The sequence below is a fragment of the Pongo abelii genome, chromosome 17 (genome assembly GCF_028885655.2).
Source record: "Pongo abelii isolate AG06213 chromosome 17, NHGRI_mPonAbe1-v2.0_pri, whole genome shotgun sequence".
NCBI lineage: Eukaryota > Metazoa > Chordata > Mammalia > Primates > Hominidae > Pongo > Pongo abelii.
This window is the reverse complement of record NC_072002.2, coordinates 75668587-75740675: the sequence shown is the minus strand read 5'-3', so window position 1 is coordinate 75740675 and position 72089 is coordinate 75668587. Positions and strand designations below refer to the sequence as shown.

Below are 72089 nucleotides of genomic sequence, written 5' to 3'. Positions count from 1 at the left end.
TATAAACATATAGTCTTCTTTACATGGACCTTCAGTATGATGGGTGCAATTAAATGCTATACAATTAGACATTTTTACCCACAAGTGTTCCCATTATATATTTTGGATATCTGCATAAATCTTCTATCAAAAAAGAATAAATTTTCTTATAAGGATTAGACTAGTCAGTGACAAAAATATTTATTTATCCAAAACATCTTCCATAATATTGAGAACAAAATTACCCATCTGCAGACCTGAAACTCTAGGGACAAAACTTATACAAAGCCAGGTGTTAACATAGCTATTCTTTGACTGACTAATTTAACTCAATGATACATAAAATATGAACAGAACATTTTAATTATGTGGAATAAAGATAGAGCAGTAAATTGATTATGCTCTCTTTAAAATGCATGTTGAAATTGTATTCCTTAAAAATAATTGCTTTCACATAATACCCAAAATGAAGATTCACATTTTGGGAGATAGTAATCGCCTACATATTTTTCTTCTATCATTAAAAAATAGTCTTACACATATTGTACCAGATGTATCTTATAAAATACCAAGAAAATACTTTCATGGTGTTTTGAAATTATTTTGTGGGAAGGGGGGCTCAGAGATTGACAGCCTGGGAAGAGGAGAAAATGCAGCATTCTTGATTTGAAAGTAAATAGACCACCTTAGAATCTCTGAAATTGTCAGGAGGCTTTGTGAAGACATTCTTATGCAGGCAACTGCAAGTCCATCTGTTGTTTTAATTTCTCTCTCTAATAATTCCTCGGAGTTGCACTTGGTTTGAGTATTGGAGAAAACAGAAATTAATCAGGTTGTTTTCTTTTAATATTCATCCAAAAATTCAGTGTGGTATATTAACCATCACCTATATCCCTTCAAGGTTGTTTGATTTCATTAACCTTTACAATATCCCAATTAAATACAAGTATATTCATTTTATCATTCATACTTGATTTCTTTAGATAATCAAACTATGCAATTTTCCATGATTCTTTTTATGTGAACACCATTGCAATTTGTAGAATTTTTTTTAAAACAATGTCACATATCTAAATAATATAGCAGTATAAAATGTTTGTTCTTTATTAAAGAAAAGGAAGCATCCATTTTCTTTTACATGTTTTCTAATTTGACAGAAAATCTTCAGTATATCTAATAATTTCAAAAGATCATTTTGTTGTGCTTCATTACTACATCTTGTAATGTGGAAAATGATATGTAGTATACTGAAAGTTCTCTATACCTAGATTATATAATGCTGCTCTTATGGATATTATTGGCAACTTACATATGTTGCTTATTTTTCTACAAACATACTTTTTTATGCTGAAATGTTGGCAGCACTTCATTAACAATGGCTACAAATTTAAAACATCAAACATTATTTATTATCTAAGGTATAATTAAACGCACATAATCAAGTTCTTTGAAGGCTAAGTCAGCCTCTGTTCTGGTGGTATAATTTTGGGAAACACTAACTGTAAGCCATAATAGATTCTTCAGACCACTGTTAAGCAGAATAATTATTGTATATTTGAAAATAACTGAAAAAAATAGAATTTGAATTTTCCTAACACAAAGAAATGATAAATGCTTGAGGTAACAAATACCTCAGTTACTGTGATATTTTGATACAAGCATGTATCAAAACACATGCGATGCAAAATACAATGCAGATTTGTATGCTTGTATCAAAATGTCGCAAGTACTCTCTAAACATGTATTACTATTAGGTGTCCATAATAATCAAAAATTAAAAAAAAACTGAACTAGAATAATTATTCCCCTGCTACTTCCAGGTATGAAGACCTAATCTAAATGTCTGACACCGAGAGGAAAATCAGTGAAAATGGAACGGAATAGATAAACCTCATTTCCTTTTGGACTTTATTCTTTGTTTATTTCTTTCGCCACTCCCTCCAGGCCAACCCACCCTCAGCCAGTGTCAAATTAGTCTGGGGATAAAATATGCAAGCAGAGACTGCTGATCAGATTGTAAAGGGGAGGAGAACAGAATCCAGAGTCATGAGCCTGAGGTTTCAAGTCTGTGTTATCAAAGAAGAAAACCCAACTTTTGAACTCATCTTTTGCATTTTCATTGCACCACCTTCAGTCAAGCACTGAAACCTACAATGTTATGAAGAGGAAAAGAGAGTTAAATGAACTATGTGATATATAAAAACTGCAAGTTGTAAACACCAAAAGGCATAGAAAAGGACTCTGAGACCCAGAAAACTACTTGACTAGAGCAGTCAGATTCTGTTCATGTAGAGTATTGATGAAAGCAGACTGTGTGTGTACATTTGTTTTATTTAGTTAGATTAAAAGGTTTACTTTCAGTATATTATGATAATAACCATGGAGAGTTACGGTGTGTGATTTTAGAATACATTGACACGTGCTAAGGTGCAGGAGGCACTGTTAGTGACACTATACTGTGGGTATAGGAAGGTGAACAGCGAGGTGTTCTGAACAGTCCTGCACCAGAACCATTCAGCAGAAGCAGAGTGATAACTCCTAATGTGCCAATATTGGAACAGAGGAAGTTCAATTTGAAAGGAATTAAGTTAATGATGTAGTGACTGAGAGAAATATTCAGTGTTAATTGGATGGCATTCCGAATGAGCCTGCTATGCAATACAGCTGTTTGTTAAAGGAGGGCTTTGGCCTAGATTTGTCCTTGCTCTGTGTGAAATTGCCATGGTGTTTTCACAGCAGATTCAAATGAAAGCCTAGTTAAGCAAATGGAACCTACATGTTAAATTATGTGCATGCGTGTGTGTGCATGTAAACATATACATGAGTTTGGTCTAATTTTCCTCACAGTTCCTTTCAATATGGCCATGGCAAAGAACATGATAAATGGTGATTTGGGAACTCTATAGAAAATTTCTTTCATACTTTAATCTTGTGGAAATGCAAAGGAAAATATAATATTGGCAGTGAATATGATATTTAGTAATTCAGGTAAACATTTCATGGGGGTGGTGATAAACTGAAATTCAGATGGTTGATGCTGGTTGCTTGATTTTAAAAATAATTTAAACAAATAGCTTTAAGAAGAAAATTATTCTGTGCATGAAAATATAATTTTTAACAGTTTTATTGAGGAATAATTTAGATACATAAAATTCACCTGCATGAAGTGTGTATTTTTAGTACATTTACAGAGTTGTGCAATCATCACCACAGTACATTTTAAAACATTCCCATTACCAAAATAAGAAATAGGTTTATTTATTATAACAAAAATTTACTATGCAATTATTCAATACGTATATTATTTCATTTAATAAGTAGAATTTATTAATCTCTAAATATATATAAAGTGATTTAGAATATATTTTATTGAAAATTTCTGGTAAATATATGTATCTCACTAACACAGATCTGTGAGATAACCAATCTGCCAGGACACAAATTCCAACAATTTGTGTCTATTAGTGCCTGCTAATAGTGCTAACAAAGAGAGTTAGTATACATATTAGCTAGGTTGATAAAAATTGAGTTAAAATTTTTCTCTAATCTGAAAATATAACAGAATCTAGTCTCAGAGACCATAATGTAAGTGTAGAAGCAAGGATATGAGACATATTCAAAAAATAATTTACAATACAAAATAAGAAATGAGGCTGATATTTACTATTTATATTATTATTGTTGATAATTATAGTTAAAGATTCGACATGACACAGAATATCATATAAGAGAATATTCAGTTTCAACCATGTTACAAAGGGAAAATTTATTGGAAAAAGATACTTTATATGAGTTAGAGCTTGGAGGCTGGGAAGAGTTCAATAAGTGACATTGAGGAACTAAAAGAGCATTATAAATAAAGCATAATAATATAAGCCAAACCACAATGATGAGAAGCTTAATGTTCCTGAAAGAAAGACTCGTTTAATTGGTTGGAAAGTGCAGTGTAAGGAGGGATTGGGGGGGCAGTTTCCTTCTTGGCTACAACTAACCTTAATACTCTGGTAACAAGTCTGTGCTCAGCCTGCTGGAAATGGGAAAATTTGCACATTTTTTAGCAGGAGCTTATGATTGAAGAGTTATTTAAACATTAATTTGATGACACACTCTTGGATTGGTCAAAGAGAAAAATTAGTAATAACAAAATTCCGTACGTGAATGTTGTGGAAGTCTGAGGGATATGAGCATAATTACAGTGATTGCTATAAAACAGAAAGGAAAGCATGAAAAAGAGAGATAGGAAATAAAAAGCTACAAGCTTTGGTGACTGAATAGATCTGGAAGGAAAAGTTGAAAAAAATGTAGAATGTCTAAAGCAGAGAACAAAAAATGCCAGATGTGGGTGAAATGTGCCAGGCTTGGTGGCCGTGTTGGGGGAGGGTGTGTGCACTCTCCTTCGATAAGAAGCCCCCTTCTTTCCTTAGTCTTATGTACATATAACGTCTGAAGGCCTTGAAGTTGGCATAGCTAGCTCTAAGGCTTCAGGCTTGGGTGATCAGAAAAAGCACCTAGTAATTTTGCACAGCTGAGGGGAGGGCATATGAAAAGCCATATGTTGTGTTTTCAAATGCTGGAAAAAATCTTTGAAAACCAATTTACTTCTCATTTTATATGCTTGAGTCAATTCTGTTCTTTAATTATCTAAGTCAACAGAAATAGGTGAGTCTGTTTCATTTTGATTTCAAGTCAGTTTCACTTTTTGTATTTTCATGCACAAACACGAAAAAGAGCAATTTATTGATTTTTGGACAAATAATCCATACAACATATTATATTTTGTACCATTGCATATAGCACCTCTTTCTGCAGCTCTCAGGACTCTTTGCGGTTGACTCATTGCTTGGGCCAATGGCTCAGGCTAGGCCTCTGAACTGAACTACCAGACTTTTTAAAATTACTTTTCAAATGAAAAGTACCATGATCTAGAAAATTTTATTTATATTGAATCCTATGCAGTTCCTGGTTGTGAGAGTTCCATAAAATCCAAACTTCAAATTTGCAAGTTAGCACTTCAGTTTTTTCATAGTGGTCTCACACTTTGACTCTGGGCCAGCGCTTTTTCCCTTACCTCTCCATACACGCAGATTAATGTATCATGAAAATTCATTTATTGACTTTTTTGAGATGGAGTCTCACTCTGTCGCCCAGGTTGGAGTGCAGTAGTGCAATCTCCGCTCAGGGGAACCTCTGCCTCCCGGGTTCAAGCTATTCTCGTACCTCAGCCTCCCTAGTAGCTGGGACTACAGAGGCATGCTGCCACGCCCAGGTAATTTTTTTTTTTTTTTGTATTTTAGTAGAGGCGGGGTTTCACCGTGTTGCCTAGGCTGGTCTCGAACTCCAGAGCTCAGGCAATCTGCCCTCCTCGGCCTCCCAACATTTATTGTCTTTTAAAAATCATAGGCTTTTAGAGCTTTGAGAAAAGCTAAATGCATTCATTATCTATTATCTTCACATGAGTAACCTGAGAATCAGAGGAAATCCAATGACTTACCCAAGATAAATGCAGTAATATGAGCCAGACTAAAATCTAGGACTCTCAGCTCTTTCTTTCTACACCAATCAACTAGATATTTAAATTATTATGAATAATCATAATTTCTTACTTGCGTTTTAGGAGTTTATAATGCTGGAAATCCTAGCTCAACAACATTGCCTTTTCAACTCCTCAGGAGGGTAAACCACATCACAAGTTGATGGAGAACCCAGTCAAGTTCATCAGAGGAGTGAGCTCATTGTGAGCTACTCATGCACATTTAGTCCCAGAACTCTGGGGGAACACATTGAGTCCTTTGACACATTTTTGCTCCTTGGTTTATCATTATGTGCTCTTGTCCCAATTACAGTGGATAATTCTTGAGGGCTATTATTAAAATATGAGCAAGGGAAAGAGAGATGCGTAAGTCCTGAATTTAGTACATAATTTAGGCTAGAGGAGCAAAAAGAGTCCAAGTCAGCTCTATAGGGCTTGGGGTCGATGATATTATGATAATTAACATTTATTAAGCTGCTACTATTAACCGTCAAGCACTGGTGCAGATGCTCTTCATGTAGTACTTAATTTAATCCTCACAGCACCCCTAAGTGATTCTCTCAGTCTAGTTTCCCTCAGATGACCATGAGACAAGTATTCGAGTACAAGCAGTTTATGTAAGAGGTGATCTCAGGGAATACTGGGAGGAGTATAAGGAAGTGAGATAGAGAATGGAAAGATGCCAATAAAAGGTACCTGATGCAACAGATTATGACATGGACAACTGGGGCTTAATCTACCACACATGGTCAGAGCAGCTTCTATAAATTTAAAACTATTCTCAAGTTTAAAAAGTGCATTTAAAAAATGAATCTTGTCAAATTTAACTGGATTTCAATTGTGTAAAAATGCTAGAGGTGACAAGGAACGTTCACAAGTTTTGTTCAGACTTGCCCATTGTAGGAATGGCCCTGACTTTCGCATACATGAATCAGCTATGTTGGATCATGTATCTTTGCATTGGTGAGACAGGTGCTCCTTAACCTAGGTCACTATTTAGTAATCATATACTTCTTTCCTCCTGGGCATCATCTGGACTGCTATGAAGGAATGAGTACCAACAAATCTTTCCCAGAAGTAAAACTGAAAGAAAGAGCCAGTTGTTTCTTGGAAGTGAATTTCAGTGTGTGATACCTGTTTGGCTCACTTTCCAAGGTATGGGTGTTATACATGTGAGGAGGTGACTTAGGCTTATGCTAGGTTTTATGATTTAGTTGTGTAGTACAGTGATATTATTAGATCACCCACAGTTCCCACCCCCAAACTCAGTTGACTGCACCCATAAAACTGTTGAAATAACAATACACTGTTGTTTTCCAAGGCTTCCACAGCAAAATATCACAGGCTGTATGGCTTAAACAATAGAGATTTATTTTTGATAATTCTGGAGACTGAAAATCCAAAATCAATGTGTGGGAAGGGTTGATTTCTCCTGTGGCCCTGCTCCTTGGCTTGCAGGCAGTTGCCTTCTTGCCATATCCTCCATGACCTTTCCTGTGTGCACAACCACAGCCCTGGTGTCTCTTCCTCTTCTTATAAGGACACCATTCCTATTGGATGAAGGCCCTACCCTTCTGACCTCATTTAATCTTAATTACTTCTGTAAAGGCCCTGTCTCCAAATACAGTCACATTGTGGGCTAGGGTTTCAACATATTACTTTGCGGAGAACACAGTTCAATCCACAAGTGCACCAAATCCCTCATTATTCAAATGAACTTACATAAAAATATGCATTACCCTTGCGGATGCTATTCTCTCAGATAAGCTCTATGCTTTGTCTCTGAATTTGTCACACCCTGTTACAATGTGCGTATACATTCCTATTCATAATTATCGTGTTATGTTGCCACAGCTGAAATCAGCGTTTTGTAAAGGGGGGTGGGGCTGTTAACCTCTGGGAAAAAATAAGACTCAGTGGAATGCTTAAGTGTACCAGGAAAGCAAATGCTATTAAATATTCTTAGACATACATGACTGTTCACCAATGGAGACCAATTTCAAATATGAAAATTAGTTAAGTTCTTGTACACTAGAGAAGAACAGAAGGAATGGGAGAACTTCTGAATTATATAGTCTATTCCGGCTGATCCTTGAAATTCCCATTGCTGGGCCAGTCACAGTGGCTAATGCCTATAATCCCAGCACTCTGGGAGGCCAAGGTGGGTGGATTGCTTGAGTCCAGGAGTTCAAGACCAGCCTGGGAAACATGGTGAAACTTGAGCTCTACAAAAAAAAACCACATACACAAAAAACTAGCTGGGAGTGGTGGTGCACACCTATAGTCCTAACTACGCAAAAAGCTGAAGTGATAAGATCTCTTGAGCCCAGGAGGTTGAGACTACAAGGAGTCATGATTGTGCCACTGCACTGTAGCCTGGGGAACAGAGTGAGACTCTGTCTCAAAATAAATAAATAATTAAAAAATAAAATAAAATCTCATTGGTTTCACAGAGAACTAGAGAGCTGAGTAATTACACTAAATTGTTGGCAATATTTTTTGTGATAATAATTAATATGATTATTCAGGTAACTACTGTCAAACTTTAGAAGTATGGAGATTAACAAGGAATAATAGGCACAAAATAAGAATTATAAAAATATGTCCAAGCTGACAAGAGTTGACTTCAATTTGCTTCACAAAGCTGCCTGACCATGAAAGATACATTACAGTAGCCTGAGATTTGTTAATAAGTTTTTCTTGTTCAAGCTTGCTGAAGTATTTCAAGTTTTCAATTTTATGCCAAGTGAAAATATGTTCACATTTTATAAATATTTAGGAACTGAGTCATGGTGCTCTGGTGTTTTGGTTTCTAAGACATAGTTTTATTTCGCTTCTGTGGTGGTTAGTTTTAGGTATCGCCTTGACTGGATTAAAGGATATCCTGATAGCTGGTATACCATTGTTTTGGGAGGTCTGTGAGGGTGTTTCCAGGGAACAGTGAATGAGTGGACTGTGTAAGGATGTTCTGTCCTCACCCAAAGGAGGCATGAACCACCCAATCGGCCAAGCACCGGGATAGAACAAAAAGGGAGGGGAAAGGCAAATTTGCTTACTTGATCTCTTTCGTCTGCGGATGAGTCCATCTTCTCCCGCCTTTGGATATCGGAACTCCATGTTCTCCAGCCTTCAGACTCCTGGACTTCCCTCAGTGGCTCCTTACGTTTTCAGGCCTTTGGCCTTGGACTGAGAGTTTCACAGTCAGCTTCCCTGGTTCTGAGGGCTTCAGACTTGGACTGAGCCGCGCTACCAGCTTTTCTGGTTTTCCAGCTTACAGGTGGCTGAGTGTGGGACTTCCCGGTCTCCATAACCATGGAAGCCAATTCTCTTAATGAGTCCCCTCTTGTATGTCAATATTTATATATCTATACTAAATCTATCTATATTACATATATATATTGAAACATACCCTACTTATTCTGTTTCTTTAGAGAACCCTAAAAATCTTCTAAGAAAATTATCTTGGAATTGAGCTTTATTAAAAAAGAAGAATGAGTATCTTATTGAATTATGCCTGTAAATATTTACCAGTCATCGTAAGACTAATATTTAGTTCACCTAAACTAAGTTTGTAATTAGATTTTCTCATAGAACATTATTCTTCTGTCCTGCTATTATCATTTATCACATGAGACACACCAGCCTACATAAACCTAAATAGATTTGTTTTGGCCTATATTTAAAGAATATAAGGCTTAAAATCAAAATAGTATTTTTAAGCTGAGCATAACTTGGAGGTTATAATGTCTATCCTCCTTCAGAGGAGGCACTCTGCCGTTTTGTCTCCATTTCATAATTATGAACACCTTTAATGTGAGAATGAGAAGTAACATTGGACAATCAGGAACACTGAAATCCAGCCCTGGCCTGTCTACTTAATGGCTTAGTGAACTTAAGTCAAAGTAAGCTCTAGCTCTGCCATGAGGTAGGCATGACTTCAAATCCAGGCTTTCCTATTCATCAGTTTGGGACCTCGGGTAAGTTATCAAATGAGGAATTGATTTCCTTGTGTGTGCCTAACTTTGGTTAGCATAAAGAAAGATACCGTATATCCCAACTTATGTTTTGAGGATTGTCCTCTGTAGAATATTCTTATGTTAATCTGCTCTATAAAAGATCACAGTTTCTGGGTTCAAATAATAAAAATCATTATTTATTTTTTTTAAAATCTCAATGAGTAGTTTTGTACTATGGCCATGATGGCCTAGAAGGAAAAGTAATCAGTTTCTAATATTGCCAAATAAAGCCTTCTTGGGTCAGATAGAGTAGTTAAGACCATACTACACTACCCCACCTGTGGTAGGTAGTTTTGTGAGTCAGCTTGGCCGGACTATAGTACCTAGTTATTTAATCAGACACTAACCTGGGTGTTGCTATGAAGATATTTTGTACAAGTGGTCAAAATCTATAATCAGTTGACTTTTTTTTTTAATAAAAAAGAAGATTATCTTTAATAATCTGGTAAGTCTTATCCAAATCTGTTCAGTTTGTTCTTAAGAACAAAACTGAGGTTTCCCTGAGGAAGAACTCGCAGCTGTGTGCCACAGTGCCAACTGCTGCCTGGGAGTTTCCAGCCTCCCAACTTGCCCTACAAATTTCAGACTTGCCAGCCCCCACAATTGTGTAAGCCAATTTCTTGAAATAAATCTCTTTATGTCCTACTTTATCATTCTATTAGTTCGGTTCTCACATAGAACCCTGGCTAATACACCTCTGTGAACTGGGTTTTAGGGATACAAAAATTAATGAGAAGTAAATCCCAAATTCTGATATGATAGTATTGGAGGAGAAGCCCATGTGGAAAACTGAACATGCTCTCAACAGGGACAGTTAGGGAGCAGGGCAGGGGAGGGATGACGGGAGAAGAGTGAGGGGCCGCTGTAGTGAATATTCGTTCAAGTAGTGGATTAAGTAGTATCTCCCCAAATCCATGTCTACTCAGAACCTCAGAATGTGATCTTATTTGAAAGTAGAGTCTTTACGGGCATTATTAGTTAACAATCTTGAGTTGAAACCATCCTTGATTTAGCCTGGCCCCTAAATCCAATGACTAGTATCCTTTTAAGAAAAGAAGAAGACACCGAGAGATATAGAAAGAAGCCAATGTAAAGACGGAGGCAGATATTGGAATTTTGCTGCCACAAGCGAAGGAACACCTGGGGCCACCAAAGCTGGAAGCATTCTTCCCGAGAGTCTTCAGAGGGAGCATGCCCCTCTCAACACCTTGATTTCAGGCTTCCAGTCTCCAGAACACTTCTGTTGTCTTAAGCCACACAATGTGTGATATATTGTTATGGCAGCCCCAGGAAACTAACATAGTGCATATTATGTTTTCAAACTGAACTAGCTCCCTCACAACTTCAATTCAAAGTACAGCTGAAGTATTAAAACATGGGGACAGCAATGTCAAATTGCAATCTGAGAACAAGCATGAAATGCCATTGCCAAGCACATCTCTTCCAAGGAATGACATTCAGATCATGAGCCTGTGTGTCCTTGGGGCCAGGGATGGATGAGCAGAGAGAGATATTTATTTATATCTGTATTTATAAATACACATTTATATGCATTTGTATTTATGGTCACTGCACCTATGAATAGATCTATCCTTAGAGCTTGGTAAGGATTCCTTAATTTCAAGAAACACATAGTTAAATGTCACATGTCCAGTTTCAATGAAAGCAGACCCTGAGGTAGAGATGAGCCTGCAGGATGTTTGCTGGGGAAGGCCTCTGGGATTAATACCTGTGAAGGAAAGTAAACGAAGCAAGATAAGCAAGCGAGAAGTTGGACGGTCATGTAGTCACTGTATGGCCTCTGCCAACCCCACCATCACACTGAGTTCCTGAAGACTGAGATAACCCTTGAAAACTGGCCCGTATATCCATTGAATAGGAGCTGCTCTTGGGAAGGGGACATGGCCTTGGATGTAAAAGCTCCATTTAGTGCTGGGTGCAGTGGCTCACACCTGTAATCCCAACACTTTGGGAGGCTGAGGCGGGCAGATCACGAGGTCAGGAGATCGAGACCATCCTGGCTAACACGGTGAAACCCTGTCTCTACTAAAAATACAAAAAATTAGCCGTGCGTGGTGGCGGGTGCCTGTAGTCCCAGCTACTCGGGAGGCTGAGGCAGGAGAATGGTGTGAGCCCGGGAGGCGGAGCTTGCAGTGAGCCGAGATCAGGCCACTGTACTCCAGCCTGGGCAATGGAGCGAGACTCTGTCTCAAAAAAAAAAAAAAAAAAAAAAAAAAAAAAGCTCCATTTAGCTTAGGCAGCTCTCAGAGGGAAAAGCTAAAAGCAGAAGGGGGATCTCAGTGGATACTGCAGCATCCATTACAGCAGGTTGCTAAGAAGTAGAAAAGCCAGTCTCTGAATTAAGCGAGATCAGAAACCATTCTGTAATATTTGTGTTGTAGCTATGTCACCTGTAAAATGATTAAAAATTATAATAAGTTAGTCATTGTATATAAAAATAAATAACCTATTGCCTGGTGTACAGTGCTTTACATTTATTGAAATTATTTGTATCAGTAAAAGTGAGTTTTCGAAACGTGATAACAAATGAATGCTTATAGCCTTCTCTTGTAGTATTCTAAGCTTCAACACATGCTAAAAGGAAAATGATTAAAAGCATTTAGATGACTTGAGTACAACTTCTAGTTCTCCATGTTACTTTTAGTTCTTTTATATGTTAACTTCTTAACTGTTCTCAGAATCTTCAGCTACAAAATGAGGCCTTCAAACTTATTCCTAGAGTACATTTAAACTCTAATATTCAGTACTTGAGAATTCATAAACTCCATTGAGCTGCTAAATTCTTCACAGATGTCTCATGGTTACCTGGGAGCAAATGGCAACTTGGACAATGGGACCTACATTTTGTTCAATAAGAGAAGCTAAATTATAGCTTGTTCTTATGAAAACAGTCAAACTGCCTCAATTTTAATCCTGCTTTACCAGACAGTAGTCACGTGACCATGAACAAGTTATTTGATCTCCCTCTGCCCCAATTTCCTCATGTGTAGTGATATGGTTTGACTGTGTCCTCACCCAAATCTCATGTTGAATTGTAATCTCCGTAATTCCCACATGTTGTTTGAGGGACCCGCTGGGAGGTAATTGGATCATGGTGATGGCTTCCCCCATGCCGTTCTCATGATAGTGAGGGAGTTCTCATGAGATCTGATGGTTTTATAAGCATCTGGCATTTCCCCTGCTGGCATTCATTCTCTCTTCTGCTGCCCTGTGATGTAGTGCCTTCCGCCATGATTGTAAGTTTCCTAAGGCCTCCCCAGCCTTAGGAATCAATTAAACCTCTCTTCTTTATAAATTACCCAGTCTCAGGTATTTTTTCATAGCAGCATGAGAACGGACCAATACATGTAGCATGGGGACAATACTAGCATTGACCTCAGGGTTGTTATAAGTTATAAGTGGGTTAATTTATGCACAGCAGTTAGAACAGAGCCTGGCACACTGTAAGCACTCCACAAATGTCACACATAATGGTTATAGTTTTTGTTGAAACAGGGTAATCCCCCAAAGTCAATATCACCCCATTTAGAACAGTCTACAGAGTAAAAGGAGTTTGTCTCCTTTTGAGTGTTAGTTCAACAATAAGCACATTGATAAAACTAGCATTTTTTATAACCATTTTTTGGACTATCCTCCTCTTGGGACTATAAATTAGGAAGAAAAAGAACAAGGTCACCTTAAAACTGGGAAAAAAATTATAAGAAATCACTCACAGTTACTAAGGAGTAAGAGACCAATACCTTTTTTGCTATTAATGCAAATTTTCCACACAGTATAATGACCTCCTTCCATCTCAATATGATATTCATTAAGATGTTTTAATAGGTTATGGAAAATTTTGAAGAAGGCTTTATATAGAAGTTAAATTTAGATTGGATTTTTGGAAGATTCTATTTAAGTTATTGTTGGCGTCCCATGTAGTTCTCTTCATTAGCACGGTCCTTTACCTGAAAATGGGATACCGGCACTCTAATGGCTTGTTTGCCCCTATGGCTTGTCTCCAGTTCCAAATCTCCTTCCTCAGTATGCAAATTCACAATGTGTCACAGGGATACTGATTCTATCTGCTGAGTATTCCCACACCAAAAAAAAAAAAGAAAAAAAAGCATAAAACACATGTGAGATAAGCAAGTGAACAAAGTACAGAGTTTATCCTTTCTTTGGTCTGTTTCTTTCAAAAAAAATATATGGGTTTTTCCACTATGCTTTTTTTCTACACAGTTTAGGATTCTAATGGTGGAACAGGACTATAAATCTCACAGAAATGCATACTGCTTTGATTACATTTTTACACACTGAGGATTGGAATTCAGTTTAAATAGTAGTGAGCTTAAGATCAAAAGACTTAAAGCATTGAGAAAATGAGTATTTGGATTTCCTTTATTTTTATAATTTGAAATTTGTGCTCTGTAGCTTGTATATCTTCATTCCCTTCCCTTACATATTTCACCAAACCTAAAATATGCCCGCCCCTGAACACACACACACACACACACACACACACACACACACCCCAAAAGCATGCTGAGCTGGTTTTGCCATTATCTAGCTTGGTGGCTTTAGCAAGCCTATTTGCATTTTGAGACCTCAGCTACAAAATATGTTGGCAGAGGTGGGGAGGTAAGTATTCATTATCTAATCTCTCAAATCTTTTCCTCTAATGTTCTAAGATCATTATTTAGCTGTGTTTTGTTTGTTCATAGAATGAGACACTAGAGCTTCACATTATATTTCTTCCTTTTAAATTAGGTACACACTATGCATATCCCTGGATTAGACACTCTGTAGACAGTCTAATCCGTGAAGTTAATTCCTTGATTATAATAAAAAATGAACATTTTGATATGGAAGCATAAAATGCAGAAGAGCAGTAGTGACCAAGCAGAGCTCAGGATTGCAGGGAGATTGGATCAGATAGAAGAGCCAGTGCCTGAGCTACTTTTAAAAACATAAAGCACTTTCCTATCATCTACCTTGGTGGTAACTAGGATCTGGTCTCCCACAGGTATTTATTATTTCATGTGTGTGTGCACCATGATGTGATAATGGCTGGCCTTTACTAAGGAGGACACAGCATTTCCCAAATGGTTTTATCTTTTAATATATAAGTTCCTTGAAGATCCACTCCCCATTCTGTTTACTTTATATTTTTAATGGCTGATCTTTATGTATATACATAATATATGAAAACAATATGAAAATAATGTATCTTATTATGAAACATTCTCTCTTCATTATGTAATAATTCATAAAATCTTGAATACCTTAAATGAAATAATTTCCTAAACCAAAATAAATTTATAATATTTTACCCTTCTGTTAAAAGAAATAATGTGGCTTAGACTTTTAGAGAGATCTAAGATTTATATTGCCAAATAATAGCTTAGGTTTCAAATTTTAATATAATGTATATGAAAGTAAGTTATGAACTTATTTATACACCTACCAACAATATATAAGTGTTCCCTTTTCTCCACAACCTTGCCAACATCTGTAATTCTTTGACTTTTTAATAGCCATTCTGACTGGTGTGAGATGGTATCTCATTGTGGTTTTGATTTGCATTTCTCTATGATCAGTGATGTTGAGCTTTTTTTTATATAAAATTGTTGGCCGCACGGACGTTTTCTTTTGAAAAGTGTCTGTTCATGTCCTTTACCCACTATTTAATGGGGTTGTTTATTTCTTGTACATTTAAGTTCCTTATAGAGTTTGGATATTAGACCTTTATCAGATACACAGTTTGCAAAACTTTTCTTCTATTCTGTAGGTTGTCTGTTCACACTGTTGATAGTTTCTTCTGCTGTCAGAAGCTCTTTAATTAGGTCCCATTTGTCAATTTTTGTTGCAGTTGCTTTTGGCATCTTCTTCATAAAATCTTTGCCCGTGTCTACCCATTGTGTGAGACAGTGTGGTGATACCTCAAAGACCTAAAGACAGAAATACTATTTGACCCAGCAATCACATTACTGGGTATACACCCAAAGGAATATAAATTATTCTATTTTAAAAACACATGCACATGTATGTTCATTGCAGCACTGTTCACAATAGCAAAGATATGGAATCAACCTAAATGTTCATAAATGATAGACTGGATAAAGAAAATGGGGTATATATACACTATGGAATAAATACTACATAACCATAAATAAGAACAAGAGTATGTCTTTTGCAGGGACATGGATGGAGCTGGATGCCATTATCCTTAGCAATCTAACACAGAAAAAAAAGCACATACTGCATGCTCTCACTTATAAGTGGGAGCTAACCGATGAGAACACATGGACACATAAAGTGTAACAACACACACTGGAGCCTTTTGGAGGGCGGAGATTGGGAGGAGGGAGAGGATCAGGAACAATAACTAATGGGTACTAGGCTTAGTACCTGGGCGATAAAACAATGTGTACAGCAAACTCTCATGACACAAGTTTACCTATGTAACAAACCTGCACATGTACTCTTGAACTTAAAAGTTAAAAATAAGTTTTAAAAAACTTGCTGTAAAAGAAGGGCATATGCTATAACAGCTCAATAATTTTGAGGACTAGATCATTTTTGGTTGATGTTACTTTTTAAAAGTCATTCTACCTGATAATTTAAATTTCATTAATTTGCCTTTAAAATGATCAATCATCTTCTCATTAGTTCAAACATTTCTATTTTATTTATTCAAAGCAAGAGAATGAGAGATGTTTCTTAGGAGAAAAGAAGGAAAAGCATTCCAATTTTGTAGTTTCACATTGGAGAAACAGTCTTTTATTTTTAAAAATATTTATTATTTGTGTGTGTATGTGTGTGTTTGTGTGTGTGTGTGTGTGTGATGAGATCTTGCTCTGTCCCGCAGGCTGAAGTGCCGTGTTGCAATCAAGGTTCACTGCAGCCTCCATCTGCCAGGTTCGCGGAATCCTTCTGAGTAGCTGGAACCACAACTTGTGCCTGGCTAGGTTTTTGTTGTTGTTGTAGAGATGGGGCCTCCCTGTGTTGTCCAGGCTGGTCTCCAACTCCTGGACTTAAGTGATCTTCCTGCCTTGGCCTCCCAAAATCCTGGGATTTTAAAAAATAATTAAGATGTGTTAGAAAAGAAACTTTTTGACGATGTCCAACATTGTCACTAGTCATATAACTCTTACCCATCACAGACATTGTTCTTCCAGTTTCTGCCCCTTCCATTCCTTCCCATCCTCTTACTTCCGTTTCCTTCCTTTCACTTGTGTCTTCTCTCTTCATTCTTTCCCCAGGAAATCTCATGATTTTGCCTATACATTGCCAGATTTAGCTACATACATCCTTCAGGTACCTCATCTATGCAGCAGCCTCTTTATGCACTATGGTCTTGAGTGCCCAGAATTGGATATCATATCTAGGATGATCAACAAATTGTAAAATTGATGAGAACAGGTCTTAATAATGAATGTATAGTTTCTCTGATGTGTGACTTCTTCTAACACTGACAGCCACTCAGTCTTAAAACTGGTTTTATCATTGTCTCACTGCTGCTCATCCCCCATATCCTATGCATTTTGACTCATTCAGTCATGTATGCAAGCATTTTTCTTCTCATGGGTGTGCATTCATTTACTCAACCAGCCTGTGTTAGTAACATTTCTATGTATCGGGGCGTGTCTTTTCTGGGTACTTTAGAAAATGCAACAGGATAAATCAAATGTGGTTCCGATGATTTTTCACCTATGATGTGTACTATATTTGCTCCTATTTGATCAGGCTATAATCACTTACCTTGCTCAGATTGCCTAAATATCTAATTACGTAAGAGTTTCACTGCCATCAGTTTCTTCTCTTCATTTCCAGAGTCATCTTTCCGAAGAATACCCTAGGTCATGTCACTCTTTTACCCAGAACAAACAAACAAAAACAATAAAATAACAAAAAGAAAAATTCCTGAAATGAACTTACTTCCTAATTTGGTGAGAAGAAGTTATGAGGAGCATCGGTGGTAGCTGTAGGCGAAAGCAAAGAATAAGTTACTTTTACTGGGAGGTACTTTAAAGTCATAAAGCTCCATTAAAAATTGAGTTTATAAAAAGTCACCTTAATTTTCTTTTTTTTATTTTTCCCCAAATTAATAAGGCTTATCTATATTTTTTAACATTGATACTTGCCTTCTCTTATTAATGAGAGAAGGTTGGCTTACTGTTATGCTGAGAATGGAGAGAATTAAGAAAGCTGAATAATACCAGGATGGCAAAAGACTAGTATAGCTGTATCCTGGAAGATGAGCTCACTCTTTACATCAAGGAAATAGACATCCTGCTTTCTCGTTTTCCCTTTCCAAAGGGCCCATGGCAGTTTGGTCAGAATGCTCCTACAAATAGCAAAACAAAACAATACAAAACAAAATTTGCAATCCGTATGTTCATAAAGTGGATAGTGTATTTGAGCCTTGTGGTTTTTTTTTTTTCTCTTCAATGATTCATAATGATGGTTTTCTCTGCCTGAAAAGACCTTCCACCATATCTTAATTGCCTTTTTTTTTGAGGGGGGTGTCTACAACACCTACTATGGTGACTAAGATTTAGTAAATATTTAATGACTATTTTATAAAAATACAGTTTTCACTCTATTTTTTATATTTAAGTTGAAGATGCATTAAAAATAAGTGGTAACACTTAAAACAGTGATTGAATATTAACTAACTCAAGACATAACTTCATGTTCCCTGAAAAGCCAGTGACATTATGAAAAAAAAATAACCTCACCAGAAAGACCCTGCTATACAATGCTACAAATCGCCTGTTGCAGATTCCCTCTCCTTCCTTTTTGGGTTTTATAGCTGGAGGCAGGTGGCTCATTAAAACTTGAAAAGAGTTTCTCCAAATTCAATTTCTGAATTCTCTGCAGGAATAGGCTTTGTAGAATCTCATTGAGCACGGGCACATTTGTTTGTTTGTTTGTTTTGTTTTTCTTCATCATCAACATGGAACTCACTTAAACTGATCAGCAGTTAGAATTGGAGTCATTGCACATTGTTTCATAAGCCACACTTTCATATCCAGAACCAGTAGGTTGCTCTTTAATTCCTGTTAGTGGGCCATGAGTTTTCACCTTTTATTCACAACTCAGAGAACAGGAACCTTGCCATGTCGAGTCAGAAGTAGGGTGAGTTTTTCTGATCTTTAGAAGTCTTTTGAAAGAAAATTTATTTAATATGGCAATAAAATGTTATTACATCTGACAGCAAAATATGTGTGTATACATATATAAAAATATGCACACATGTGTGTGTATATATATATATATTATATAGACCACTTAAGAATAAAATGGTTGAGAAGAAAACAAATTATAAATCAAAGAAAGTAGGAGTATTTCTCTCATTATACAGACAGTGAAAAATTTTTGCAATGAGATACAAAGGTTAAGCATTTTGTTCAAAATCATAAAACAAGTGAGTGATGTATCTGAGAAAAAAATCTAGGATACTCCCAGCCTCATTCTCTATTCTCTAACCCTGAAACTATATTTTCAGTTTTATACTCTGTCTCACAATACTTCCCTACCAGGCACTACTTTTGTCAGTGAAAAAAGGCAGTTTTATTCCCTGGTCCTGTGATATCTCATCTTTCACTATCATCTGCCAACTACCTGCCTAGGGACCTCATAGAAATTTTTATCAGAGGAAGTCATCTTACTTCATCTTCCAAGACTATTCTCATTTTTTTTAATATTGCCAATTGATCTCAAAATCATCAGGGACTTAAAAGTTTGGTTTAATTTTTAAATTACAAATTTTCAATATATATACACACATATATATATACACACACACATATATATATATACACACATATATACATATACAGACACACACACACATACTTTTAAAAAGTGAAATAACCCAACAAGATCTCTAATGAAAATAATGGATATGTGCCCCTATCTCAAGAACTCAGACCCAAGACCTCAGAGGAAACTACTTTTAATGGTTTCCGGGTTTAGTTCTTCTTTTGGCTATCTTTACATTTGCAAATAAGATGCCTGTGTCGTCATTTCCTGATTTATCTTCTGCTTCAAGTGTCTTATTATAGATCAATAAATACGGATTTATCTCAAAATCTTTCTCACTCTCTCTCTCTCTCTCTTCTATACGTCAGTGTTTTTGTTTCCTCTCTCAAGTCACTTTGATAACTTGGAATAATAGACATAAGCCAGTGTTTCTAGTATTATCAAGTTGTTATGGATTGAATTTCATTCTCCACACCCTAAATTCATATGTTCAAGCCTTACCTTTAGAATGTAACCTTATTTGGAAATAAGGTCTTTAACTGAGGTTAAAAACATTAAAGAGGGGTCATTAGGGTGGGCCCTAATCCTGTGTGACTGGTGACTTTATAGAAAGGAGAACTGGACACAGGAAGCTGCACAAAGGAAAGGTGATGCCAGCAGACGTAGAGAAATGGCCATCCACAAGCCAAGGACAGAGGCCTAAAACAGATCTCACCCCCAGATCCCTTGGAAGGAAGCAACCCTGCCAGCACCTTAATCTCAGACTTTTAGCCTCCCAAACTATGAGACAATAAATTTCTGTTGTTGTCAGTCACTCAGTTTGTGGTACTTTATTAAAAGACCCCTTTTAATATATACTTTTTAAAAGTATATAGTCAGGGGTGTCGTGACTACACACCACTACCTCTAACCATGGGTGTTCCCAGTACAGGACTAATGAAGGCCCATAAGTCAATTGGCCTTAGGCCCAGTTACAGCTTACAAGCCGGTGGCCTCTGAAAGTCTACTGGGTCTGCTTCTCTTGAAGTAAAGCATTGCTTTTTTTTTTTTTTAAGTTTAAACAAGTCTGTAAAAACTATCTTTAAAGCAACAAATTTCGCTTAAAATGTTTTAAAAGTTTAGTACAAATCTGAGACCAGAAAAAAAGATCCTCATTAATTTTGAGAGCATATGCTATTATGATTTTCTAACTTCCTTTATATCCCCACACCTGGCCCTTCTTGTTTCCAAGTCACAAGTGTAGAAAAACACCAGATATGTAAAATGATCTATTTCAGTTCACCAATGAGCCACTGAAGTTTATTATACTATTACAGAATCCTCCAGGAGACATAGACGTTTCCTTGAGAAAAAGAGTTACTAAGGGTTCAAAGTAATTACATAAGCAAGAATCGTGATATGAATACATGGATAAAGGACTAAATAAAAAGTGACAAAAGTTCCCACATTTTTGTTTATTCTAAGTAAACGTGTAACCTTAAGAAAACTACTTAGCCAATATTAGCATCTCTTTATTTATTACAAAAGGATAACAGAGAATTTTCTTTCTCAAAATTTTCTAAGAATGAGCATTTGAATTGTTTAAAGCTAGTTATAAATTGTTTGAGCCACTTCATAAATAAGTTTACTATTCTAAGAAATCAGAATTTTTGCTTGACAGTGACGGTTTTAGAAGATATACCTCTATTTGGGATTATTTCAAACAAATGTATACTTTTATCTAAAACATAAAAAATTACTTGATCAAATGATGTTACTTGCATGTACACAATACAAACTTTAAGAGCTATTACTTAACAAGTTAAACCTTCTGACAAGTTAAACTTATTGGCAGGCAAGTTCTTATGAGTAAAATATATTCGTTTGACTTTTGGGTTAGTTGAACAATATACATTTAAGACATTATTTTTCAATTTATTAAAATATCCTATTAAAAATAAGCATTCTCCAACAAATTAATATTTTTTCTCATCATATTTTGTCATTTTAATTTAGTCCAGAATCTTATCTCTCCTACTGAAAAAAAGACAATAAACATTAGTTTCTTCTCTTTTCTCCTACACTTTGAACATGTTTCATTGAAAAATTAACTCAAATACATTTTTTCCACTTAACGTACTGATTTATTGTTTGAAATAAATTATGGGGACATGAAAGACATTATAAGGTTGAAGAAGACTTTAAAACTCAATGTAGTTTATGAAATGTACCAAAGAAGAAAGTAGTGTTATAAATAATAATGAAAACAAATCTAGTGTTATCTAACTAGCCTCTCTCTCTTACATCTCTTAGATTGCCAATGAGTTAGATCAAAATTGATCCTTTAGACCAGGCATGATGGCTCATGCCTGTAATCCCAACACTTTGGGAGGTGGGCGGATCACTTGAGGCCAGAAGTTTGAGACCAGTCTGGCCAATATGGTGAAATACCCTCTCTACTGAGAAATACAAAAATTAGCCTAGCAGGGTAGCAGGTGCCTATAATCCCAGATATTCAGGAGGCTGAGGCACAAGAATCACTTGAACCCAGGAGGTAGAAGCTGCAGCAAGCCAAGATCGTACCACTGTATTCCAGCGTGGGGGACAGAGTTAGACTCCATCTCAAAAGAAAAAAAAAGGGGGGAGGGAATTGTTTATTTATTCTAGTCCACAGTAAGAGGCAGTTTCAACATCCCTGACTTCTTGAAAAAAGAGAATTTAGATTATCACACATGAACCTCATCAACTCATTCCTCTCTACTCCAAATCTTCCCCTGTATTTATGCCTATTTCCTTTCAGGCTCCTGCCCATCCTGCACACTGCCCTAACCGACTTACCACCCCTTCCCAGCAGCGGAGGAAGGATGACTCCCTTAGTCTGAGGAAAGATCAACCTCTGCCTGCAGACTGTTCCACCCCAAGACAACATGAATGTTTCAACCCCTGGTCTTGATAGCATTACATCTTTGCCCTCCAGGATTGTATGACTTTAATTATTTGCATTTTTATTTTCATTTTCAGTATCTCCTTCTCCCTGGTCTCCATCTTCTCTATGTGTATACATGCCCACACTTGAACCACAAATGTAAAGAAACAACAAAAAGAGCATCAAACACACACACACACACATACCCCCCACACCATACCATACCATTCAACCTTCTGTTCTCTTCTAGTTCTTCCAGCTCTCACTACTTGTATCCTAAAAGAGTTAACTCGAGATATTTCTTTAATTTTCTCACAGATTTTGCTCTCTTTAAGATCCCTAAATTAGGCTGTAAATTTTGCAACTCTAGCTGATCTCATATCTCATACATAGCCAAATTGTATATGTGTATATATACACATATATTTTTTCTTAGTGCCCCTGCTCCTTAAAGCCTGGAGGATTTTACAGTGTTTGCCATATTTTACTTCTTAGAACTTGACCTTCTTGGTGGATGTGGACATCCTAAGGCCTAGATTTCTAAAGTCAAAACTGAGCACATTATCATTAAAGATGTGTTATAAAAATGAACCCTTTTAATTGCTGTTATAGCCCCTTGAATACACTTCTTGCTCACATTTCTCAACATTTCCTTGTTCTCAAAAGAGTTTTTAAATTTTTAGTATCAGAAAAGACTAGAATATTTTTAAAGGGCCTTTAAAATGCTTTTTAATGGTGCTTAGTGACTCTATTTTATTGAATTGGATGAGTTTAACAGGTAAAATTTAATCTTATTCCATGCTCTGAAAAATAGACTAGTTTCAAAAAATCATCAGTCTGTTAATATCAATTATGATTATTATTAATTTTTAAGAGACAAGGTTTCACTCTGTCACCCAGGATGGAGTGCAGTGGTGTAATCACAGCTCACTGAAGCCTTGAACTCCTGGGCCCAAGCAATTCTCCTACCTCAGCTGCCTGGGTAGCTGGGACTGCTACCAGGCGTGCACCTGGCTATATATATATATATATATATATATATATTTTTAAGACATGGAGTCTCACTGTCTCACTATGTTGCCTAGGCTGCCAATTATTTTTTAATTAGGTGAAATGTATACTTCAATTTTTTCCTTGTGGTAGTTAATAATTTTTAAAAAATCCTTCCAGTTACACATGAACTTGAGTATCTTTACTTTTCAGTGTTTTTACCTTCTTTTCTTTTTTTTGAGACGGAGTCTCACTCTTGTCGCCCAGGCTGGAGTGCAATGGCAAGATCTCGACTCATTGGAACCTCTGCCTCCCAAGTTCAAGCAATTCTCCTGCCTCAGCCTCCTGAGTAGCTAGGATTACAGCCACCTGCTACCACACCCAGCTAATTTTTGTATTTTTAGTAGGAGATGGGGTTTCACCATGTAGGCCAGGCTGGTCTTGAACTCCTGACCTCAGGTGATCTGCCTGCCTCCACCTCCTAAAATGTTAGGATTACAGGCATGAGCCACCATGCCCACCCTTTATCTTCATTTTACATTTATTTTGTACCTATGTTCATACTAGTTATAAGACCTCCTATCCCCACAAAATAAAAATGAATAAAATCAAAATGTTATACTTAGAAGAAGCATATATGTAAGATCTAGACAAGTAAACAAGTCAATTGACAAAAAAATTTTAATCATTTTTCCTAGCTATAGTTCATTTTATAATTCTCTTGTAATCAATTTTTCTGCTTATTTCCATTTATAAGGGAATTCAGATGAAGACTAAGAAAAATAAAAATTTCCTGGACTTATGAGCTCTTTATAAGTCTAACCATTAAAAACCTAACATCATATTATTCATAAAATGCATTCTTGATACTAGACATTTTCAGTTTCTGTGTTGAACATTTAGATGCTCTTCACACCCATTTTTAATGGCATTTAAAGTTCTAAATGTGTTACACTGCCATGCCCTTCCTGTTATCTTAATAGGGACTCCAATTCCTCACCCACATCCTTGCACACTTGACTTCTCCCAATAATATAAAGTTAAAAGATGGAAGTTGATTGTACTGTATCCCCAAATGGCTTTTTGACATCTGAAGAGATATCACAAAGCTGAATGCTCCCTATTCCTCTCTTGAATGCATTGTCTTCCTTGCCACCTTCCACTAAATTGCTACCTCCAGAAAACAGCTTCATGCTAAGTTTGGAGAGTGAATATAGGTCACTAACACAGTGGGGCCATGTACCGCAATTTGTCCACTAGGCTGACTCATTTTGTGTTCTAATTTCAGTAAGAGGGTGCTGATTCTTTGCTAAGTGGTAATTGCACCTGCAGTACTAAAACCTTTCTACATGCCTGGAAAAGCACACTCACCATCAACTTGCAATCATTCCCTACCGTGCTCCTCAGTAGTTTCTGTGAGTTTGCTGGCCTCGACCTTCAGAATGACTCCCTGGTTTCTTCTATAGATGTAGTTCTGTGGCTCCCAGAAGCATGCTGTTATTGTCAGCAGGAGACCAGGCATAAGACAGGCTACGACTTTAGATCGGTATCCTATATTGCACTCTAGGGCTCTAGGGAGAGGTTTCCCACGCTGCCTGGGACCTTGGGAACTCGCTCTCATCCAGAGTTCAATCTGAGCCATAAAAGTATCAATGGTAGAGATGATGACGATTATTATTATTATTATTATTTTGCCCAGGCTGGAGTGCAGTGGTGCAATCTTGGCTTACTGCAACCTCCGCCTCCCAGGTCACAGTTCAAGCAATTCTCCTGCCTCAGCCTCCCGAGTAGCTGGGATTACAGGCACACGCCATCATGCCTAGCTAAGTTTTGTATTTTTAGTAGAGACAGGGTTTCACCATGTTGCCCAGGCTGGTCTTGAACTCCTGACCTCGTGATCCGCCCACCTCGGCTTCCCACAGTGCTAGGATTACAGGCGTGAGCCACCATGCCCTGCCAATGGTAGAGATTTTTTGTTTGGAATCCTAAACTTCAGTCCACCAATCTAACCATGTTAGTGCAGGATACTGGATTTTTTTTTTTTTATGAGACAGGAAATTTACAGTTGCTGCTTTCTCTTTCTCCCCTTTATATACTTATAACAGGGAAATAAAACTAAACAGAACAAAACTTTCTCTTTCAATGTAAGCAAGATTGCACAGGAATTCACCAATATGAATTAACTGACATTGCAGTTGCTCAAATATCCATGCACCTCTTTTAAGTTTAAAATGTATTCTGACTTCTTACTTGGTTTTAAAAAAATCTCAAACCAGGTCAATGTTTGCTTTCTCTTTTTTATTATCAATACTCTACACTTTATGAACTCCTTCCTTCACTAGAATAGGATCAGAGTTATGACATCCCCAGCACCAACTCTAGTTTCTGGCACACCAATGCCCCAAAAATATTAAGTGAATGAATGACTAAGCGGACAAATGAATGAAGGGAGATGTTTAACCATCTTTAAAAATTTTAAACTAGAAAGTGTAGTTTGGGATCAGCAATTGAATAAGAAGAGCTTGGACGTGGTTAATAAGAAAATAAGTGGAAATGAGAAGAGAGATAAGCAATAAATAGATTATGACTTTGAAAGGGGTAATGAGATAAAAAAATTAGTGGAAAATTATAGATTCCTGATCTATTTTTTAAAAGATTTAGATTGCTACTGTGGGACACATGAAACAAATGAGCAAAAGAAACTTAAGCTGTTAGTATTGATAGAAAATAGAAGAGAAATTTAAGAATTAGAATAAAATAAAGATTTGGCATTAAGAATCTTCATTTTTCCCTCTCCACTTAGGATTGGGACTTATAACCTAGAGAGCCAGTTAACTGACTAGTCAACTGTTTTTAACATTTTCCATCCTGTTTACTATTTAACAGGATGGAAAATCCCAAGTTAGAAGATGACGACAATGGGGAGGATGTATTTTAAGTGTCTGCACGGCAGATTGTTCAGGCTTTTGATAGGGAGAGAGACGTATCTGGGTCCTGGGAATCTCTTGGGCAAAGGAAATGGGCTGAGAGAAGATTGCAAAAGGGAAGGGGGCGCATACAAAGACAATCTTCATCATTCTTACAATTCCTTGTTTGAGGGACTACATGTACATGTCCATAGGAGACCTAAACCTGTTGATATTGTGTTCAGTTGAAATGTAATCCCTCACCTCAAGGCTCTTATCTCATAAAGGTGATCCTTCATCACACAATTCCCGTTATACCCCCTAAGACAGATGTATATCCTTTGGGAGAAAATTTCCTATTTTAATCAATAGTGGTAATCACAGTGCTACTTAATTTTTCATGTTATATACCAGAAACATTCTGGACTCTTCTCTCTTAATGCCATAAATCAACAACTCAAGAGGCAGTTGGGAGGCGTCTGTAGTGTAAGCCATTTTAAAAAGTAGCAAAGTCTTTGTGTGCCATGGAGACACATTTGTTGTCCCTCTCTCCATGACCCTACTAAAGTCATCTCTAACATCTGGTATATAATATACTCTCAGTAAAAATAGGTTTGGAATGAAAGTAGGAGAGGGCATGTAATTGATGCTTGGCAATTCCTTGCCATACCCATGGAATGAAAACATTTTGTTCGAGACAGTGACAGCAACACTGTATATGTACTAAGGTTGGTGCTTTTAACCTCTGTGAACCACGGTTGAATAGTAAATCACTGGATGTGAAAAGAAAACTATAAATATTTTGGGGAAAAGCCAAAAATATCAAAGTAAGCTGAGCTTAGCCAGAAATTGCAGCCAATTTCACTTGGCAGAATTGCTTCCATCAAACTGTGGAATTAGAGACAAGTCACTTAGAAATGTAGTAATTACAGCTACCTAACCACTTCAAGGAAACCGTTAACGAATTAATTAATTAATCAGTGTGTGGAACATTTACTTTTTCATTTCTTTGTCCTAGGCATCATTTTGAGATTTAGCTTCAAGAAGCTTTTATCATTTTAAGCAGAAACCATTTCTAGAGCTAACAAAGATTCTGTGAAGACTATAGGATAACTTTAATCTTATATGCATACACTTTATGTTACATAAAAATGTCATAATTATCTGAATAGGAATTAGCTATTAACTACTACAAAAAATTAACATATCTCAATATTAAATGTTTACATTCTATTAATGCATTCATATAAAGTGCTGCCTGTTGCCTACTTCTTCCTCTCTACATCACTGACTATATAGTCTTTGAAATGTAACCCAGTACTAAAAGCACTTACATTAATTTATTCATTCTTCATAAATAAATATTTATTGACAACCTAATATGTTCCTGGCACTGTGTTAGGTCCTAGGTGAACAAAACCTCCATAGACCTTAACTTCATAAAGCCTATAGTTCAAGGAGAGAGAAGAGCACTAAATAGAAGGATGTGAGTGTGTGTGTTTCAAAACAATTACAAATTGTTTTATGTGCCGTGAAGGAAAAGAAAAATGGGACACCATAAAAAATTAAAATGAGGATCTGCTTTAGACAAGGTAGTCATAAAAAAAACCTCTTCAAAGTGAAGGATAAAAAGAAAACAGTCAGGAAGATTGGAATAAGCATTTCAAGCTGAAAAAAGAACATACAGACGGTGTCAAGGTGGGGGCAAGGGGAATGAATAAAACTTTGCCCATCAAGTAGCAGAGAGAAATCCAGTGTGGCCAAAAGATATTTTGTTAAATATCTTTTAACAAAAAGCATAACACAAAAATAACAAAAAGGGTAAAAGCATGAAAATATAATAATAGTAATAGAGCTTTTAGTATGTGCCAGGCATCAATCTAACCAATACTGCGTTATCTCATTTGATCCTTATAACAAATCTATCAAGAATGCACTACAATTCTCTCCATTATACAAAAAAAAAAAAAAGAGACAGAAAGAAACTTGAGGTCTGAACATTTTCTCCTGGATTTGCCTTTATAAAGGTCATTGGTCACCTTTGCAGGAAAGGTTGTAGTGGAATGGTAGCAGCAGATACCGTGTCGGCATGTGATGAGGAATCATTTCCTGGAGAAATGATGGGAAATGGCATTTGTAAACAATTTCCTCTATCCTGAGGTTTAGCTGGAGAGAAGAGCAGTGAAACTGAGTGGTAACTACAAGGGAAATATGGAATCAAAGGCAGTGTTGTGTAGCTTCATTTTGTTTCTGAAATAATGGGGAGCATGAGGACATATTTCTATGCCAATGAAATAAGATCTCACGTAACACTTCGCTTGATTTCCAACTGTGTCTTTGCTACTAATGCTGTCTTAAGATCAATGCAAGACAATTAAATCAACAAATCTTCGCTCCATGCCTGCTGCTATGCACCAATACCTTGCTCACGTTCTACTGCCTTGATTCAAAATCAATTGTTTCTGAGGCCCTTTGTGAGGGCTCCCGTTATGTTTGAGCTCTATAATTGTACTCACGGGTTTTTGGCCCTCATTCTTTGTATCTTCACTGTTTGGAGAAACTCAGATGCACTCGAAAGTACTTTTTCCTATTATTTCACTCAACGTGATAGTCAACACAGGATTTCTGTGACTAAATCTGGGAGGAAAGTTTCTCCCCACTATCAAGTGAGCAATTAATTCTGCAGTGGACACCAACTGGGTGTCCCCCAATTCAATTCCAACACTATCTACCTGAGGATACTGCCAGATCCCACAGAGGGGGGCTCCCCAAAACTGACCCCTTTTGACATCATTAGACATCAGTCACAACTCCAAGTCTCTGGAAATTCTGACCAACCATCTTCAAATTGAGTTTCCCAATTTGAAGATTTGGGTTCATTGAAAACTCATTGAAAATGAGTTTCCCATGACCCCCTCTTTGGGTTTGACTACTTTGCTAGAGGAGCTCACAGAACTCAGGGAAATACTTTACTGATTTATTACAAAGGCTATTTTAAGGATACAAATAAACCACCAGATGAAGAGATCCACAGGGTGAGATCAGGAATGGTTCCAAGCACAGGAGTGTCTGTCCTCATGGAATCGGGATGTGCCACCCTCCCCACATGTGGATGAGTTCCTATTCAGTGTCCTACGAGACCCCACATGTTCAGCTCTCCTGAACCCTCTTGGGCCTTTTTATGGAGACTTAATTGGATAGACATGATGGAAGCATGGATAGCCATGTAGAAATGTGATTAGACGAAAAGGGTTTGATCTAAACCCAGCCAGGCTTATCTGTTTAGATCCTTCTTGGTCTCACTGTGTAGCATTTTTTCTTCCAGGGTATGGGGTAGAACTCTCTCTTGGATAAGGATCTTATGCTCTCTATTATGATTAGAATCCTGTCATGGGCAGGTGAAATGAGGGCAGGAAAATGTCTGAGCCATTCTGTTTACTGTAGCAAGGTCTATGGGAGTTACAAGCCAAGAATCTTGGGTGAAAACACACACACATACACACACACATACACAATATCACACTTGCCTTGATGCTTTCAGGTATGAGGAAACCTGGGTTCATTAGGGCAGTTTTAGCCATTATAATGTAAAAGTTTATTTTGCATTCATGGAAAATCCAAAGTGAGTGCTCCTTGGTAGAAATGACTTGTCTCTGCAATAATCAGGGCCAGGCTCCTTCCATCTGTGGTTCTCCCTTTATTAACATTTGCCCTCAAGTGTTGCTGTGGATATCTGCATTAAGTTAGTGAAAGGAAAGATAATAAAGGATCATGCTTGGGAGCATTTTATAAGTTGGGCACATCGTTTTGAAATGCACATCAATTCTATGTATGTTCTATTAGCCAGAGTTCAGTCCAACTGAGCTGAGCTGGCAAATCCCACTGCCAGAAAGGCTGGGAAATGTAGTCCAGCTGTGTTTTGGGGACAAAGAAGACCTGCTTTGGATGACTAGATAGTTACTTGCTGCCTCTCTGCATCTGGCCACTTGCCTGCCCGGACAAGTTAGAACACCTCACTGCCCACTTCCTCTATTGATTGTTTCTTTTTTTTCTTCCTTTCTTTTTTTTTTTTGTACTTGACCCTGTCCCACCTTAATGAATAAGCAAGGGCTCCCTCCTCTACAACAAAATTTCAGCTTCTGCCCTTATTGTTCTCCTTAATACGGCCAAAGTCACAGAATGAAATTGATGCTTTACCCTGTATTCCCAGTAAAATGGCAATGCTCTGTTAAGGAGAGCTTCATTCGTTGGCTTAACCACAACTATAACTGAAAGAACAGTTGCTCTGCTTCTGAGCCACAGACCAAACCAAACTACAGTTAAAGTAATTTCTCTCCCAAAAAAAGATAGTCATTCAAAGAAATCTTTCTCATAGAGATGTATTGCTTCAAAGCATTTTTTACTTAATACTCATAATAATTGTAGAAAGCAGAAATTAATGCTTTTATTTTATAAATGAAAAAATTGATAGGTAAGGAGATTAAGTTTCATTTAACTAATAATTGGTGGGTATTAGGATGTTTTGAAATGCTCTTATTTCTAAGCCTATGTTTTTTCTAATGTACTATGATGGATGATTTTTTTTTTCACTTTGCCAGTGTATTTCCTTCTGTAGGGAGTATGAAAAAACTAATGAAAAGTATGAAGTAGTGAGAGAAAAAAAGAACCATACTATCAGTATCCAAATATAAAAAGTTTGGTAAATTTTTCTTGCAATCTATTGCCTATGATCTTTTTTCTTTTGAAAAACAAATGAGAGAAACTACATATAGTAAAATAACAATTAGACTTATGTATCCATTACCCCTAAATTTCAAAAAGTCAATATTTCTAATATGTACTTCAGATCTCTTTTTAAAGATATAAAATGTTACAGATAAAAGTTACATGGGCTTTTTCTTCACACTGTTAATTCATGGATTATTTCTTTCATACTCTGCTTCTTAGTAAATATTTCATTATAAAATTAAACCCTACCATTAGAGTTAAGCATAAACTTACCCTGTTGCATGTTATTCTATTGCTGAATATTCAGCGATTTTAACAGTTATGCTATAATTCTACTATAATGCATTTCTTTATGCTTAAATCTTTGTCCATATTTCAAATAAGTTTCTCTTGTCATTTTTTGTAGAAGGGGAAAATAAATGCAAATTCATCTCTACTGTATCTACCGCTGTTTATACCTTCTTAAATTCCTAATTCTGATTGTTGTCTGATCTGAAATATATCTTTACATTATTTGTTTCTAAGATGGGCAGGTGATTCATATATTTTGCACATTTTGCCTATGAGAGAATGTCTTTTGTTAGCTTCACAAATGAAAGACAATTTAGCTACTTAAGAAATTCTTTGGTTATAGCCTTTTCCTTTAAAAACATTTTGGATAATATGACAACATTTTCTGGCACTTTAGTACAGAGGAAAAATATGAAGGCAGCCAGTTTTTCTGGGTGTCCTTTGACTATTTTTCTTTTACCATTTAATTCAAAATTTTGCCAAGGGTGTCTAGGTGTGGGATTCTTCATTGATTTAATATGTAACATGGTAATGTGACTTTTCAGTTGACTTACTCAGATTTTTGTTTGCTTGTTTGTTTCAGATTTTACTTATGTACAAATTGGTTTCCCCCCTTAAGACACCTAAGTTATTCTTCTATACTTTGTCTTCCACATTTATTACCTTATTTTATCCTTGTGTCCCCTTCTTTAAATCTCTTGGTCATTTTTGTTGCATTCTGGAAAAATAATTGAAGTTTTCGTTTCATCACTGATTTGATTTTTTAATCAATTTTGCTGTCTGCTGCTCTTAATATGCATTTAACACTTTCATTGCATTTGAGTTTTCTGCTAATCCTACTTTTCTCAGCAGCTGCCCATTTCAATTCATCCTGTTTTATATCCACACCAGCCTGTTGTCACGCTCCTTTCACATATGCATCATAGAATTCATGCATTTTTTGTACCCTATGTGTCTACAAAAGTGATTGTAATTTCCTTTTAATGTTATTATTTCTTGTTCTTGGTATTATCTTCTCTACTTTTAGGATGATGATTGCCACTTCTTTTCTCCTGTGTCCTTACACTGTTTCCTTTGTTGTTTATTTTGTGGTTATTGTTGTTTTGTTTTCTCATCTTCAGATAGGTGCTTTTGTCCAGACTCACCACGTGCCAATGGACAAACTATTTATTTTGGCTTTCATCTCTTTTTCTTGACATTTCATTGCTGAATGAAAATCCCCTCGCAGAGGTTTGGCCAGACATCCAGTTAATATGCACAGCTATTAGCATAATTTTTATGTCTATTATCAGGATTTTATCAAGTGTAATCTCTACTGGACTATGATAAGATTATCAATTCCCAGTTTCTAAATCTTTTTTTTTTTTTATTCTGAACAAGAGAATTAAAAAAATAAAAGAAAAAAACAGGCTCTCTTCTCAGAGCTTCTCTTATTCTTGTCACCACCAAAAGCTCATTACTTATGAGGACTACTATTGTAATGCAATATTTTAATATTACTTCCTACGCTTACTTCATAAAAAATTTACTCTCTGGGAGTTTTACTCTTTAACTGAGAGTAAAGGAAAAGTGCTGATGGGTATGGAGAAGTAGCTGTACCCACATAGAGCAAGATGGATTCCTCATTTTCTGCTTGGCAGTGAACTTGACTTCCTAAAGAAGAGTAAGCCTGGTGGCAACCGTGGAGAAATAGAGCATGAGCACTCCATCAGCTGGGTTAAACCAAAAGCCAGCCACCCGAGGAACACTGAACAGAGCTGTAACATCCTGCCAATCATGGAAATGTTGGTAATCACTTTCCATGCTTTGCCAATTCTCTTATCTTAACAAGTTGTGAAAAGCTGAGCTGGGAAAATTACACTTAATTTTACCCTGTAGCTACCAAATGATTACCAAATAACATATTTTAAAGATGATACTTGTATTTAGTATAAAATACACAAAATGCTATGGTGATCCAGGTTGAAGTTTTTTCATACTGGTCGCTACTTTTTCTTGAATGCTGTCAGTAAATGACATATTTAAAAATATAATTAAAAGAAACAAAATAAGCTAGATTTGGAAAACATACAGAGCTAGTTTTTCTGGATACTTATGGGTAGCTTTATTAATCTTTTATTAAAAAATGTCATGCCAATAATGGAATATATTTATGAGATTTTAATTAATGTCTACTTTTGCTGTATGATAATTCTATCAGTACTTGAAGAGGGTACTTTCTAAAATCCTAGGGAAAAATTCACAATGCGCCAGGAGGAAAGATGCTCCCAGTGATTTTTCCTCACATGACAAATTTATCAGTTGGAGTTGGTGAGCACTTTTGTTGATGAGTTGATTAATTTTTATGAGTTGACTAATATCTTGGGATATGTGGTTGTGGGTAGCTCTATTGGTCTATGTCCTACAGTGTGGAAAGTCAGACCACTTTCCTTTCTTTTCTGGCCTTGAACTGTATCAAAGTAAATGCCTACAATTTCTTTTCTTAGGATAATATAATGTTGCTTCTCAGTGAAAGTAAGACAACTATAAATTTGAGATAAACACTGTGCTTTAAATATATTTTTTAAAATTATATTTGGAATCATTAAAAATATTGGACTTTCACTTTAGAATAAGAAAATTCAGGAAAATATTTATAGAAAACATAGTGTAAAATTCTCCTCAATTGCGTAAAAATGACAGGTTAGTTAGCCTGGGCTGGAAAGTTCTGAAAATATCCCACTGGTAGTCCCAAAGCAACAAGGAAATTAACACCGACAGTGAGAACACTACTTTTTTTTTTTTTTTTTTTTTTTGAGACGGAGTCTCACTCTGTCACCCAGGCTGGAGTGCAGTGGTGCGATCTCGGCTCACTGCAAGCTCTGCCTCCTGGGTTCATGCCATTCTCCTGCCTCAGCCTCCCGAGTAGCTGGGATTACAGGTGCACGCCACCACGCCCGGCTAATTTTTTTGTATTTTTAGTAGAGACGGGGTTTCACCGTGTTAGCCAGGATGGTCTCGATCTCCTGACCTTGTGATCCGCCCGCCTCGGCCTCCCAAAGTGTTGGGATTACAGGCGTGAGCCACCGCGCCCCGCCGAGAACACTACTTTTAATATGTACCAAAAAACTAATCATTTCAGCATCCTTATTACTTAAGCACCTTACATCTAGTTGGGTACTGCAAAGATATATCCTCATGCTTTTTAGAAGTGATAATAATATTAACTGGAAGATCATTGTCAATTTTAAAATTGAGATTAGCCTTTGCTCTTTCTTTTTTTTTTTTTTTCTTTTATTATTATTATTATTATTATCATTATTATACTTTAGGTTTTATGGTACATGTGCGCAATGTGCAGGTAAGTTACATATGTATACATGTGCCATGCTGGTGCGCTGCACCCACCAACTTGTCATCTAGCATTAGGTATATCTCCCAATGCTATCCCTCCCCCCTCCCCCCACCCCACAACAGTCCCCAAAGTGTGATGTTCCCCTTCCTGTGTCCATGTGTTCTCATTGTTCAATTCCCACCTATGAGTGAGAATATGCAGTGTTTGGTTTTTTGTTCTTGCGATAGTTTACTGAGAATGATGATTTCCAGTTTCATCCATGTCCCTACAAAGGACGTGAACTCATCATTTTTTATGGCTGCATAGTATTCCATGGTGTATATGTGCCACATTTTCTTAATCCAGTCTATCATTGTTGGACATTTGGGTTGGTTCCAAGTCTTTGCTATTGTGACTTTGCTCTTTCTTAACTTGAAGGACTGCCCTTGAGGTTATAATGACTGAGTGATGTGACAAAACGAACTCTAACACTAAAGTTAGTTTCATGTAGCCATATTTATCTCAGTTCTGTAGGGAGTGGTGAAATAAAAGGGCATGTCCATTGGGCTCTCTAGCATATTTAAGATGTGGGCAAGGGCAATGAGAAACATATGAAAGCTTGTTGGGCTTGTCTTCTGACATCCCCCATCTTCATTTTCAGAACAGTAGGAGGTTTATGGTCTTTTCTCTCTGGAGAGGGAACATCTGCTTTGTAGACCCAAGGTTCACTAGCTACATCCACCCCAAGGGCAGCCAGCTCAGCAAGACGCAAGTGTTCTATTAACAAATTTGGCCCTTGTCTCCTGCCTGTAATCTCCACATTGTCTTTTATTCTCTTGGCTTTTGACAGGCCTTTTGTAAAGAGCCAAAAAACCTTGCTGCAACCTGCAAAATGGAACATAAACAAAAGGGAGTGAAAAGGAATTCCTGTTGCTGATAAAAAGCCATGAGCACTAATTACATCACTACTAGTCCATTGAAAGAGAACAAGAAAAAAAGCCTGAAATGAAGATATGAGAAAAACAAAAACAAAAAACATGAATACTGAAAACTTTGAATTGTTTTCTGTTTGGGATGCTTGTGGATACACAATTCAATTAATGTTTTATCTGTCTTTCTTTACTCTTTTATTTTTTTATAAAAATAAATCCTGGCCAGGCATAGTGGCTCACTCCCATAGTTCTAACACTTTGGGAGGAAAAGGTGGGAGGATCCGTTGAACCCTGGAGTTCCAGACCAGTTTGGGCAATGGCAAAACCCTATCTCTACAAAAAATACAAAAAGTTAGCTGAGCGTAGTGGCTTTCACTTCTGGTCCCAGTTACTCAGGAGGCTGAGGTGGGAGAATCACTTGAACCCCGGAGGTTGAGGACAAGGCTACAGTGAGCCATGATCACACCACTGTACTCCAGCCTGAGAGACAGAGGAGAACCTGTCTCAGAAAAAAATAAATAAATAAAAATAAATGAATAAGTAAATACATCCCAACTTTTTAAAATTAATATTGCTTGTATGATAGTGTAACCTATTTGCTATTCTTTCTCACTCTATTCTAAATTACTTTTGCTTAAGTCTTTACTTATTTGGAGTATAAAGTTCTCAAATTTTTATATTATGAAAAAATATCACATTAAAATAGATTTATTTCCAAGGTCATCTTTTTGCTCTTGCTTTTAATAAGGTATTTACAAGGCAGGCAGATAAATATTAAAACTCTTCAAGAGCAACTAGATTTATCATAGAGGATGTATTTGCATTGTGATTGATAGTAAAAACCAAACTCCTAAATGAGAAAAACATCTCTACATAAAATTATTAGAACTTATTATACTTTTATAGCCATGGATCTCATTAGAGGCCATTGTAGGATGATGTACCACTGAGATTTCTTATTCTAAAACCACTAGCAAAGTGAAATATTCCTGATACATGCTCAGAGGTTGTATGCATATTTCTCCTCTAGATCTTATACTAGTTGCTCTTTCTAAACTACAATATTGTAATTATGGTAAAAATAATAGAAGTTATCTTATTATGAAGAGATGAATAGCATTGTAGGAGTATCGTTGCTAAGAGTAAAGAAAACATAGTAAAACTAACTTTTAGAAACATCTCAAGATATAAGTGTCTAGGTCAGAAATAATGGGAATGCTGATGAAAATTTAAATAAGTGAATAAGGCTGTTTTGTGACCTCTGTAACTTGAAGGATTATTCTCAGATTGGTTTGGCATAGATAGTAATGTCATCTGTTTCAGTTTCTATGTTGACAAAAAGTAGTGTACACAATTATTTTCTCTTTTAAACATATCTGTAGAACCACTGAGTATGTAATGAGTTAGTATTCTTCACAGCTAGCATGTATCACAGCAGCATATATACAACTCAAACACTTTCGGGAACACTGATAGCTAATATGGTAGTTGTGATAGTTTTGAATTTTACACAGATTTTTATTAATTGTATGTTTATTTTTATGCATATATCACAATTGGTTTAAAAAGCAAAATGAATATTTATGTTGAAAAAAAAGTTAAAGAAGTGCCTAAAGTAAGTCTACACATTTTCTTCAAGATGTAATAATCACCAGATTTATAAGAGATATTCATTCTATTAAAATTACTATATAACACATAAATTGGCAAAAATTAGTGACAAGAAAACAAAATATGGTAAAATTTGTAATTGAATTAGACTCTCCATTTATTGGAACCCCCAAAAATCTATTTCCACAATGTGTTACATACTTGAAAATAGCAGAAATGACATCCAGAAATGCTCACATGTTGTCATGTAGAAATACAATGTAAAAAATCATTTTAAGAAACCCAGTGGAAAAACAAATAAACTACTAGAAATACAAAAATTCCAAACATGAAAATTTTTTAGCATTGCTGTTATAAATATTACGATTTATATTTTAACAACATGGGGTTCCAAAATAAAAATATATTAACAGTAATTGTGAGATATTTTGTAGAGTAAAGAAAACTATGTTATCTCAGTTTCATTTTCCTGGAAGCAAACTGACCTACATCTTCAGCTTCTTACAGAAAACTGCCTCTCTCTTTCCCTTTACAGAAACTTCACTGTTCCTTTGATACCCAATTCTTGCTGAGGCGTCTCAGATGGAGGTGGCTCATTTTCCCTTACCCCATGTCTTGGTCCATTCAGTCTGCCTTAAAAAATGCCATAGACTGCACGGCCTAAATAACATAAATTTATTTTCTAATAGTTCTGGAGACTGGAATTCCAGGATCAAGGTACCAGCAGGATCTGTGTCTGGACAGAGCTCTCTTCTGCAGTTGCAGGGCCGAGAGGTAGGGGAGGAGTGCTCCCTTGCGTCTCTTCTTTTTCTTCTAAGAACACTGTCACATCAGGTCCCTACTATCCTTATTACCTCATTAACACTAATTATGTCCTTTTTGGCCCTATCTTCAAATAAGTCACACTGGGGGCTAGAGCTTCAACATATGCATTTTGGGAGGATACGATCCAGTCTGGTAGGGCAGCAGTACCCTTACATGTTTGTGCTATTTCCGCGATATCCCTTCTTCACTTCCATGTAAACCTCCTTGTTCTTTTGGGCCTCGGCTGTTCAGAGCCTCCTAGGAAACCTCAGTGCTATGAAAATCTTTGTGTGCTATTTCTAATGCTTTCATTTGAGATGCCAAGACTAGCTTGGAAAAATCAAACAAGTGCTACTGTAAAGCCACATTGTACCACCTCTACTGCATGCTCAGAATTCCTGAATTCAGAATTCCTTCAAGTTACTGGGTGTTTTTTTTTATTTTCCTCTCTCCACAAAAGAACTCCACCCCCTAGCCTTCTACTGTCAAAATACAGCTGGTCAGAATGCTGTTTTCATGAATTGATTCTTTGCACTGAATAATTGATTATTTGACATAATAGCCTAACAAGTGGGAAACTCATTCTACTTCTTATCAAATTTAAAATTTATCTCCAAATCTTCCATCTTCTCCTTATAAAACTAATTTCTTTCAACTATGCTCTATACATTCAAGTTTTTAATAAGTACAATTAAAAATGCTATAAACAAAGTTAAAATATAAGCCATATACTGAAAGAAACAATCATTTGCAATACATTTAACCAGTGAAGAGTTAGTATCCAGCATACGTAAAAAACTTCGGCAAATTAATAAGAATGGTAAACAACCCAGTTGAAAAATGGGCCAAGGTTATGAATAAGCTTTTTATATAGGAATAATTTCATTAGGACTCTCAGGAAAATGCCAATTAAAACAATATGTTACCTTCTTTTTAAGGCTGAATAATATTTTACTGTGTATATATACATATCACATTGTCTTTATTTAGTCATTAGTCTATGGACACTTGAATTGTTTTCATATCTTAGTAATTGTGAATAATGCTTCAATGAACATGGGAGTACAGATATCTCTCATACATACTGACTTCAGTTCTTTTGGATATGTAACCAGAAGTGGGATTGCGGGGTCATATGATATTTCTATTTTAATTTTTTGAAAAATCTCCAAACTGTTGTCCATAGCTGCCACACCATTTTACATTCCCACCAACAGTGTACAAGAGTTCAATTTGTTTTGCATCTTTGTCAATGCTTGTCTTTCTTTTACATAGTAACAATCCTAACGGATGTGAAATGATATCTCATTGTAGCTTTGATTTGCATTTTCCTTGTAATTAGTAGTGCTTAACATTTAAAAAAATATATCTGTTGACCATTTATGTGTCTTCTTTAAAGAAATGTCTGTTCAAGTTCTTTGGCCCATTTTTATTTGGGTTATTTGTTTTGTTTTGTTTTGTTTTTTTTTCAGCTATTGAGTTGTTTAAATGTCATATATTTTGGAAATATAACTCCTTAGCAGTATATGGTTTATAAATATTTTTGCCCTTTTCATATGTTGCTTTTTATTCTGTTGATTAATTCCTTTGCCATGAAGGCAGTTTGTGACAACATGGATGGGCCTGGCAGACATTACACTGAATGAAATAAGTCAGTCACAGAAAGACAAATACTGCACGATTCCACTAATATGAAGTGTCTAAAGTACTCAACTTAAAGATGCAGAGAATGCAGTAGTGGTTACCACCAGCTGAGGGGTGAGGAAAATAGGGAATTGTTTAATGTGTATAAAGTGTCAAATATGCAAGATGAATAGATTCCAGAGAGCTACTGTACAATGTTGCGCCTATCACCAACAATACTACTTAGTGTACTTCAAAATGTGTTAAGGATAGATTTCAAGTGTTCTTACCACAAAAAGAAAAATTAAAAATCAAAAATAAAGGAACACAGGGAAACCTATGGATATGTTTATTACCTCGATTGTGGTGACAGTATCATGAGTGTTTGCATATGTCCAAACTCATCAAATTGTACACTTTACATATGGACAGTTCTCTGCATATCAGTCATACCTCAATAAAGCTGTTAAAAATGTTAAAAATTGTTTTAAAAATTCACATTCATCTGTCAAAAATAAATTGAAAACAACAAGCGTGAGAGAGAATGTGAGCTCTCAAACACTCCTGGTAGCTGTATACATTGGCACAATCCCTTTGAAAAGCAATTTAGCAACAGATAGAAAAGTTGAGGATGTATATTCCACAACCCAACATTTTTTCTCCTACTTATACCCTGAAGCATCTGTCATTCATGAACACAGATAATCATTGCTACATGACGGATAAAAGTGAAACCTCATAAATAACCAAGTATGTATTATTATAGGAGTATATAAATAAAAATGGCTATGTTCATATGATAGAATATATGGGAAATAAATAAATGGCCTTGATCTACATGCATCAGCATTGATAAATTTGATGCATCTGATGACTTCCCTTTGAAACTATTTTCTTCATTTAACATCCAGCTATGACACCTGGTTCTCCTCCTAAATTTCTGGCCAGTCTCTCAGTCTTCTTTGCTAGTTGATGGTCATCTTTAAAATTTCCTTTGGACTTCTCTTTTCAAGCAACGTTTACTTTTTAAGTGACCTCATCAATTTTTATGGCTGTAAACGTCAACCTGGTGCTAATGACTTTAAAGTTACAATTCCAGCCCAGATCTTTCCCCTAAATTCCAGACCCCTCTGTCTCACAACCCATTTAGTCAACATCTCATCTGCAAGTCTTGGACTTTGGCTCCTGGGAGCTCAAAGCTGTTCACCATGCAGTCTTCCTCACTTCTTTTACTGCCAAGATGATCCTGACAGTTGCTTAGATCTTTTGAAATTGATCTCTAACCTGATCACTTCCCATCACCCCACTGCTACCGCCACCTGTCTGATTGAAACCACCATTATCTTTTGCTTTTGTTACTGAAATGAGTTTTTACAAGAGGTTTCCCTGCTGCTGCCCTTGGTTCTTTCTGTCTTTTCTCAACAGGACTGTTCACAGCGATTTGTTCAAATGAAGGTTGGATGCTATCATTCTTCTGCTTAAATACTCTCCCTAGGTTTCTACATGATCTGGCTTCTGCTATTCTCAGGCCGCATCTCTTCCCTCCCTTCCCCTCTTTCCCTCTACTCCAGCCATCCTGACCTCCTCCTCTTCCTAGAAGGCACCAGCGATACTTCTGCCTCAGTCTTTGAACTTACAGTTCTGTGTTTGCTCATGTAGCCAAATGACCAGCTCCTTTATTTTCTTCACAGCTTTCCTCAAGATTAGCTTCTTGTTTAATACCTCCCTGGATGCTTCATCTCAGCTTCTGATCTGAACCCCATTACTTCCTCTCCCTTTTCTTACTTAATTTTTCTTGTTAGCACTTATCAATTGTAAAGCCGCTGCATTAGTCAGCTTGGCTGCCATAACAAAACACCACAGGATGGTGGCTTAAACAACAGAAATATACATCCTCACTCATCTGGAGGTTCTAAGTCCCTATCAAGGTGTCAGCAGATTGGATTCCTGGTGAGAGCTGCCTTCCTGGCTTGCAGATGATTGGCATCTTGCTGTGTCCTCACAAGGCCTCTCAATCTCAGAGAACTATCTGGTGGTATCTCTTTATAAGCACACATGTCCTGTGGGATCAAAACCCTACCTAATGACCTCTCTTAATCTTATTCCCTCCCTAAAATTTCTCTCTCTAAATATTTGTCACTTTGAGGGTTAGACCTTCAACATGTGGATATTGGGAGGTACAAAATTCAGTTTGTAACAGCAGCCTTAATCGAATATTTCATATTTTGTTCATTGTCTATGATCCTATTAGAATATAAGCTTCATGAGTGCAAAGACTAGTTTGTTTTCTTCACTGTTTTCTTCTAGCACTTAGAGTATTTCCTATGGCATAGAGGATATTTAATAAATATGTATGAATTATCTGAAATCCTGATGTGAAGTATAAAAAACGAGTTGTCATTTCATACCTAAAACATCATTTCAAAATCTTCAAATTATAAAATTGCACTACAAGTTTTTCATGAGCAAGTATGTGTGTAGTAATATACTTTTTAAAAACTGGAAGACTGCCAATGTCAAGACAATTAATTACTTCCCTGAAGAGCGGAAGGAACATGAAATTAGGGAGTGGTTAAAGCAGCTCTAACTGTAGCTATAATGAAATAAAAGATTTAACTTTTAAAAATAAAACTTGAAACAAATATGCAAAATTTTAACATTTGTGAAACCTGGAGATAATACAGGAATATGTGATATGTTTTCATTTGTGTTTCTATGTTTTAAATATTTTAAGAGAGAGAGAGAAGTAGAGCTCCTATAAGGGAGAAGACCATGTCTGTTTTGTTCTTGTATGTATCTCAAACTCCTAAAAAGGGTGATGGCCCATAGTAGTACCTCAGTGAATATTCAGTGAATGGATGAAGGTTCAGAATATTTAGGCTTATTTATCTTTGGTTCTGAACATAATACTTGGTACGTAGGTACAGATAAACAAATATACAAGCAAATAAGCAAGAAAACAAGTAGATGAACAAAAACATGTTTAAAATGATAAACAAGTCTCCCTACGTGTCCTAGCCTCATTCTTCCCCTCTTTCTGTTCCTTTTATACTACTTAGCAATGGTGTATGTGTCTTGGCTTCCCAGTTCTGCTATCTCCCTCTCTGCTCTCAACCCTCATTTACTTTTCTGCCAAAAGATACAAGCAGAAGCCACTGGAGAAAGAGCTTGGGGGAGTAGTATGGTTTATGGTCAAGGCCCTGGCCTTCTGTATCTTCTCCATACACCATGAAGGCATTTGAGACCCCTCTTTGAACTTGAACTTCTGCATGAGTCCTCCCTCGTTGGTTCCGATGGATTGTTTTGCCTAAAACTGCAGTCCTGTGGACCTTACAAAGAGTGGCAACAGAAACCTGTTCTTTGCAGCTCTGCTTAATTCATGCCAAAACCCTTTGTTAAGATCACTTTCTGTCCAGTCTCACAGCCAAATGCCCCACATTTGGCCAGATAAAGTCTATTTTCTGCCAAAATTCCATATCCAGTTTCTCTTAAAAAGAAGTGTGCTTCTACTTTTTCTAATAATCTAAAAGTCATGTATTTATATTTACCTTTCACAGGTGATAGATTCTAGCAAAACTTGAGAGTCTCTATGTTCCTTTATTTATTTACTATTTTGCCTAATTATGAGTACTTTAAGTATGTTTGGGCCAATCTAAGTCATTTCTGCCTTAATTTGATACAAACAAGCAAAACTCATGTTATTAAGGGGACTGTGAAAACATTCAAAGAAAGTCATTCTCTCTCACAGACTCTCAGTCCACATTAATTAGGAAAACAACAATCAGTCTTTCACATTCACATCTGTAACCTTTTATCTCTTTTCATACTTAGCCATGGGGAAAGTGAAGACTCTAGGGATTAAAAAGATAAAAGAATTTAGAGTTATAAATTAAGATCCTTTATCTGATAAATACCAAGCCAGAAATTAGAACCCTCAACCTCACAAAACACGAAAAAAATAGATTTCTAATGCATTAAAGAAGTTTAAAAACTAAATCATAAGGAACTGAATAATATATCAAGTATTTGTCAGATCTCTAGATGGTAGACTTTCTTAGTTTGAAAATAACAGCAAGCACACATAGACAAAAGTGGACTATTTGGCTACATAACCCTTTACAGTTTGTGTATGATTTTTATTTCAAAAAGACAAAAATACAGAACTGAAAACAAAAGACAAACAATAAACTGAAGAAACTATTTGCAACACATATAGTATCTTTTATTATAAAAAGAGTCTATTCCTATTGATGCCAAAACACCAAGAACCTTAAACTAATAAAGAATCGAACAACCTGGGCAGCCGATTCGTAAATGAGAAACTACATTTATTATAAAAGTAAATTTAAAAATCCACCCACTTATTAATAACAAAGGAAATCAATTTAACAAAAAAACATTTGAAGTAATATCAAGAAATCTGTTCAAATTTGGTTAAGCAAGTAATATTATATATTACTAATGGGAATGCAAATTGAATTACTGTGGAAAACAATCTTAAATTTAAAAATGTAAAAGTCTTCCTAATTATTGACCTAGTAATGCCATTTCTCAGAATTTAAGAAATGATTCTAGTTTACAGTCCCACCAACAGTGTAAAAGTGTTCCTATTTCTCCATATCCTCTCCGTCACTTGTTTCCTGACTTTTTAATGATCGCCATTCTAACTGGTGTGAGATGGTATCTCATTGTGGTTTTGATTTGCATTTCTCTGATGGCCAGTGATGATGAGCATTTTTTCATGTGTCTTTAAAATGATGAGTTCATGTCCTTTGTAGGGACATGGATGAAGCTGGAAACCATAATTCTCAGCAAACTATCGCAAGGACAAAAAACCAAACACCGCATGTTCTCACTCATAGGTGGGAATTGAACAATGAGAACTCATGGACACAGGAAAGGGAACATCACACACCGGGGCCTGTTGTGTGGTGGGGGGAGGGGGGAGGAGGGAGGGATAGCATGAGGAGATATACCTAATGTTAAATGACGAGTTAATGGGTGCAGCACACCAACATGGCATATGTATACATATGTAACAAACCTGCACGTTGTGCACATGTACCCTAAAACTTGAAGTACAATAAAAAAAAAAAATGATTCTAAATACAGGAATTAAAAAAGCACCTTTATAGCCAAAGCTGTGCACTGGAGTATTAATCATCACAGTGGAAATTTGAAAATAGTCTCCTAGGTTTCTGGATTATTTTAGCTACAATATATTACATTCAATTATGGCTATATATTTTTAAAAAGCCAAAGACAGAGTAACAATGAAGGAAGACTACTTAAAAACATTTAATGTATCAAATATGAAATGGATTAAGGAATCTACAGGTTAGTTTATTATTAGGTAAGCAGATTTTTGGGCCAACAGCTTTCAGATGAATTGTCTGCGGTCGACCTGGTGTCGATCCTCATAGCCATGCACATGACCTTCATGGTCTCCATATTAGACATCTTGGTATCTAACTCTTCTGAAATTGACCCAGGGCCCTTGTTTTTTAACCAGCACTACCCATCTGCTCTCCTTGTCTTGGCAACCCCAAGTCTTCCTAGGTGCCTGAACCACTTTGCTTGGTGGGAACTTCCTCCTCCAGTTCCCATGGGCTCCGAGCTTTAGAAAGCCCAGATGCCAAGTAATGCTCACACCTGCCTGAGCTAGGACAGTGATGCACAATGACTGGCATTCATTTTCATCTTGGTTACACTTTCCAGTTTGTCCTGAAAAAATTCTTATTGGCTTTGGGCCGGTACCATGGCTTGTATCTGTAATCCCAGCACTTTGGGAGGCTGAGGCAGACTGATTTGAGTCCAGGAGTTGGAGACCAGCCTGGCAACGTGGCAAAACCCTGTGTCTACAGAAAAAAAAAAAATTAGCCAAGTGTGGTGGTACGTACCTGTAGTGCCAGCTACTTAGGAGGCTGAGGTGGGAGGAACGCTTGAGCCCAGGAGGTCAAGGCTGCAGTGAGCCATGATCGTGCCGCTGCATTCCAGCTAGGGCAACAGAATGAGAGACCTTGTCTCAAAAGGAAAAAAAAGAAAAAAGAAAAAATACTTACTGGTTTTTACCTCTTACTAGGTTGTAGGAACTGTGCTAAGTGTTTGATGTTTATTATCTAATCCTACCAACCAAAGACGTGCACTAAATATTTAATGTATAGTATCATACATAACTTTCTTCACAACACTATGTCAGAAAAATGACATTTTATTGATGAGGAATCTAAAGCTTAGTAACTTTTCCCAAGCACTATGAGGAAATAGCAGAAGTAGAATTCAAATTCAGGTGTTTTGACTTCAAAGAGAAATTATTATTTCTTATGTTCTACACTAGGTAAAAATAAGGTTTCACATCAGGCTAATCACAGAGAGAAAAGACATTTACACAGTAAGTAAGTGCTTGAAGACTTTAGGTTTTTAGGTGTTCTATGTCTTGTCTACCCTATTCACCCTGTTAGTGAGGGAGAGATTCTTGCCCTAAATAATATAAGCCAAACATGCAAAACCCAGCACCACACAGATGATATTGGAAACATTATATTCATTAGCTATACTCGTAATGTCCCAAGGTAGGAGGACATTTCACACAACACATGGTAATACAGGGGTGTATACTCAGAAGCAAAGGGAAACAACAGGGCTGTGGGAGGCAGGCTTTGTAGTAACTGGTGAGTGGGTGTCCTCTGGTTCTCGCAGGAGAATGCAATCGGTTGTTCGAATAATTTTGTGGGCTGACAGGGAAGTAAAACCCGTGAGGTTGAGGACAAGGTCGGGGACAGCTGGTCTGGCTGATAGGGAGACTACCTGGGTGGGGAGTCTTTCCCAAGGAGTGACGGGAATATTTGGCAAGAGCCGGGAGCTCATGAATAGGCCTTTGGTGCCAACTCAAAGATGTCACGGCAGCACTTAAATTTTAGGTCCTACAGTTAATTTTATCTAAAAAAAAAGGAAGAAGATGGAGACTCAGTTTTACTTCTCTTTGTATCCACAGTAATTTCCTGCAATGTCTTCTGTTTTCTGTAATGAGTCTTCTCAGTGTTTTCACCAGGAAAGATACAATGAAACCGGTAATGGATACAGGAAAGACTGTCATTTCAGGTTGAAGTATGTCAAAATTATTCACGTTTCAATGTGAATGGTTTGTATGTAAGGTGTAATTAAGAAATATTCTAAGTATTAATATTTTAGTATGAAATTAAACATATTCATTCTATACTTGAATAAACAAACTACCTAAAAATGTCTTACTACAGACCATGAACAAAGCATGATCTAGATTTTTCTTTGAGATTTAATTATTTTAGTTAAATTTCACTCTAAATCTTGTCTGTCCTCTGAACATACCCTAATTAAAAGACTACCTGAGACAATTTTAAAATGTCCAGGACATTAGAAGCTTGTGTTACATCCATTCTTATTCAGTGTCTTACCTTAAGGTACCATTTGGAATTCTTCAACGTATTCTACTATTTGCAATTAAATACTAGTTTATGAGACCAGAAAGACAATTCATTGGTGCCTCTCAAAATGAAATGGATGGACCGTCCACTGAATGACAGTCCCTGGTGGTAGGAGATTTTTAATGAGCTCGGCAAGTGATTCTTATGCATGCCCAAGTATGACAAAGCCAGTGGTCTAGAAATGCTTTTATTTCTATGATTCAAGGAGGTTATACATTAGCTCTACATTTATTCTAGCTGGAGGTGGTAAAAAGGGAAGGGGCTATGAAAGGTTTGCATATGTGCATCTCTCTTTCTCCTATTCCTGTGTGACCTTGGCAAGTTACCTTTCTTATACCTCCTCTTTCTTGTCTGTAAAACGGAGTTAACCTACAACATTAAAATATTATTCTAACAATAATGAGAGTAAAGAAGACAGCTCAGAGCGAGCACACACTGTGCACTGAAGGATATTATGCTTTCCCCAGTCTCTTTCTTTCATAACAACCTTATGAGAACCCCTGACACAACTCAGGTGTGGTGAGTCATTCTTCTGATTGCTTATCTGCCAGACCACAAATTGTACATGTAATTAGGAGTATTTTACATTAATTGTCTCTCATGTACTGTGTACTTGTAGGTTAACTCATTTAATTCTGAGAATAATGAGACAAGGCTGATTATTATATATCCAAATCAATCTATTTACAGATGAGGAAACTGAAGAAGAGAGGAGTATTTTACTGGCTCATGATAATGCTAGTTAAATGTTGAAGCTGAGACTCAAGTTCAAATCATCCGGACACCCATGCTTGTCCCACAGTAGCAGCCTAACAAATGCAATTATTCTATTTCATTTTTCTACAAAGCAATTTTAAATCATCTCGATTTTTCCCCAACTTTATGAAGGTATAATTGACTGTTTAAAATTGCATTTAAGGTGTACAACATAATAGTTTTAGATAGGTAGATAGATAAACCTTGTGAAATAATCATCGCAATCAAGGTCATTAACATGTCATGCTCTTAATTTTTAACACCCTAGTTCAAGTATCTCAAACTCATATGCCTAATAGGACCAGGAAAAAATATAAATTAATGGCTGAATTGTATTCAGCTGACATAAGGACTGGTTTATATATTTTGCCACCATTTTTCTTGAAACACATAATTCTGTAAACCTAACTTTTCTTTCCTTACTTTGATGGAAATATAGTCACAGGGAAAACCAATGGCATGGAAACAAAGAGAAATGGCAACTGAACTTTGGCCTCAGTGCTGGTGCCAAAGAAGAAAGTGACAAAATAACTGCCAATGTGATCCTAAGCTTCACACCTTATCTAAGATGCACAATGGCCACCAGCTCCAGCTGATGCCTGCTGTGCCGCAATTCCGATCCCAAGACTCCAGGTGTTCTGGTTTCTAAAGAGAAGTCAGAAATCTGGATTTTAGTTTGAAATTTCACAACTTTTGATTGTTGGTCTGAAATAATAAAACAAAACTAACAGGCAAAACAACAACCAACTGCTATGCTGGCCAAACGAAGCATATTTGCTGTCCAAGTCTAGTCCATTGGTTACTGGTTTTGGACATCTTCTTTTGATGAGCGATAGGAAACACCTGAGGTCTGCAGCATTTTTATTTACCTGTGGAAAATATTTACATTAAAAATGGCCTCAGGGCAAGGGGCTTTTGCATCAGCTCTTTCTGTTTGAAATGAAATTTTTGTTTGGCTCCCGGTTGGTTAGTTTTAGCTCCAAGAAGTTTTTCTCAATCCTTCTATTAAATGTTTTCCCCACAAAGGCAAGGAAGACGTTTTCACAGTTATTGTGTTGGGGTCAAGACTATTGTAACAGGGGAGGGAAACTGAACTCAACTCCACTGAAACAAAGGTCATTCTACCCGTCTACTTTGCTTCAAAGCTGTCTGAAGAGATCCCATTTATTTCTTTATTTATGGTTTGTCTTTCCTACTGGAGGATGGTTTCCAGTGAGTAGGAAACTTGCTTATCTTTTTCACCATTATATTATGAAATTTTAGAACAGTGTCCTATACCTAGTATATGTTCTACAAATATTTCTTCAGGCACAGTAGCAGTTACTTATTGAGCAGGCACTAAATGGTCTGGAAATAAAGCACTCTGTGCCTTAAAAGTCCTGAATAAGAAAGGGAGGTAACTGTGCCCTCTCCAAGGCTGACCACTCAGTACATCATCAATAAACATATGTGAAGTGAATGCTTAGTATATTACAAATAACTCAGACTTGTTAAATTTATACTTAGCCTTCTAAAATAGGCTTTCTTGGGTTTAAGATCCACAGTCTTTTAATGTATCAGCTCATTATGTGCCACATCATTTCAGAAAATGCATATTTGATTTGACCACAGTTGCTAATAAAAATGACCTTTTATAAAATCATTTGCATAGCATGCTCATAGGACTCACTTACTTTGTTAGGCAATCAGTCCATCATACTTCCAAAAATAATACATTTTATATATATATTAATAAAAGCAATTTAGATGTCTCAGATACACTGCAAAGCTTTTGTAGATGGAACAAAATTTGGCTTTTCATCTATACATATTCAAATGGTTTCTTAATAACTCAATTATCTTTGGCTGGTTGATTCCAGGAATTTTGCTAATTTTTTTCTCAACAGTACTGTGATATTTTACATTTCGTACTACTTTAATTTTTAAGAAACAAAGGGCTTCTTGCTTTTTCTAAGTGACATTTTGTCTTTTGGCAAAACCAACTATGAACTGCACGTGGCTAAACTTGGATTCTTAGAAGTGATAGAAAATTAGCATAATAAACTCCATGCATGACCCTTAACTGCATCTGCATATTTAAAGAAAAACAAATATAATCAGCTTTCATAACAGGAGCTTCTGTAAAGTACTGTTATATGAAGTTAGGAGTTGGCTAATGAAATTGTGGATAACATCAGTTACTATTTGGCTTAAAGCCTGCCTTTTAAAATATTCACTTTTATTATCTTTGGAAAGCTAAGGGCTTGTGTTTGTTCTCTCCTTGTGCCTCCATCAGCTGGCTGTTTCTGAGTGGACGGAGGCCTTACCTCTGGATTGACAGTCCTGTGAAGATATGGCTTGAACATTTTTTTTTTCTGAAAGTGGATTCTGGAAGCTTAAAAGTAGTCCTGTTACATATGTATACAAACCTGGTGCACTACAATAAATCATTTATTTAGACTAATATGTCCGAAGACATCAGAAGAGCCCCAGATAAAAATCTTTGGCAACTATCATAAAATTTGGTAGGAATACAGAAATAACCCTCCACAATCTGATACATCAAAAGAATCTATTTATGAAAAATATTTGTCATGTTTTCATGAAGTTGCAGTATTTTTCAATCAATATGTGCTAAAACAAAATCACATAAAAAGATAGTGAAAAGTGTGCTGTATGCAACCAATCATATACAAGATTAAGAAAATTATATACCATTATAGGACAATGATATGGTTTGACTGTGTCCCCACCCAAATCTCATCTTGAATTGTAGCTCCCATGATTCCCATGTGTCATGGGAGGGACCTGGTGGGAGGTAATTGAATCATGGGGGCGGGTCTTTCCCATGCTGTTCTCATGATAGTGATAATTCTCATGAGATCTGATGGTTTTAAAAAGGGGAGTTCCCCTGCACACACTCTTGCCTGCCACCATGTAAGACATGACTTTGCTCCTTGCTGGCCTTCCACCATGATTGTGAGGCCTCCCCAGCCATGTCAAACTGTGAGTTCATTAAACCCCTTTCCATTATAAATTACCCAGTCTCGGGTATGTCTTTATTAGCAGTGTGAAAACTGACTAATACAGACAGTCTTTAACCTTTCTTCTACTCACCAAAATCTTCAGCACCTTTTGTTTGAGGAGAGGATTGTGCCAAAGACAGGAGCAATCACTCATCATGTCACAGCTGCATTTTCTTTGCCATGAATAGCACCTTGCTGCAGAATCTTACTGTATGGCTGCAAGAACTCCCCGAATAGTCATATATTTAATCCAATAGAAAAGCTTGTCAAACCATGCAAGTACCATTTGTTCTGAGCGCTCGTCTGCCTTGTCTATCCTGATGTCCAAATCAATGCTACTTCAGTCATTTCCATCATTATCCCTCTTGCTGGTTCAATGACAAGAATGCTTATAAATGTACTTACAGCAAAGAAAACAAAGCCATGATATATTCTAGCATATTCTAACTTTTTCCAAATTATTTCCTTTTCACATGTTAAAGAAAAATTGTACCAGATGGAGTTAAACAGTCACGAAAGATTTTATTCAAGGGTATTGCAAAAGGGATCAATACTGTTTTAACAGGGAAAAGAGGCTGAACTCAGCTCCACTGAAAGAAAAGTCAGGAGTGCTTGTAAGCACTGGAGTGAGCTGGTAGGAAAGGACTAGATCACCTAAGTGGGTAGTTTGGTCGGTGTGATTAGGCTACCTTGATTTGCTAATTGTCACTTAGGGAAGTTGGGCACTCATTCTCCCACTGAGACAGGGGCCCAATGATTTCTGATGATTACATTTCAAAGAGTTAGCTCCCAGGTTCAAGAGAAAGACACTCTTGGGTTGTAGAAGATTTACACCTTAAATAGGCAGAGAGAGAATTTACTATTAAAAGTTTATTCTGGCCGGGCACAGTGGCTCCTGCCTGTAATCCCAGCACTTTGGGAGGCGAGGCGGGCAGATCATGAGGTTGGGAGTTGGAGACCAGCCTGGCTAACATGATGAAACCCCGTCTCTACTAAAAACACAAAAAGATTAGTCGGGCATGATGGCAGATGCCTGTAGTCCCAGTTACTCGGGAGGCTGAGGCAGGAGAATGGTGTGAACCCAGGAGGCAAAGCTTGCAGTGAGCTGAGATCATGCCATACTCCAGCCTGGGTGACAGAATGAGACTCCATCTCAAAAAAAAAAAAAAAAAAAAAAGTTTATTCTAGGCCGGGTGCAGTGGCTCACACCTGTAATCCCAGAGCTTTGGGAGGCCGAGGCAGGCAGATCATGAGGTCAGGAGTTCGAGACCAGCCTGGCCAATATGGTGAAACCTCGTCTCTGCTAAAAATATAAAAATTAGCCAGGCATGGTGGTGCATGCCCGTAGTCCCAGCTACTCGGGAGGCTGAGGCAGAAGATTCACTTGAACCTGGGAGGCGGAGGTTGCAGTAAGCCGAGATCATGCCACTACACTCCATCCTGGGTGACAGAGAGAGACTCTGTCCCAAAAAAAAAAAAAAAAAAAAAAAAAAAAAGTTTAGTCTAAAGTCAATGCTCTAAGGAAAAGAAGGCCAGGGGGCCTATAGTCTGGAAGAAACCTGTGTAAGCTTTAGTGAAACTGATAGGAACTTTAGGGCCTTCTTGGTCAGACATTTATTGTATAGTCTACAGTTGTTGTCCCCAACCTTTTTGGCACCAGGGACCAGTTTCATGGGGGGCTGATTTCCAGGATGAAACTGTTCCACCTGAGATTATCAGGCATATTGTTACATTCTCATAAGGAGTGTGCACCCTAGATCCTTTGAATGTGCAGTTCACAATAGGCACCCTCTTTCCTTAGCATAAGGAATCTAATGCTATGAGAATCTAATGCACTCGTCTGACAGGAGGCAGAGTTCAGGGCAATGCTCCTTCATCTGCCACTCACCTCCTGCTGCACGACCAGTTCCTAACAGGCCATGGATGAATAGGTGGTTGGGGACCCCTCGTCTACATGCTTCATTTACATTTTGAGCTCCAAAAAATATTTAAATTTGTATTAATATATGAATAGAGAGGCAGTTACTAGAAGTGTCACAAAAATAAGCTTTGCACAAATAAAGGAGAAAGTATATCATGGTCCTAATGAAGATCTAATATTACTCGGCCTTGCAGTGTATAAAATCCTGCCTAACCCAGAAAGAATCTGTTCCAATTTGTACTTCCAATCTCATGTGATGGATCTATAATTTTACTTCAATTACCATTCTATATCACTTTTTACCAAATAATTTATCTTTAGGAGAAGGGGCCTAGTGGAATGCTGGCATTTAGGGGGAAATCTTGAAAATAAGTTACTGTTATTAGCACTGTTATTGTACTATATTTGGTGCTTAGCATCTCTTTAGAAAGAAGTGAAGAAAGGAATGAATGACAAAGAAATGGCAACAATTAAAGGTTATGCTAAGGAAAGAGGGCACCAAAACCCAGCAGGAGAAAGAACAAGCAGATGGAGAGCCTGAGTGGTTGACCTAAGCTGTGGGAAGGTAGTCAGTCCTGGCAGGACTGCATCCCTATGCTAGCTGCTGTCAGATTCTGTACACCTTTGTCCCAGTTGATGAAAGGCCTTACAGTTTTGAATCCCCATTTTATAGATTTTAAAAATCTGCCTAACAGGTTTAAAGTCACACCCAGTATCAGCCACACATGAAACCCTACATAGCTCCACTTATCTTGATTATAATTGAGATAGGAGTTCCACAGGACTTGTTTCTCAAGAAACGGGTCACAAAGACCCCCATATGATAAAACAGGATGTGGTAAAGAAGCTGTCCAAAACCCACAAAAACCAAGATGGTGACAAAAGCAACCTCTAGCTGTCCTCACTGCTCATTATACACTAATTATAATACATTAGCATGGTAAAGAAGACTCCCACCAGCGCCATGAAAGTTTACAAATGCCATGACAAGATCTGGAAGTTACCCTATATGGTCTGAAAAGGAAGGGAGTCCTCAGTTTTGGGAATCCCTTGCCCCTTTCCCAGAAAACTCATGAACAACCTACCCCTTGTTTAGCATATAATCAAGAAATAGCTGTAAAAACAGCCAAGCAATAGCCCTCAGGGGTACTGTGCCTTTGGAGTGGCCATCTTTTTATTCCTTTACTTTTTTAATAGACTTGCTTTCACTTTTCCCTGTCGAATCACTCTTGAATTCCTTCCTGCACAAGCCAAGAACCCACCGGCATTCTGGGCTGAAACCCAATTTGGAGGTTCACCCTATGACAGAATTACATAAATAATTTGAGAAGTTTGAAACCATTGGAGGTAGCCCACTATATAATATGGCCAAAACATGTAACACTGATTATTAGAAAAGTTAAGAAAAGCTTTCCCTATATTGACTATTCATGGGAAAAAAAATATCTACAATAAGCGCAGGCAACTTTTTTCAAATAGGTAACAAAAAGGCATAGGTTTGGTAACTAAAATTGTCTCAAGATGTATTGAGAGGGACACTGGATAAAGGTCCTTAAGTGGTGAGGAACAAAAGCAGTGGGTAGGAAACTTAAAAATGCAAACATTTAGAAATAGGAAACACTGCTTTATAGGAGAGAAAAGAAAGTAAGGCTTTATCTCAGTTATAAGAGACTGTGTTGAAAGCCAAAGAAAACACACTTTCTAGTCCTCAAGGGTTTATTCTTAACATTAATTATAATCAAAAAGCAAACTCAAATCACAGCAATCAGTATGTGGTCACAAACCCAACAGGACCAGACCTTAGTCCAGATGCCTCCATTACAGGTGGTTGGTGAGTCTGAGCATTTCCTGATGGCTTTGACGCTCTGGGTATAATGAAGTGAAAAGACACTTGCAAGATCTTGTCTCTGAGGAAAGAACAAATGTCCACGCAGACAGGAAGCGGCTGGCCTGGCGTTAGCTCCTCCTGTGAGGACAGAATTTTTGCCGTGGGCTCTGAAGACTAGCTGCATTTCTGGTGATTATAGAGAGACTCAGCAGGCCATGATTTTTATCACCCATCTTAATTGTTTAAAACTGAGGTTCTGCTTTATAGGACTTTACTTAGAAACATTTCTAACATATAATTTGGTTAACATATTTGTAAAAACATATATATATATATATATATACACTTACAAACATAAATCATTTTTAATTATGAGTTTCTTTCAGTTGTTTATTTCATACTTTAATTCCTGAGAATTTGAAGAAAAATATTTTGTGGTACATTTTTGGAAGTAAGAAACGGGAATGTCTATGAACAAGTCCATTAACTATAGCTTTTATAATCATGTTTCAGAGGGCAAGATAACATCACAGGTTGCAATTCAAGGTCTCTAATCCATCTGAAAGATTTATTGTATCGGGGAAAATTTCTGCTTGTTGCTGCGTTTTAATAAAATTAATCTTTATAATTTGAATTTGGGCTCATATATATGATCTCATATTTTGGATGCTGACAGAGCTGAACATTTTAGTAGACAATAAATTACCTTTACTTTGATTTTTTTCCTCATACAAGGGGACCATTACCTAGGAGAAATACAATAATGAAATAGTTACTCTGCTGAAGAATTTTAAAAGCCTAAATAACTAGAGGTAAGAAAAAGTGCTTTATTCTTTTTCTTTTAAAAATGCCTTTTTAAAGAATAAAAATGATTGGGTGCTTGTTTTCTAATTGAAATTTTCTTGTTCTTAATACACTCAATGCAGCTGGAAGGAACTGTAACATATGTCTCTCATCCAGAAGAATTTCAGAAATGTCATTTTCTTCTCCAGTTTGAACCTTCTTGTGCAACAAAAAACTCTCAATTATATACTAAAGTATGAAAATGTTATGTAGTGGCTGAAATAGGGATGCATTTTTATTCAAACTAAATAATCATGTTGTGACTTTGTTTTTTTAACAGAAACATTTCAATACATTTAATTTTGAAAACATATATAGCATATAGGGAATTTGACTATTATTTAATAGTAATATCTTCCCATTGTGGACTGGAATCCCCTTTCTTAAAAAAAAACAAACACTGCAGTATTTATGTTCTGCACAAAATTCTCTGTCCTAACATCTCTATGTTTCAGTGGTTGTCTGGTTTGAAAATAACAGCATTATAGAGAGAAATTTCAGAGGATTGGTCTTCCTTAAATCTTTTATTGTGTAAGTGAGGTTCAGGTGCAGGAAAGTTACATTGTTTGTTTATTGTTTATATATTATATATTTATAAAGTTCACTGTTTATTCCTAGACTGAGTATTTTCCCTGGATGTCTATCTTCTCCCAAATTTTTTTTTAATTTAACTTTTATTTTAAGGTCAGGGTACATGTGCAGGTTTGTTATATAAATAAACTTGTGTCGTGGGGGTTTGTGTACAGATTATTTCGTCACCCTGGTATTTAGCCTAATAACGATTAGTTATTTTTCCTGATTATCTCCCTCCTCCCAAACTCCAGCCTCCAATAGGCCCCAGTGTGTTTTGTTCTCCTCTATGTGTTCATATGTTTTCATCAAGTAGCTCCCGCTTATAAGTGAGAACATGTGGTATTTGGTTTTCTGTTCCTGTGTAAGCTTGCTAAGGATAATGGACTCCAGCTCCATCCATATTCCTGCAAAGGACATGATCTCATTCTTTTGTATGGCTGCATAGTATTCCATTTATATATGTATCACATTTTCTTTAGCCAGTCTACCACTGATGGCCATTTAGTTTGTTTCCATGTCTTTGCTATTGTGAATAGTGCTGCAATGAACATACATGTGCCTGGGTCTTTGTGACAGAACAATTTATATTCCTTTGGATATATACTCAGTAATAGGATTGCTGGGTCAAATGGTATTTATGTTTTTATGTCATTGAGGAATTGCCACACAGTATTCTGCAATGTTTAAACTAATTTAATTTCCCACCAACAGTGTATAAGCATTCGTTTTTCTCCACAACTTTGCCAGCATCTGAATTTTTTTGACTCTTCAGTAATAGTCATTCTGACTGGTGTGAAATGGTATCTCATTGTGGCTTTGATTTGCATTTCTCTAGTGATCTGTGACGTTGAGCTTTTTTTCATATGACTGTTAACGTCATGTATGTCTTCTTTATAAAAGTGACTGTGTCCTTTGCACACTTTTTTAATGTGTTTTTTTTTCTTGTACATTTGTACAAGTTCCTCTTAGGTGCTAGATATTAGCCCCTTGTCAGATGCATTGTATCCAAATATTATCCCTCATTCTGTAGTTTGTCTGTTCACAAAGTGGATAGTTTCATTTGCTGTGCAGCAGCTCTTTGATTGGATCTCATTTTTCAATTTTTGCTTTTGTTTTGATTGATTTTGTCATCTTTGTCATGAAATCTTTGCCTGTTTCTATGTCCACAATAATAATGTCTAGATTGTCTTCCAGGGCTTTTATTGTTTTGAGTTTTACATTTAAGTATTTCATTCATCTTGAATTAATTTTTGTATCTAGTGTAAGGAAGGGGTCCAGTTTCAATCTTCTGCATATGGAGAGCAAGTTATCCCAGAATCATTTATTGAATAGGGAATCCTTTCCCCATTGCTTGTTTTAGTCAGGTTTGTTGAAAATCACATAGTTGTAAGTGTGTGGCCTTATTTCTGGGTTCTCTATTCTGTTCCACTGGTCTCTTTTTGTACCAGTATCATGCTGTTTTGAATATTGTAGTCCTGTAGCATAGTTTGAAGTTGGGTAGCAGGACGCCTCCAGCTTTGTTCTTTTTGCTTAGGATTATCTTGGCTATTTGGGCTCTTTTTTGGTTCCATATGAATTTGAAAATAGTTTCTTCTAGTTCTGTGAAAAATGTAATTGGTTTTTTAATAGAAATAACATTAAATTGCTTTGGGCAGTTTTTTAATAGAAATAACATTAAATTGCTTTGGGCAGTATGGCCATTTTAACAATATTGATTCTTCCTATCCATGAGCATGGAATGTTTTTCCATTTGTTTGTGTCATCTCTGATTTATATGAACAGTGTTTTTTACTCCTTGTGGAGATCTTTCACCTCCCTGATTAGCTGTATTCTTAGGGGTGTGTGTGTGTGTGTGTGTGTGTGTGTCAATTGTGAATGGGATTGCATTCCTGATTTGGCTCTCAGGTTGTCTGTTGTTGGTGTATAGGAATGCTAGCAATTTTTGATCTTCTGCATATGGAGAGCAAGTTATCCCAGAATCATTTATTGAATAGGGAGTCCTTTCCCCATTGCTTGTTTTAGTCAGGTTTGTTGAAGACCACATAGTTGTAAGTGTGTGGCCTTATTTCTGGGTTCTCTATTCTGTTCCATTGGTCTCTTTTTGTACCAGTATCATGCTAGCAAATTTTGATTTTGAGATTTTTATATCCTGAGGCTTTACTGAAGTTGTTTATCAGCTGATGGAACTTTTGGACAAAGACTTTGGGGCCTTCTAGATATAGAATCATGTTGTCTGCAAACAGGGATGGTTTGACTTCTTCTCTTCCTATTTGAATGCCCTTTTTTTTGTTTCTCTTGACTGATTGCTCTGGCCAGAACTTCCAATACTATGTGGAATAGGAGTGGTTAGAGAGGGCATCTTTGTCCTGTACTGGTTTCCAAAAGGAGTACTTCTGGTTTTTCCCAGTCAGTATAATGTTGGCTGTGGTTTTGTCATAGAAGGCTCTTATTACTTTGAGGTATGTTCCTTCAGTAACTAGTTTATTGGGAGTTTTTAATATGAAGAGATTTTGAATTTTATTGAAAGCCTTTACTGCATCTATTGAGATAATAATGTGGTTTTTGTCTTTAGTTCAGTTTATGTGATGAATCACATTTGTTGAATTGTGTATGTTGAACCAAACTTGCATCCTAGGGATAAAGCCTGCTTCATCATGGTGGATTAGCTTTTTGATTTGCTGCTAAATTTGGTTTGCCAGTATTTTGTTGAGAATTTTTGCGTCAATGTTCATCAAGGATATTGGCCTGAAATTGTCTTTTTTATTGTGTTTCTGCCAGATTTGGGTATCAGGATGATCCTGGCCTCAGAGAGTGAGTTAGGGAGGAGTCTCCTCAATTTTTTTGGAATAGTTTTAGCAGGAATGGTACCAGCTCTTCTTTGTACATCTGGTAGAATTCAGCTGTGAATCCATCTGGTCCTGTGCTTTTTTTTTTTTTTAGTTGTTAGGCGATTTATTACTGACTCAATTTCCAAACTTGTTATTGGTCTGTTCAGGGATTCAATTTCTTCCTGGTTCAGTTTTGGAAGGGTGTATGTGTCCAGTAATTTATCCATTTCTTCTTGATTTTCTAGTTTCTGTGTACAGAGTTGTTCATAATATTTCTGGTGGCTATTAGTATTTCTGTGTGGTCAGTAATAATGTCTCCCTTGTTTCTGATTATGTTTACTTGGATCTTCTCTCTTTTCTTATTTATTAGTCCATCTAGCAGTTAATTTAATTTTATTTTTTCAAAAAAAAAAACAGCTCCTGTATTTGTTGATCTTTTGAATGGTTGCTTATGCCTGAATCTTCAGTTCAACTCTGATTTTGGTTATTTCTTGTCTTCTGCTAGCTTTGGGACTGATTTTCTCTTAGTTCTCTAGTTTTTTTAGTTGTGAGGTTAGGTTGTTAAATTGAGATCATTCTAACTTTTTGATGTGGGCCTTTAGTGCTATAAATTTTCCTCTTAACACTGCCTTATCTGTGTCCCAGAGATTCTGATATGTTGTATCTTTGTTCTCATTAGTTTCAAAGAACTTCTTGATTTCTGCCTTAATTTCATTATTTACCCAAAATTCATTCAGGGGTAGTTTATTCAATTTCCATGTAATTGCAGGTTTTGAGTGAATTTCCTAATCTTTATTTCTAATTTGATTGTGCTGTGGTCTGAGAGATCCTTTGTTATGATTTCAATTCTTTCAGTTTCAGTTCATTGCTAAGGAGTGTTTTATTTCTGATTATGTGATTGATTTTAGAGTACCTGCCTTGTGGCTATGAGAAGAATGTGTATTCGGTTGTTTTGGGGAGGAGAGTTCTGTAGACGTCTTTCAGGTCCATTGAATCCAGTACTGGGCTCAGGTCCTGAATATCTTTGTTAATTTTCTGCCTCAATGATCTGTCTAATATTTTCAGTGGGGTGTTAAAATCTCACATTATTATTGTATAGGAGTCTAAGTCTTTGAAAGTATCTAAGAGTTTGCTTTATGAATATGGGTGCTCCTGTATTAGATGCATATATATTTAGAATAGTTAGGCCTTCTTGGTCTTCTTGCTGAATTGAACCCTTTACGATTATGTAATGTATTTCTTTGTCCTTTTTGATCTTTGTTGGCTTAAAGTTGATTTTGTCTGAAACTAGGATTGCAAACCCTGCTTTTTTCTGTTTTCTATTTGCTTGGTAGATTTTCTCTTTATTTTGAGCCTATGTGTGTCATTGCATGTAAGATGGGTCTCTTGAAGACAGTATATAAATGGGACTTGGTTCTTTATCCAGCTTGTCACTCTGTGCTTTTTAATAGAGGCAGTTAGTCCATGTTTCTCCCTAGCTTCTGGTGGCTCTTTGGCTGGTGGCTGCATCAGTCCAATCTCTGTTCTGTCTTCACATGGCACTCTTCTCTATGTATTTATTTGTTGTTTGTTTGTTTGTTTTTATAAAGACAGCAGCATTGGTTGTAGGGCCCACCTTAATCTAGTTTGACCTCATCTTAACTAATTACATCAGTAAATACCCTGTTTTTATATCAGGTCAAATTTTCAGGTTCCAGGTGGACATGAATTTTAGAAGAACACTATTCAACCCAGTATTATCCTGAAAATAACTTCAACTTTTCTCTTTCTCCAATTTAATTCATCTCTCACAGCTAACTTTATATGTTTTTTCTCATTCTGAAAACATAAATATTACATGTGCACAGAAGAAATGTGAATTATTAAGACCATGAGAATCCATGGATTGATTTTCCCATAGTAAGACTTTGGCTCCAAGTGTTGAACTTTCTTTCAGAGAGATCAAATATGTACTTGGTACACTAAAGTGCTTTTAAAATTCTTTCCTCAATGTTCTGCATTTAAGGCATGCCAATGACAGTGTCTTATCTCTCTCTCTGTGTCTGTCTCCATTACATCCAGACGGGCCACTTTGCTTCCATGAAGCCTTTAGAATTAGAGAAAATTTGGCTCCAGTAGACTTTGTTTTTGAGCTGCAGTTTTTCTCATCTTCAAAATTAATATGACAATGTTTAATTTTCATGGTTGCTGCAAGATGAAATTTATTTGGCATTGCATATTCACTTAAGTCATGAGACACTGTTGGTGTCATGTAGCTCATCACCTATGGCTCACCCTCTGGCTCCCTGAGCCTGCTTTGTGTCCTCTGGGGCAACCTTCAAACAGCGACCAATAGGGGTTAGTGTATAAACATCCCTGCAAGTGGAATAACACTCTGTGTGTTCTACACTGGCCCCCAGAATTCGCTTGTGGGATTAAGCGTTCAGTTGCCCACCTAGAAACTGACACAATATGGCATCCCTTATTGGCTTTTTTTCCTTCCCTGTCTCACCTCACTCTTCCTCTTGGGCTGTTTTCAGAGATTATTTCCCAAATAAACTACTTGCATTTGAATTCAACTAAGATAAATAGTCACTGTTATATCATTACTATGAATGAAATGTAAAGCTTTTAAAATGGTTAAAGGTGGTCTGTGTCCAGGTTTTAGGAAAAGATCTGATTATCTCTCAGATTCCTTTTTAATGGGCACCCTGCTAAAACCTGCCTGCCATCTCTTTCTCATTCAGTGTACTTTTTCTGATTTCCTACTGAAGTCTTTTTCATTCAATTGAATTTTGCCTCTACTGGCATCATGCAATTTTCGAGGGAACTGTCCAGTGCCTCAGGTGCTTAAGAGAGGCCCACCAAGCATCAGGTATCATGATCTTGGACCACTCTGTGTGGTCTTCCCTTTTCCTAAGGCATATACTCTGAACTCCTTGCCCTGACTAATTTCTAAGCCACATTCAACCTTTCACTTGGACCTCCAAATAGATTTCAGATCTATTTGCCCTCGGAATTTTATGTATTTTGTCCTATTCAATAATTTAATAAATATATATTGAGTGCCTACCATTTCCTAGGCCTGTACCAGGTGTACAGATGTGCACAGGACTAAATCTCCATCCTCATTCTGTGGTCCCTTGCCTCACTCTCTCTGTGAAGCTTCTTATTTATAAGCAACAGAAATAAATAGGTTATTCTAAGTAGATAAAAGGAATTTACATAAGGGCATCTAGTAGCTTACAGAATTTCGGGGTTGGCCAAAGAATCAGAGTTGAAAGCTACTCACCTCAGAACAATACCCAAAGTCACATCTCAGAAATGATTTCTCAGGGAAAAAAAATGCCATTATCACTGCTGGTAGAACTTCTGCACTTTTGGACTCTTGATGCTGGATGAAGCTACTGCCTTTGCTGCCACTTTCTCTAGAGTGGATTTCATACTTTCCATGACAGGCGGTTCTAAAAGGTTCCCAATAATCCCCACCTCTTTGTATTCACATCCTTATGTAATCCCTTCTCCCTGGTGTGAGCTGAACTTAGTGACTTGCTTCTAATAGAATATGGCAAAAGTTAAGGGATGTTACTTCTGCAATGAAGTTATTAAAAATGTGCATTCTGTCTTGCTTGCATTATCTATTTGGCTGTTCTTGTTTGCTAGCAATGATGAAACAAATCCTGATGTGGTAGCTAACCTATGAAGATGTCCATGTGGTCAGGAGCTGAGAGCAGACTCCAGCAAAAAGGAAGCAAGTAGCTGAGGCCCAAGGTCCAACTGCCTATGAGTAACTGAATCCTGGCAACAACAAACGGTTGCCCCAGCCGACACCCTGACTGCATCCTTGAGACAAACTTGAAACAGAAGATTCAGCTACACTGTGCCCAGATTCATTACTCTCCAAAACTCAGTAACAAATGTTGCTTTAAGCCAGTAAGTGATGGTGTAATTTGTTATGTGGCAATATATAACTAAAACACCATTTTTAGTGATTTATATTCCTACCTGCAGATTCCAATCTGGTAAGAAAGCGTTCAACTGGGCCTAGATCATACATTTGTACTCTAGACTCAAGGAGGAATGGAGGGCAAGAAACCAGCATTTTCATCTTTTATAGTTGGAGGTGTTTTCTTCCTCACAACAAAACATACACGGGGAGGGGGTCCCCAAATATAGAAAAGACTTTTATATTCTGGACAGTTAAAAACAATGTATATTGTCCTCTATGATGACTACAAAGCCAGAAAACCAGCCCAAATCATGGTCCAATAAGAAGTAAATATCTTGCCTTCCTATACAAATACAGGCAGCAATTTTCCTCCATTATTTCCCTTGTGTAGGCAAGGGTCTCCTCCAGTTTTTTCTGGGCTCCTGAAATAGGTGGGACTTGGGAAGAAGCTGGTGAAGTGTCTTCTTTAGACCTCTTATTGGTTTCTAGGGCTTAATTTTATGTTGGTCCATATCAATTATTAGAAATAATTTATTTCTTATGTACTGTTTTATAAAGCTCCACAATTATCAGCTAGTTGAGACAAGACGTGAAAACTGAAATACCAATAGGCTTTGCTTTTTCCCATGGAATACTTTCAAATAGATAACTACAACAGTCATTAAAAGTGTTAAAAGTCCGATGAAAAGACCCAAACACACAAGACACAATAATTCTTCTTAGCAGCAAAATCATAGGCCTCAGAACAGAGAAGAGGAGAGCAAAGGCACCCTAGAGCTGTGCTTGCTGTTATAGGAGGAAACAATCCCAAGTGCTTAACTACCGCAAATCTTGGGGAAAAGAGATGCTAGCTTGAAGGCAGAAGTCCATTTGTATGTGAACTCCATAAGACTGAAAGATATGTGTCATGTACAAAGAAAACTTGCTGTAGAGGCTATAGGGAGAAAGTCATGTCAACAGAAAACAGCCAAATTCCAGTGAGCAGAGAACCAGTAGGTATTTATCTAACACCCACCCTGTGCTTGTCCCTGTCTGGGCACTGGAGAGAGTATGCGGATGACTAAAGCACATCCTACTTTCAAGAACTCCACAGGATCTTATGGGAAAAAAAGAAAGAAATCAAGGCCAAGGCTGAAAGATATGCATAGAATAAGAGATCGTGTGAATACTGAGAAAGGAGAACATTGTGGTATGCCACTTATCATTATAGTATGTTGTAGAATGTCAAGAGCCTATTAATTTTCCTTTTCCTTATTAAACCTATTACTAATTTAATGTGTCCAAAGGATTTGGAGCTGATGACAGCTGTACTGTTCAGGAGGGTGCATGCCCTAATTTTATTTTGAGAGGAGTATATAGTGTGAATCAGGCAAATTATGGCAGACCTCTAGAAGATAATCCCAGAGGATGACTTCATGCTTTGGGTACCTGGACAAAGGGTTAGGTAAAATTCCTACATAATGGGAATTACCTGTTATATTTATTTTTCATTTAATGATCTTACTGTCTTTCATTATCATCTTGATAGGTAAACCGAAATAGTGCCTTGTCCTTCTAACTGACTGCATGGCTTCTCTCTGCCCTTGAATAGCCTTAACAAGTTAATTAATAATGACTTTTTCAATGTATTTGCCAATAGTACACATTAAACATGTGAAAAGCTGTCCTTTCTTCCTAACCAAAGTATATGTAATACTTGCTGGCAAACCTGAATGCGTGAGTGATAGCAAAAACAATTCAGAGGAATGAATGGAGCCACAAATTGCATGGTGCACTGGGAAAAATCATGACTGATAGAAAAAAATTATTGTCCACTAATATGTAATTTAAGAGTATTCTATGTACAATTTTCTTCATTATCTTGGCAGACAATATTGTAATAAGTATATAATTAGTGATATTAGTGGCATACATTTTTTCAAAACAACAGGTATATTTGTGCAGAAATAAAGTTAGGCAATTTTAGTGAAGAAGTTGAGCAATTATAGAATTCAGTATGTTAAGATTTCGTGCAAATAAGTAGTCATTAAAAGAAATGTTTTGAAAGTGGTAGGCTGTCATCTTTTGCTTGAGGAGTAGAATAATAGTGAAGAAAAAAGTTATGTTGAAAACATATTTCCTTCAAATGGTGTCAGGTCCTGTTTTCTGGGAGATGGATCACTCATTGGTTATGGGTTCTCAGTGGCACCACCTTTACCTGACATTACTGTTTGTGATCCAATTTCCCAACCCAGATGCAAGCCTGTTAGGACTTTAATTCTGTAGATCAGATATATATCCCTAAAACCTACAATTTTATGTGCAACTGTCAATTTATAGCCACTTTGCAAAACAGAGATTTTCCTCTGTTACAAATTGGCCACATCAAATAATACTTAAACCTATTCACTTTTGGTTGTACTAACCCACGAGCTTAGTCAGTACTGCCCAATGCTTAAGGGGCACCATTAACAATACATTGTGAAATACAGTGGACTTTTTGTTGTTCTATTTCATTTTTAATTGACTCAGGTTATAGCAAGGTGGTAAATAATGGACTCCCTGAAAGGAGGGGAATCCATCTTATTTATCTAGCACAGTGTTTGAGCCATAATTCAGTAACATTTACAGTTCATTGTTTTATTAAGTATATTCTAAACTCTTCATATAGGAGAATATTTTAACAGAGTACATTTTTTCTTCTAGTTATCGTGACTGTATGGGCCAATCAGACAAAATCACAGCCAAAGTGAACCATATGATGGCATGAACTTTTTTGAGTACATTTTTAGCCATAGTGCCCAGCACCATGTCTGCTGATAATAGATGTTTCATCAATCCTTTCATTCATCATATGGAATAGAAAAAAAAAGCTTGTCATCTCTTATACAAAAGAAGAAAAGTATTTCTTAGAAAGATAATGTATAGTAAAGGGAAGCAAAGAAAGAACTTACATCATTAAACTTTTCTTTACTGTAACCTCACATTGATTATTTATATACATTGATGGGGTAGATTTTATACTTAAAATAAGAAACAAACTTTGGCAATTTTATTTATGTCAGCCGATCTTCTTCAAGTGTCCCCATTACTCTCTGACTTATATTCAATAATTACAGATGAGAAACACTCATAATAATGAGAAAGGTGAAATAAACCCCATGCCACTTCAATAACTGACCCCCACCCCCAACCATCCCCACTTTAATAATGCTAAGAATCTCTTGGATGTTTACTACACTGACATTATGTGTTTCTAGGCATGTTACTTCCATAAATTTTGTTTGTTTTTTTTTTTTTAGCTGTGGCCTAGACACTGTTTTGAAAAGCAAATAAATAAATAATAAAAGCTTTTGGAATTTCCACTTTTGTAGGGGTGAAAGATATCATGTATAACAAAAGTCAACAAGTGACCAAAAGTCTAATTTTAGGCAGGGAAACAATATTTTTGAACGATAAATAGCATCACATTAAAATCGATGGTTAGGCTATAAAATAACATCAGAGAGTCAGTTTGCTAATTGGCTTGCCAACCATCCCATAGCCTAGTTTGTATGTTTTCTTACTGATAATTAGTTAATAACTAGCATTGCACCATATTTACATATAAACCAGAATCAAATCCTCATGAACATAGAGCTACAGAAGCAACATTCTTCTCCTTCACTGTACCCTGCCATGATCTTATCCTTATTAAAACAAAACAAAACCCTCTTTTTCTACATCAGTTTCCCCAAGACACTTTGAGCTACACATTCTCTTTCTCTCTGTATGCTGTCTTTCTTACTATACCTCTCCTTGAATTTGATTTGTGTCTCTATTATGGCACTTATCTCATTCTGCTAGGTAGTATATTTTAGTTTATTGTTCTATTCCTTTTTGTCATCTTGCTCTTCCTTAAATCATATGTGGCTTATTGTGCCTTATCCTCTAAAACATCTAACCCCGTAGGTGTTCAATAAGTAAACTTAATTGTTTATCCTCCATGTCCTACACATAATCCAGTTCTATAAGATTATGTATATACAGGACTAGAAAAAGTTGTGTGTCTATTCAAGTGTACTGCATCTATTGTCATATTAGACCCCAGTTGACCTGAAGAATGGTTACAAAAACTGATGTGATTCAATTCCACTATCTAATTACATTTTTCCATTGGAAAAGAATTGTTTTTATAAGAGGCTAGCAAGAACAATCATATATTCTTGAGCAATCATAGTAAAGACACAATTGCAATAAAAGCAAAATGTGAGATTTTTGCAAACTTTTTGAGTATTAAATGTGTGACTTTGTGGATTAATCAACCAACTAACATTTTTAATAATACTTCTGTGCATCATGTATATTCTTGTTTATGAATCTTGGTCTATTACTTCCTCAAATTGGTTTGTTTATGTTTTTAAATTCCCACATTTTGGGGGGAAACGCCAAGTTAAATATTTTCTTTGCTGACAGATGACTAAGCCGCTCATCTTTAAGACCAGGGTTTGTTCACCCTGATTTCTCTTTTAAAGTCAGTTCTTAAGTCTTGTTATTGTAAAAGCTTTTATGGCAAAGTTATAATAAAATTTTTAAGAATTGCCAAATATTACTTTGTTAAAAATTATATTTAAGATATATGTTTCCAGGTGCTAGTTAAAGTAACTTTAATAAAATTTTACTTATTACTCAGCTATGTGGGAATTTTTTTAGCAATAAGTTCCAGAAAAGCAAAAAAACAAAACAGTGCCACATATAATCCTTTGACCTTAAGTGAATCTTATTTACCTGAAGATACATGACATTACAATGATTCTTAATGTAGCTATTTACTTGGGTTATTTGACAATGAGCAGATGATCCTTATTCAATCTTGTATCTTCCTCATAAGACAGAAGACAATGCCTATTTTTTAAACCATATTATTTGGTTCTAATGCATAGTACTGTTCAGATATCTGTGGTCTAATCTTAATGAAAGTAAATTTTAAGACAGCCTTATTAATTAAAGTATATTTTTAGAATTAGCACTTATCCTGTTGAATCATGAGGACTGTGGACTTACTAGTAAGGAAAAAAGATAATTATACTGCACTTCTATGTAGTTTTTAAAATGAATTTTATTGTGTATATTTGAAGTTTACAACATGGTATTATGAAATACATATAGATATATAGGTGTGTGTGTGTGTGTGTGTGTGTGTGTATATATATACACACTATATCTATAGGTATATATATACACACACACACTATATATATATAGTGCAATGATTAGTAAAGCAGGTTAACATGACTGTCATCTCACATATAGTAGTAACTTTTTTGTGTTAACAAGAGCAGCTAAAATCTATTTATTTAACAAAAATCCCTAACTCAATACAATTTTACTAACTTTAGTCTTCATGTTGTACCTTAGGTTTCTAGATTTGCTCATTCTACATATTTGCTAGTTTGTGTCCTTTGCCCTATGTCCTTCTATTCCTTCTTCCCCCACTGCACAGTATTGTTTCATTCTCTATCTCTGTGTGTTTCAGCTCTTTTTAAAATTTCACGTGTAAGTGTGATCCTGTAATATTTTTCTATCGATGTGTGGCTTATTTCACTTAGCATTATGTCCTCTAGGCTTATCCATATTGTAGCAAATGGTAGGATCTACTTTTTTAAGGATGGGTAATATTCCATTGTGTGTACATATATATGCCACATTTTCTTTATCCATTCATCCATTGGTGGGCAAGTAGGGTTTTTTTTTCCCTTGTATTGGCTGTTGAGAATAATATTGCAATGAACATGAAAGTGCAAATATCTTTACAAAGTAGGATTTCATCTCCTTTGGGTATATAGTCAGAAGAGGGATTGTAAACAAAACTGTTTAGATTTTTTTTCAAAAAACTCAATTAATTTCAAGGGACCTATTCACACTTTGTAATTCATTTTTCCTAAAAGCAGATGTAGCAAATTTAAACCAAATCCCTGAAGTATCTCTTCTGTATCCTCTCTATATTTTTAAATAGTTTGAAGATGCTATTTTATATTAGAATAGTTTAGAATGTGAAAGACCCTTTCCTGCGATGTTACATAAAACATAGTTTCTTCATAAAATTCCTATTTTTTTCAAACACGTATATGTGAGAAAACAAGTTATAACAAGGCGGGGATGTACAGATTAATGGTGCAACCCAGGTTCTAGCAGGCAATAAGTAAAAGTCAAATTCCCAAGTAGCCAAATATATTTTAACTTCACAATGTGGTTTCTTATACTGTGGTGCAAGTGTTGATTCCAGTATTCTCATTTTAAAAGCTCTTCAGTCAAACAATGTTGGTCATTTAGTCATTTATTTAGCATCTTCTATATACAAGAAGCATGTTAAGGGTTATGAAGGGTAAAAAAATATTTGAAGTTAAGGTTTCTGCCAAAAGTTGCCCCATGAAAGAATAACTAAAAACAGAAGGCTACATGTGACTAGTTCAAAATATTTTTAGTTCAAGAAACAACTATAGTGGGAGGTCAGATGACACAGAGTTCAGTGAAGGTTAGAGGGAGGGAAGAAAGCTGCTTTGGGAAAGTGGGTTTTGAATTTGGAAATAGAAACTTCCAGAAACAGAAATAAAATGTGGATGTGCAGAAAGGACTTGCAAGACCATTCCAGCTGGGGAAACAGCTGTCAAATGACAGATGCAGGAAATTTAAATAAACACTTGGGGACAGTGAGAGGTTAATACAGAGGAGTAATTGGAAAATAAGTTTGGATAATAGGTTTGAAACATATTTTAAGGGACTTAAATTATAACTTAGGAAATTTTCATTATAGTTTACAGCTCTCAATAATTACTCTTTCGTCAATGTTACAGAGGGAAAGAATGATTTGGAAAATGTACCTGACTGAGTGTAAAATCTATGTCAAAATCCAAGACAACTAGAGTAGCCTGGATAATCTTGAGGAAGAAAAACACTTGGAGGATTTATATCATCAAGTATGTTTACTGTAAAGATACAAAAATAAAGACACACAAGCATATTGATACAAGAAAAGAAAAATCACTCAATAGATTAGCATGAAGAGCCCAGAGACAGACCGTCACACCTAATGTATAGCAAAAGCTCCAATGCAATGCAATAAATGGTGGTATATAAAAAAGGATATTTGTGTAGGAATTTTAAAAATGTGAACCCTGATTCTGACCTTATAAACAAAATTTGAGATGAATGATGGTCTGTTAATGTGAAAGACAAACACATACATAAGTATATATGCAATTCAGTTTCTTTTTTTTTTTTTTTTTTTTTTTTTTTTTTGAGATGGAGTCTGGCTCTGTCGCCCAGGCTGGGTGCAGTGGCGTGATCTCGGCTCACTGCAAGCTCCGCCTCCCGGGTTCATGCCATTCTCCTGCCTCAGCTTCCCGGGTAGCTGGGACTACAGGGGCCCGCCACCACGCGCGGCTAATTTTTTTGTATTTTTGGTAGAGACGGGGTTTCACCGTGTTAGCCAGGATGGTCTCGATCTCCTGACCTCGTGATCCGCCCACCTCGGCCTCCCAAAGTGCTGGGATTACAGGCGTCAGCCACCGTGTCCGGCCTCATTTTCTCTTCTTTGGGACAATGGTAGTCAGGATTCTTAGATGACCCCTAAGTTCTCAGCTCCTAGTGTACATAGATCTTCTAGCTATTCAGTGGAACATTAATCTAGATATTGCTATAAAGGGTTATTGCAGATATAATTAAGATGCCAAATCAGTTGAGTTTAAGATAAGGATATTATGCAGGTAATCTGACCTAATCACAAACCTTTTAATCCTGGACCTATAGATCAGTAAGAGGGAAGTCAGAGACGTTCAGCCTGAGCAGGATTCTCTATTACTCACACTGAAGATAGAGGGAGCCATGTGGCACGGAATGTGGGTGGCTTCTAGGAGTTGAGACCAGAAAGCATGGAAATGAGAACTTCAGTCCTATAGCTGCAAAAAAACTGAATTTTCTCAGCAATAAGAATAAACCTGGAATTACATGTTTTCCCAGAGCTCCAGAAAAGAACTCAGTCCAGTCTACAACTTGATTTCAGCTGTATGGTACCCTGAGCAGAGGACCCAGGTACACTGTGCTAGATTTCTGGCTTATAGAGCTCTGAGCTAATAAATGGCTATTGTATTAGGCTTCTAAGTTTTTGGAATTTTCTTTAGCAGCAATAGAAAACTAATATAAGGGTTTGCATTATTGTTTGTGTGTTGACCTAGCACAATTATTTAAAAATTATTTTCTGTCCCTACTGATCTTCAGTGCCAACATTCTAATAAATCAATTTTTCTATTTGTCTTTCCTTGAACCAGTTTGAAATTCATAATTACTCCAGCTAAGTAATATTTCTTATACCTTATAGAGAAAGCCTTCCACCTTGTTATTCTCCTTTGAGAGTATCTTTCCTCTTCTTGTCGTTTGTATTTCCATATACATTTTGGAAGCATCAATAAATTACATAGGCTGTCCAGACTGTTTTGGGAGAATTGGCAACTCCATAATATTCAGTCTTCCAATACATAAACATAATCTATAATTTATTTTTCATGTTACAAACTCATGCAGGTTGGAATATGTTATTTTTCATGTACAATGACATATTTCTAAGTTTTATATTCTTCTCTTTTCTTTTTCAACTGAAACTTTCAATAGATATTACACAAAAAAACTCAAACTCAACACATTGAAAATTGAAAACACTCTCATTTGTTCAAAAGTAATTACTTCATTCACTTGTGCATTAAACTCTCGTGAAAATTGTTCTGAAAATCATTATCAGTATACTTACTAGGTATTATAAAATGCAAAGTTGTTTATATTTATTTCCCCATTAAGCCAAAAATGAAATTCCTCAGGGAGGCATGGTAGATCAGAAATATATCATTATATTTATTTCTCCGTGAAGCCAGAAATGAAATTCCTCAGGGAGGAATGATAGATAGCCAAAACCTATGAGTTGTTTTTGACTCTTATGACTCTCTTTCACCTAAAAATTAGTAATGAACCAAATCATTTTCAGTTTATTAATCTCTCAGTTATGCGTACCCCTCACTTTTATCCCTGTAATTGTTCTAGTTGAGTCCCTTTGAATTATTTGCCACCTGAACTACTCTAATAACTTTCTAAATCATTTTCTTCCTTCTGTTTTCTACCTATCTCTTAAATATTTTCATGCTGATTCCAGGGCAATGCCTCTTAAATCACAAATCTGATCATGACATTCCTCAATACCTGTTTAAAATTAGTCAGTGGTCCACCATTTTCTTCAGTGTGAAATCCTTGAATACATGACACTTTCTCCCACATTCTTGGAATTATTGGACTATCTTTTCATAGACTACTGATGCAATTACCTTCTACTAATCTTTCAAAGTATAACTAAAATGATCTTTTCCATAAATTTTGCATGAGCTTCCTTAATCTCAACTGGGTTCATCAGCTGCAAAGAGTGTAGCTGGGGTACTTATTTAGGCAGTTTGCTTGAAGATTTTTACTATTTTCCATTTTATGAGGATTTCGTTGAAGTTGTTGAAGACCCATTTATCCCTCAGGTCCTTTGATAAACGACAACA

At 36.4% G+C, this 72089-nt stretch overlaps 1 protein-coding gene across 4 annotated transcripts; it reads right to left on the bottom strand.

The window, feature by feature from the left end:
- Positions 1 to 16283: 16283 nt before the first annotated feature.
- Positions 16284 to 62405, bottom strand: LOC134760304 (uncharacterized). 4 transcript variants are annotated; one of them, XR_010137597.1, is made up of 7 exons: positions 61888 to 62402; positions 55079 to 55118; positions 54344 to 54510; positions 45300 to 45396; positions 17467 to 17510; positions 16683 to 16912; positions 16284 to 16596 (listed from the first exon to the last, which is right to left on the bottom strand). XR_010137597.1 is itself a non-coding variant. In XM_063716928.1 (4 exons), exons 1-4 carry the CDS (start codon positions 61945 to 61947, stop codon positions 46309 to 46311), a joined length of 297 nt encoding a protein of 98 aa, XP_063572998.1. In that variant the 5' UTR covers positions 61948 to 62400; the 3' UTR covers positions 45863 to 46308. The 4 variants fall into 4 exon arrangements, 3 of the variants coding, with proteins under 3 accessions (XP_063572996.1, XP_063572998.1, XP_063572997.1); XM_063716928.1 differs by lacking the exons at positions 16284 to 16596; positions 16683 to 16912; positions 17467 to 17510; positions 45300 to 45396 and adding an exon at positions 45863 to 46338 and having other exon boundaries at positions 61888 to 62400; XM_063716926.1 differs by lacking the exons at positions 16284 to 16596; positions 16683 to 16912; positions 17467 to 17510; positions 45300 to 45396; positions 55079 to 55118 and adding an exon at positions 44616 to 45257 and having other exon boundaries at positions 61888 to 62405.
- Between the last annotated feature and the right edge of the window lie 9684 nt (positions 62406 to 72089).

Coding starts and splice junctions, on each gene's coding strand:
- LOC134760304 (XM_063716926.1), bottom strand. CDS start 61,947: ATGGCATTTTTTTTCCCTGAGAAATCATTTCTGAGATGTGACTTTGGG. Junction 54,511..61,887: donor ACTTTGGGTATTGTTCTGAG/GTGAGTAGCTTT, acceptor CTGTCCTCACAG/GAGGAGCTAACGCCAGGCCA. Junction 45,258..54,343: donor ATGGAGGCATCTGGACTAAG/GTCTGGTCCTGT, acceptor TTTTTTCTGTAG/ACACAGGGTTTTGCCACGTT.